Below are 60948 nucleotides of genomic sequence, written 5' to 3'. Positions count from 1 at the left end.
CCTGCTATTTCACTTGTTTTCCATGACCACTGGTCTGAAACAGGCTACTTCAACCAATTAAAAGAGTTAAAACTCCATGAGGAGGTAAAGAAAGCAATGTATTCAGACAATAATTTCTTTCATAACAACAAATGGGACAAAAGAAAAAAATTAAATATCCTGTTACCTTCAATCTAAAAAAATTCGTATTTCTATATTTCTTACCACCCTATAAATGATACTATTTTTATTCCTTAGTAACGACACAACATTCGAACGAATATTTAAGGCAAGAAACATGCCTGCAGCACGGTAGGAAAATTACTCAATTTCCCTTCTCCAATTACTTGATTATTATTTCAAGAATATACGCTTCCGTGGTCATAGCCTGGTTAAAAAATTAATGTGTTTTTTCTTCCCTTCACTGAAATATCAGCGGGGAAATTCTTCCTGTCAGCGAAAAAATTATAATTAGGATTGTGTACTGAAACGATGCCTTCGTAACATGCTTTTGCTCGGTTTAGAGTAAAGAAGAGACGAGATGAATGCCCAAGGGCCTTTGCTTTTACTAAAGGTAAACAGTCTGACATCTGAATGTTTTCCTTTTTAGACTGGTACACTGAGAGATAAACGTATTTTTTTAGCTTATACAACAAAAAATCCCTCTCTCTATAGGTACAAATCTTGATCTTGGTACCTAGCAGAGGTTTAGGGAGTGGAGGTATGTTTTTCTCTTATGATTTTGTACTAAAGGACACTCATTAGAAAAAGGGTTTTGTTTTTCGAGATTAGGATACTTAATGAACGTTGCGCAGAATGAGTTACTTATGCACGGTCTTCGAATAGCTAAACTTCCGGCAGCCTGATATTCTTCCATATTTCTCTTTTAAAAATACCAGTTTCTATTGGAAATATTTTATCTTCATTTAGAATCCTCAAGCGCTTCTAGAATGTGAAAAAATTTGAACGCTGTCCTCTTCGCCGACTCTGTTCACAGAGTACGTACGAGAGATCCAAGCATGACACTTAAAAAAAAAAATTTAAGGTAGGTTAATGCTGTGATGAATTGAATATTCAAATTTGTTGTACGCAGAAACCCATGATAACTGCCACAATAATGCTGTTGGAGTTTCCGATTCAAGTATCATCCTCGACAGCTTCATGAGGGCAAAAAGTCATAACAAAAGCAACGGTTACAACGCCCTACCATCATATGGACGTCTGTACGGTACCAGAGGAGATGGATGGTGCGCCGAAATTAATGATTCAGATCAGTGGCTTCAAGTCGATCTCGGGAAAGTTACTGAAGTGTGCGCTGTTGCAACCCAAGGAGACATCAATGGCAATGAATGGGTGATAGACTTTAAACTAGCGTACTCTAAATCCTATGAGGACGTATGGCCAACTTATAAAGATTCTAATGGCTCGGAAGTGGTAAGATTTGGGCCAAAATGTCCTTTTAAACCCAGAACATCTAACATTTCATGGTGGTCTTAGATTCAGTAGTAATCGGTTTAAGCCTAGGAATAAAAGTTTAAATGTGTCGTCTGATCGTCCGGGTGAGAATAGTTCTGAAAAGGACTGCTGAAGGTAGTACTGACTGACATTTCTTTTTGTGGTCAGGAAACAGTTTTCTAGAGAAAGTCACTGAAATTTTTTCTTGCTGTAGGTTAACTGCATCGCACAGAGTCCCAGTAAACAGTGTCATTCGCAAGTTGATAATCTTCAGATATGCAATTGTTGGCGACACCAATTCTAGTAACTTGCCGCCAACGTAATATTATCAAACGGTATCGCATGTCGGCAGATCAAAAGGGCGCGTTCGTCAATCTATCTTCTGCAACTCAGTTTCTGCGACAACATTGGACATTAGCTACTCCATAATGGTTCCTTTTAGCTGTTTAAAATTTTTATCACTACTGAATCCTCTTTTTGAGAAAATTTATCTTTAAAAATTACGACCGCGTTATATTTTCTTATTATGTTGTAGATATTTCACAGGGAAAGTGGATCCTACACAATTGACCAACATGCACTGGAGGTTCCGGTTTATGCAAGATACATTCGTTTTCTACCAGTTACTTGGCAACGATCGATCTGCCTTAGAGTCGAAGTTTACGGAACCACCAGTGAGTTTGTTTAACTTGAATTGCGTTTTGGATCTGGGTTTTTACAAAGAGAAATAAATTGTAGCCTTCCGGGGACTTTAACATTTTTGAGGTTGGCGTTGTTCTTGACATGAGCTAAAGTTACCACATGCGTTTGGACGCAAATAAATTCTAAACCTCTTCTGAGATCTCAGCTTTTCATTAAAAGCCTTAAATTAAGGCTCTTCTGCCTCCAGTATACCTCATATCTGTATCAAAGATTTTGCGGCATTCACTACTTTTTGTAGTTATTGTTGTAAATTTATATAATGAATAATACAAACGCAAGCATAGATATCGATTTTCTCTTCGAATATTCAAAGAAAAAATTCCATATCTACGAACAACCACGTTTTGAAAATAATCTTAATTATCATTATTGTCATTATCAGTATTATTATTATTGTTGTTATTATTATTATTGTTATCATCATATTGATAATACACATGAAAAAATTACTCAGTTCTGATGGGTTAAGAAAAATGCAGTTTTCAGGTAATTCAATACAGAAGAGGGTTAATTCAGTGTAAAGAAGTAACAAACCAGACATTCTGACAGGTCAATAATCAAAGAAACTCTAAGATAGCCAATCAAATGCGAGCCTTGAATGTCGCAACATTCGGATACGCTAAAAATCTGCGAGCGAAACAATGGCCGGCGTTTTAAGTTGGTTTTCTTTGTTGTCGCCACTGCAACAACTATACTGCAGCTGAAAAGCAGCTCTAACAACGGAGACACTGTAAAAAGCACTGCTTTTTGGTTTTGCGTTTGGAAAAAGTGGTGTTTAGAGAAGGGAATTGCGAAGGAGATCGAAAATTACGAGCCGACCTAGCTTAACACTTAACACTCGAGCGATTCTACGCCGAAATTAAAAACAAACATGATTAAACCTCGCAAACGACGATTCCATTTAATCGAAAGTGATTCGGACACAGACTGAAAAATTCTTTGAACTGTTTAGCCGGACTTTGAACTTTTTTGCGCCCTTTTTTGCGTCTTAAAGATGTGAAAATATCATTGTATATCATTGTTTTGATCGTACGCAATTGTTTTGACCGAGTGCATAATGTCACTTGAAGGTTTGAATAAATTATTTTTGCACTTGATGCGCGCGCTTTGCTTCTGCATAATTATGATGAGCTATCTCGTATTTTTTCATGTATATCATTAACACGTAATCACATGATTTTTTTCGCGGAATTAATAAGCACTTGCTAATTTTTTCAAAGACCACAAAATTGCACCCGCTGTACGGGCTACTGCAATTTAGTGGTGCTTATTCATTCCAAATTGCACTCGAAATCACGTGATCAGCTCTAAAAAAAAAACACAGCTCTTAATTGTGGAGAAACGTTGACCTGAACACTTTGCAATTCTTTCATCAACCTGACAGATTGGTGCAATGCAAGTGACGTGTCAACGGCTGATTGCCGATATAAAACACACGTAAAAAATACCGCAGTTCCATACGTGTGTAATTACAGCTCTCTGTGGTCTGAAATTCCTTATAAAACACAGCAATTTATGTAAGAGAGCAGTTTTCAATCATCCGGTAACAATCTGATAGCATGTAATGAACAAAAAACGAAAGAATTGATTACCCAAACCCATTTTATTGCATGTGCTAAACTGGCGTGAATTAGCAATTGAAAAACAACCATGCAAGTTGTGTTCAACACAAAGCATTTATACCATTTAGAGTGTGCAGAGGCTCAAGGGGTAGAAAGTGGTGCCATCTCCGACAACCAAATGAGCGCCTCTTCCCAATGGAGTCACAAAGAAAGTGCTCATTATGGTAGACTTCACGTAAAAGAAACACAGCACAACGCAGGGGGCTGGGTGGCTCTCACAGATGATGAAAACCAGTGGCTGCAGATTGATCTGAATAATCGATACATTAAAATAACAAGGGTTGCAACACAAGGACGAAACATCCGTTATTGGCATTGTAGTGTAACCAAGTACCATCTGACTTACAGCAACGACGGAATAAATTTCTACTTTTATAAAGAGCGCAGACATAACGAGGCCAAGGTTTGATAATTATCCGAAATAACTTGTTCTTCGTTTTCCATAAAATTCATACAAACTGGGGATATTGTTAAGAAATACCGCGTGGGAGGAAAACCACTTCGCTAAGCGACCAGTTTCTAGAATACAGAATTCAACGAAGATCAGGTTAAAACACTACAATTCTCCAAGGAATAAGCCCTTAAAATACCGTTGTTCAAGTCCCAAAGCCTGTTGCTGTAGGAGATCAAAAGGTTAAGTGGGTCTCATGAAAATTACATTGGATGAGTTTTGAAGAGTTTGAAGAGTTGAAGTGGCCGCCACTCCCATTAAAAATAATTTGGGCGTCATAAACCAGTTGGGGGTGATTTAGTTTGAAGGACATGGTTAGGGGCTTATTTTTGTCTTGCAGAAGTTATCTTTAGTCAGTTTAACAAGTAAATGCAAACCGATCAACACGAAGGTTTAAGGGCGGTGTGTTGTGATGAAATGTTATCAGTACATACTATTTTCTGGGGATGGTGGAAAGCAGTTTCAGGGCTGACAAGAAAAACGACATGAAAACTTATCGAAGGAATAGGGTAAATACTCTTATTAAAGCTGATGTTCTAAAAAAAAAAATGCCTGTGGAAATAACCTCTTGTCTCATGAGATTTAATTTCCAACTCTCTCTCTAGAATTTTTCTGGCAATACAGACCAAGACACCGTTGTGTATCATGACCTTTCCCCACCAATCAGGGCAAGATACATTCGTTTCCAACCCACAAGTTGGATTGGTGGGGTATCTATGCGAGTAGAGTTGTACGGCTGTGTAGGTGAAGTTCAATTTTGAATTGCTTACAAGAGTTCTTGGGTCGTTCAACAAATGATTTTCAGTTCGCCTGAAGCGGAAGATATCGTGCACTATTATTTCATTTTGCTTTCTTGAATATCTGAACTTCTTAAAAAGGTTATAGCATTTTCCATTTTACGCTCATGGTCTTGTTGGCGTTAAATAAGAAGCTTTCCTTTAATTCACAAGACTCTAACAAAAAATCTCCATTTGTCTTACAAAAGTCCTTGCCTAGTCCTACAACATATTCAAATTCTTGTTCAAATAGTTATATTTTCTTCCTTGACGTTAACATCCTCATTCGAAACTAATACAATTCCCTCTAATTTTGTTTTTGTCCCCGTTTTAACTTTCTTATAGTAAGGAAGATAGTTGCGGATTTAATCTCAATTATAACTTTTTGTTTATGCTCTTGAAATACAAAGAATGTCAAGACCCCCTTGGTATAGAAAACGGTGCCATTTCTGACGGACAAATTAGTGCCTCTTCAGAACTGAATGCAGATCATGCGTCGACTAAGGGCAGACTAATATTAAGCGAGGGAACTTGGTTGCCTCTGAAAGAAGATGGCGACCAGTGGCTCCAGATCGATTTGCGAAATAACGATATCATCGTGAAACGAGTTGCCACACAAGGAATGAATGCTTCGCCTAAGTGGGTTACCAGCTACAATTTACAGTATGGCTATAAAAAAAATTACCTGCAATATTACATGGAACAAGGGACAACAAGAAAGGTATATAACAATATTAGCAGGGCTGCCTTTCCGTAGAGGAAACTAGCTTTCATAAAGAAATCTTTAGACTGTGCTAGGAAAACCCTGGATTTTCTTTTTTTTTACATTTTTCCAAGTCAATTAGTGTTGAGAAATGTGTCGAAATCATGAAAAAAAAATGTTCACCTAGTGGAAGAAAATCAGAGTTGTGCTGTCAATTGCATGAGGAAATATTCGATTCTAATTTACCATCAATCTAATTGTTGCACTTTTATCGCCTAACGAAAATGAAAAATTTATTCCTCTTTTCATTGTTCGTTTGCTTTTCTGTTTTGTTTTGTTTGTTTTTGCTCCATTTATCAAGGTATTTGCTGGGAATTATGACCAGAAGACAATCGTTTATCATGACCTGAACTCACCTATCGTAGGACGTTACATCCGATTTCGTCCAGTTAACTGGCAGGAGGGAATAGCAATGAGGGTGGAGCTGTTCGGTTGTTCAGGTAACCTTAAGTGAAGTTCAGATGGGAGGCTTTAATCTTCCATTAACTGATTGAAGGTCTCCTTGTATTAAGCCACGGAAGCTTGATAGCAAGTTGAAGACATGGATTCATGGGTTTTCCTTTCCATGGGTTGTCAGGAAAACGTAAATGGTGCAACAAATGCCGGACTGTTACAAACAGTTGTCTATCCCTATAGCGAAACACACAGATAAGCCAAAAGATTGCACTGGAAAGTTAGTTCGACAGACAGACAAATAGACAGTTAAATAGGAGAAGGAGTCAAACACGTAGGAACTCATATAAAGCGGACTCATAATTATCATGAAATAGCGAAATGTAACAATACTATGGGCTCATTCAATGGTGCTTGTCTTCAGGGATTCTCAGGAGATGATGTTAATTGATTTGGTGTGATACACAAATTGACCTGACTTCCCAGCTATAACTATTGATGAAAATGAAATACACAATTTTATACATTATGCCCTATTTATAACGTTAAATTTAATCGAGGCTTAGTGCAAGGTATGTCTTTATTATGACTGGAATCACACAATATAATATAGCACTGAAAATGGATAATAGAGAAATATATATCGTATTGATAAAGTGTGGTGTCCCCTTAGACATAAATTAAATCCTTCAGTAGGTAATAGTCTATAATTGCTGATGTTGTATTTAGGTAAATTACAATCTGCAAAAAATCAAGCTAACTCGTTAATTACGTTTCTTGCAGCCGCCAAAATCCCAAAAGCAAAAGCCATTTTTCCTTTGAACAGTTTCTTTGAAACAAGGGAGATCACTAGTAAACAACCCCAAGGCATTCGTGGGGATGTATCCTTAGCGATAGGTCCGAATGGCGACATAGGTGGCTCTTATCGATTCTCTGGGCATGCGAACAGCTACATCGAGTTCCCAAACGATGGGGGATTAGACTTGAAACACTCAATCACATTGCTATGTTGGTTGTATCCTGAAAATACACACGACGGGGCTTTATTCAATTACAAATCAAGGGGTGCCTGGGCCGTTCACTTTTGGATAGGCCCAGATGGAATTATTTACGTTCATTTCAGAAACAGAGATTACTTAAATACATGGGGCTCGTTATCGACCAATCAGCCTTTGGCGACGCACAAATGGCATTATATTGGTGCCTCTTACGACTATATAACTGGAATGGAAAGTGTATGGGTTAATGGAGTGAGAGTAGTAGAGAGGAATATCGGGGCCGGCATAACGCTGGGTACACAGGATAACGTCAGAGTTGGTGTCAAAGCAGACGATCCCCGTCATTTGACAGCCAGAATTGCTGCCATGCAGTTTTATGACTTAGCCTTAACGGCAGAGCAAATAAATAGAGTCAAACATCTCGGCTTAGGTAAAGATGAATATAATGAGTCATACTAAGAACAGCTGTGTGTGGCATGCAATTATGCTTACGTGTGTCCAGTGTATTCGAAATGGTCAGTTTTCTAAACTTTTTATTTTATTAATGATTTATCAATGAATTCATTTGAAAGCTCGTTGAATATTCGCACGCATACAAAGGCATCTGTACATGTTAAATTTACATGCAATCTTTATTCTCTTTTCTCACACATTTCAAGTAAATATTTTAAAGTGTATTAAATGTCCATATTGAAATCTGCACGAGCCTGTTGATGGTAATTATACTCGAGGATGGGATATGACTTTGTTCCCATAATTACTATTTCTGCTCAGATGAAGATGAATGCCAGGATCATAAACACAACTGTGACGTGAACGCTCAGTGTAACAACACGTTTGGCTCATATAACTGCACTTGTCTCAATGGGTACTCAGGAGATGGCGTGAGCTGTCGAGGTACGTACTACTCATTGAAATGTGTATTATCGCGTGAAGATAAAACTACACGACCGTGCGTCTCGTGTTCTGGGTCATCTAGTGGATTTTCTGTCCACATGATGCAAAACAAGAGAAATGTTATAAAAAATATACGGTGACTAAGGCTACTTTAGTAAATTTTTACGTTGCCTTTTCTAAATTCCATGGGTCTCTACAACAAGGAGCACCAGGGAAAGTTCGCTATTTTGAAGTTTGATAGCTAAAGAAGTCTATTTTAACTGATCTGTTTTTGCCATAGAGCGGGTATATTTTACCTTAATAGCCACCGGTGCCTTAAACGCTTCATGCGTTTTTTTTTTTTACCCCCAGCTATTTTTTTCTTTCGTTTAGATATCGACGAATGTACTACAAATGTGCACAACTGCGACTCATTGGCTGTTTGTAACAACACTGTTGGATCTTTTTATTGTACATGCATTGCAGGGTATGAAGGAAACGGTACAGCTTGTATAGGTGAGAGATGTTTCTATGTTCTCTTTGGTAATGCACTGCTAGGTTTAAGGACGCGATTTTTTATGAGTTGAAAGCAACTGATAAAGAGTTTCATTGGTGAAACCTGAAACAATGAAACTACTCGAAATTTCTGCTCGTTTCTATGATTCTATAGATATCGACGAATGTGCAATATCAGCTCATAACTGTCATGGAGTTGCTTACTGTTTTAACACTCCGGGATCCTTCAGCTGTGTGTGCCGAAAAAGCTACATGGTGATGGGATATCATGTGAGCCCTTTGGTAAGAATGATGTCAAATTACAGTGAAAGAATATCTAGCTGATAATTTGTTATTACCATCAGTTTTTGTCTGTGAACCTCTGTACACGAGGCACTACATAAAAAGGCACGATTTTATCTCAACCTTGAAAATTTATCGCTATTTCATACTGTTAACGTTGACGTAAAACATGAGTGAATTCATTAGGAACTAAACCCATCTTACAAACGTTTGTTTTTCTTTGAGGGGGAAAAATGATGCAAAAATTCCGTTCACTATATTATCCGCAGGAGATTTCTCAGTGACCATTAGAAACAGTTCAAAAGACAAATATCAGGCCACACCTGTGCAGCGCTCAGTCAAAAGTGTCCGAGAAGCCCTGATACATGGTCTAACTAAAGATTTAAGTGTATTGAAAAGTACCTTTGAATGGAGCGTGGTTAGCGAAATGGAGTTAGCTGCCTCGGAGTCAGCATTAGGAACTATAGTTAGTCAAGGGACGACGGAATGGACGATAAACAAACGATCCTACACTCGCAGTCGGAGATCCAGCATCCCCAAAAATTCTCAACGCATTTGATTATGGCTTCATCGAGGTTATTGCGGCTCCCTTGCGAGCCATTCTTGATGGAGGAAGCAGTGTAAGGTGGGGGTCCAAGCAAAACGTCACTGTCAATGGCTCTTTAAGTTACGACGCAGACATTGGCCCTGGAATACATACCGGGCTCAATTTCAGTTGGTCCTGTCGGAGTGACACTTCTGTAAGCAACAATTGCTTCGATTCTTTTCTAAACGAAGGAGACTTAAACCGTACAATCATAACTGTTGATCCAAGTAAACTTGAAATCGACAGGACCTTCTTCCTACAGCTGAATGTGACTAAGGATGTGAGAAGTTCCTCTGCTGAAATGTCCTTTACAATAGCCGCTGGAGAGGTTCCTCAGGCGACCCTTAGGTAATTTTTATGTAGTGTAAACTGTAAATTAGAGAAAATGTTGTACTCAAGGAATTGGAAAAGAGAAAGCTCTTGAAAAAAAAAGTTTCTAAAGAAATTGGTGCTAATTTATCTGAACAACGCTTCCTAGACGTAAACGTGCTTAAACTGGGAGGAGAGACCCTAAGAAAGGTACGCAGCGTTTAAAATAAGAGAAGTAGAGTGCCTTTAACATTCAAGTAAGTATTTTACTCTGCAGTTTCGCTTAATCGGTATCTAGCTGTAGAACTAAAAAAAGACTAGTCTTGCCTTAATAAAACCACCCTGAAGCTAACTTCGACTTGCTCTACTAAACACGGGCAGGTGGTGGTTTGAAAGGGCAATTCGCCAATCGACTAAAGCTGTGTTTTCACTTTTGAAAGTGAAGGAGGCCTGTTAATTAAGGCCTATTTGCTTGTAATTGATTTTGCAGCTTTTCGTATGTTGTTCATTCTTTTCTATTTTTTTCCATAGATGCTTCATAGATTGTGGCGCAATAGTGTCTGCTTCAAACAAGCTCCGGGTGACATCAGAGTGTCTTAATTCTCCTTGCAATGGATTTGTCTACGAATGGCGTCTGTCCATGCTAAACGGGTCAGACAGTTGGGAAAATATACCTATTTTACCCAACATGACTTCAACAGCTGTAAATTCTACCAATATGATAATGAAGAAAAATTCTTTACAATCTAAATCGAAGTATAATCTAACATTATTGCTAACATCTTTAACAGAAGCATTCGGGCTTTCTATGCTCCTCTTTGAAACTGCTGGAGAGCCGCATGATGGTTACTGCGCGCCGTCGGTCTCTGAAGGCGTCTCACTGGAGACTGAGTTTACTTTTAAGTGCTTCGATTGGCAGGACACGAGCTTACCACTGACATATGAATTCGCACTTGGAGAGGAGCCTATATCTTATGGCACGTCACCCTCGTCTGTGTCGACAGTGTTACCTGCGGGATCGCCGGACGAAGATTTCCAACAACAAGTCACTATTGTCATTAAGAACGCGGTTGGAGTATCCGTTGTAGAGAAATTGCTTATCCGGGTACTGCAATTTTTTATAAACGAGAATATTTTTTTAACGAATTACTATTTACGCGGCTCAGAATCTTTGCATTTTCCACTTTGATTTATAAACGCCGTTTAGAAAGTGTTTCAAAATGGCATAATCTTTCTGTATGCCCGCTAACCTTTTACTATTTCCTAGAGCATAATCTCCAATATTATCTAATATTATCTCATCGTCGCTTGGATCCAACAATGGGTTAAAATTTTGACTGAAAACGCCAAAATGATATCTCAGCTAAGAAAATATTACGATGTGTCTCACTTATCCCTTGCAGGTAAAGCCATCATCTGGCCTTGATCCATGTTCTTCATCACCAGACGAAGTTGCAATCAAGTTAAAAGGTTTTGTAGTTGGGGAAGGTAACAAGCTGGATGAATTTCTCAACAAGGGTGAACTCAGCCGAGCTGTTCAACTTGGTATATCTGTTTTCAAGTCTGCAATTGAAAAAACCGAATGTGGACAACAATTGGACCCTAAGGACAAAGCGTTGGTACGCTAATAAAATTTCTCAAATACAGTCAGCAACAGCACTTAAATTTTCAGAATCAAATTTGATGTTGTTTCTTGGAACACGTAGCAATTGCGAGTTTCGTTTATTCGTGTCGTGAGGCATACTTAAAATATGTACAATAACTCATTTATATAACAACGTTCGGATATAACGCGCGCTACCATTGGTTGAAAGAACGAGCCCTATCAGGGTAAAGAGCATAGAGCTGAGCTAAAGCTGACACGCCGTCACACTATCTACCAAATTCTACTACGTCCGATCATTTCCTGGGCTTCTCTGTAGCTTTATTTTCTCGTTAATTAAAAGTGAAATTTCCGAACAAGCGAGCCGGCACGTAGCAACAGAAAAGCCAAATAAAGGTTTGTACAAATGCTAAGCGCCATAATTTACATCATTATAACTTAAGAAGAGACGAAAATCCTCAAAGAGAAGAGTCCTTAACGCTCAGTTAGGTCGCAAGCTTACGAACAGTAATAAAAGACAAACACAGCTAACACTCGTATAATAGATAAAAGCTTCGTGTTTAAAAAAAAAAAAACAGAACAAAACAGGAATGGTGAAAAATATGCACAAACTGGCATAGCAGTTAAAATTCGTAGAAATCATGATAGTGTCTGCGATCATGCTGAGCTTTATCGTGGGTAGCTCATCGTGGCGATCTCCGGTCATCGCAGTGAAGCAAGCTTCAGAAGTTACATCAGCCACCCTTCGAGAGAAGAATTAATAGCTTCCTCTGATACACTTTGAGATGCGTTGAATGGGTGCGTTGAGTGGAAGGCCACATCAATCACAGCAGCCGAGCTTTACTGCGCTCTCATCCCGAGAAATCTTCATGTTCCGGTGAATTCGGCTGTCGTTCATTCCTAAAACGCACACCTTAGGCTTTTTTTTTCTACTGGACATGTCAAAACCTACGTATTTTTATGAGCCACAATTCAGCCGGATTTCACTGAATATCTAACTCTCAGATTCTGTACTAGAGACTAAAAAACTTCAGGCAAAAGTATTAAATTCGACCTACCGTGCTATTTAAGTTTGTAAACTATTACATATTGTGAACTTTGATGGTTTAACACTTTTGACTGCTTTGGTCTTGTTCAACATTATTTGAACCATTCTAACACGAATTCTAATTGGCTTATTATAGCGTGTTCTATGGGAAAATAGAGCATGCTGATGACTCTGTTTTCGCTCTGCAAATAAACTTTGTTTTGAAAATTGAAAGTAATACGTGGGGAATTTAACGGATTCTTTGTTAGGAAAAAAGAAAGAGAAGCCTTGACTGTGCTCTGTTCTGTTGTAAAGCATTTAGGATGTGGCTAGAGCACTCAAGAAGTAGGGAGAAACACTTAACTGCGACTCGTGTTTCTCCCTACACCTCTTTCGTGCTCTAGCCGCTTTCTGTGTGCTTTACAACAGAACAGAGCACAGTCAAAGCCTTTCCTCTTTGTTTATGAGGCGTGCCATTTCTTCTTGTTGCTAGATTGCCAACACATTGATATCGAAGTTTACAGCTATAACACCAGAGAATCTTGAAATGTCTCGCTTGGTTATGTCAGTAGTAAACTTGGCCATGGGACTGGAAGCTGAACAAAAATGCGAGAGCTGCAGTGACGGTGGCGGTAGCACCAGCAATAACAATATGGTAAAAATTTTTTTTTTTTCTTTTCAATCCTTTTATTAACATAAATTCAAGTTTAAGAATGATATCAAACCTAAGAGTGGTAACCATTAGTAACAGATTATCTACAGTAAACTATGCATCCGATCGAAAGTGAATGAAATACTTTCATCTGTAACGGATATAAGCAACAAGCTTATCCTCCCAGGTGAATCATAATAAATGAAATCTCTGCTATTTCTCAGTAATTCGCTATTGGTATTTTTAAAACATGCATGCATCTGATTTGCAAATATTCTAAATTATTCAATCCACCAATCTTTCCTTACTATTTTAATCCCAGTGAGGCATATGACGCATTGGTGCTATTCTCCCTAGGAATTAACGATGCAATTGACTGATAGCACAGCAAATATGATGATTTCCACCCTTAATGATCCGGAGGAGCCTTTCACACCGGAGTTAGAACAAACAGCGACAAGTGTTACAGGCTGCCTCACAAATGTTCTCAAGTCTGCTGCAGGCTCGAGTAAGGACAAGACAGACTCGGCAGTAGCCCCACCCTCTCCAGAGGTAAAGATCACAAGTACATTTACAAGTACGACTACCACAGAAATCACTCCTTTCTCCATACATTCGCTTATTGGAGTTTCGTTTCTCGCCATCAATTCAGGATGGGTAAATTCAAAGCAATACAGCTTACATCAAGCGAACAAAACGGCGACACCAATGAGGGCAGCGAAAAAGAATTTATTATAGCGGAGCTCGCAGAGCTTAGCCCCATAATTATATAAAATAGTAATAACCCATCAAGCCGAAAAAATTTGGTTGTACGACCGTACGACGTACAACCGTACAAGGTGCTACTTTTAACATGCGTGGTCAACTGTACCGCGGGCACGCCAACGCCACGGTTTTGTCCAGTAATCCAGTGGTCAGTGCACTGGGCTCCGAGTTGACGACCCGGGTTCTAGTCCTAGCCTGTGCCCTTGTGACGTGAGGGGAAAAAAATGCGAGTTCCCCTTTTAGGCTTGGCTTAATCTACATATTAGGTCTAACTACCTTATCATGCGACTGAACAACATTTTTTGACTTTCCTTTCAGTTCGTGAAGAAAGCCTCCGAAAAACTGAGCAACATGAGTGATGCATTTTTTGGCCGCTTGGTGCCATCAGAAGATCTGGTCCTAAAAACTCCAAACTTGGCAATTTCGCTGAAAAAGGTCACAGCTAATAATGCAAAAGGACTTAGCATGGGAGATGGACCAACTAAATTCAAGCTCCCGAGCAGCCTTTGAAATATAGGTGGTGGAGAGATAAATGCAAAGGTATAATGCCATTCTTATCCTAACTCACTTGGGAATGATTCGAGTCATCGCTGCCTCAATTTGTAATTACGCTTTCTTGTCTCCATTTCTACTTAATATGATAAAATGACAAAATCTGTTAGCACCGAATTTTTTGTGCGCGAGCAAAACTCCTGGAATCACCCTTGTAAGATGAAATTACTAAAAACTATATTGCGTTCACTTTCAGATGCAAGCTGTTGATTTTAACCCTTTCACTTGGGACAACAGCAGCAAGAAAATCAGATCACGCGTCACGAGTCTTGAGCTTAAAAGCAACAACGCGGAAAAGATAAATGTTTCAAATCTTGACAATGACATTGAGATCTTGATTCCCATTTCCAGTCTACCCCAGAACTCTACCAACGAGACGCAGCATAACTTTCTTAAGCCAAATCAAATCTCAGTTCGAAGTTATTACATAGAACTAGCCAATGTTCCCGTATCTCTTAAGTTGGGTACAGCCGAAGCAGGAATACAAATCAGTCTGTTCATAAAATTTGGAAAAAGACCAACGATAAATGACTTTGAACACAATTTTACGATGACGTTTACATCTACATGTGACAACCGAACAGATGCTAATGCCACTTGCTCGGTTACAGTGATGCCTTCTAAGCCAGGTTTCCTCTACGCGGGCTTATTGTTTAAAAGCCCTAAGAATGAAAGTCAACATTCCAGGCAAAGAAGGTCCTGTTTTGGAAATCGTCGCGAAAGACGGTCATGCGTGGGCGTTAAAGATCCACCACCAAAAGGATCTCTTAGCACTGTGATTCCGAAATATGATCCAAACACAGACGTTAACTACACTTTGACCATCACCCAGTCGAGTTGTTCGTATTGGTCAGAGAACACAGAGAAGTGGACCGCGGAGGGTTGCCGGGTAAAAATTAATCATTTAGTAATGTTTCTGCTGCTAAGTAAGCTTTACTGAGTAAAAAACCCTCATGCAATCGTTTATGTTGACTCTCCTCAATGACGATAGCAACCGATTAGTCATTCTTAAGACTCAAAGGGAGTTGTTGGTATAAACATTTCAGATTTAACAACTGGATGCAAATTGGCTATAAATATAGGGTTAGAACAACTAATCGACTTGTTTGTTTCTATGTATTCTCTTTTGTGTCGAACGTATCTTACGGTTCATTATTAAAGCAATTCACCAATTCAGCTTGGGATTAAACTTTTCTACTTTAATCAAGATCGTGCTTGTGTCGAATTTGAAAACAATCATTGTTAGAAGTCGAGGTGAAAGCTTGTATTAATATATATCACACAGATACAAAAAAGTAGTTTTATTCTTTAAATAAACCAAAAAATGGTAGAAAATTGAACTCTTGACTCGAGCTCGGAAATGTATAATACTTGCCATTCGCATTCCAATTAACTAATCAACGCACAGTAAAAGCAATAATCCCATGTGAGCGATATACCAATGCACAATATAATGTTCATTTCTTTCGCATAATTGATTTTTTTCCTTTTTGTCAAAGGTAAGCCAAGACTCGAACACCACCCATCTTAAATGTCTCTGTAATCATTTAACATCTTTTGGTGGAAACTTCATCCAAGCACCAAACCCAATTGACTTCGACAAAGTTTTTACTGAGTTTTCAAACCTTGCCGAAAGTGGCAATATTTCAGTACTTGTGACAATTGCCTGTTTTTTCCTTCTGTACTTCGTGGTCTTAATCTTTGCAAGGAGGGCCGACAAGAGAGACGTAGACAAGGTAATCATATTTCAACCTGTAGTCGTGTATTTCAAATTATTTTCATCTCCGAATGTTTTCTTTTTTTAGATTTGCCCACCCAAATTGATACCGCTTGTGAAGGAAGGGGGCTATTATTACGATATGGTTATAAGCACCGGCGTTTGGAAACATTCAGCAACAACAGCCAACATAACCATCAGCATCAAGGGCGAAAATTATGAGCAGAGTCAAATTCCATTAAGAGAGAAAGGGGAGTGGAGCGAGCTTTTCGAACGTGGGAGTATCAACGGCTTTGTGTTCGTAATGAAAGAACCTATTGGCCCTTTAAAAGAAATTATTTTGGAACACGATAATTCGGGTGATAATCCGTCTTGGTTTGTAGAAACCGTAGTTATCCAAGACCGTCAGACCGAAGAAAGGTGGGTTTTCCCTATAAATAGGTGGCTTGCGTTGGAAAAAGACGACGGCCAAACAGAAGTAACCGTGGGCAGCAAATCTTACTCTGCCTTCTCAGATCAGGTTCGCTCGCGCTTTGCCAGAAAAGTTGCCGACAGTCACTTGTGGATGTCAGTCTTTGGAAAAGCATGTAGCAGTACCTTTACACGTGTGCAAAGAGCTTCATGTTGCCTTTCAGTTCTGTTTAGTGCAATGATAGCAAATGCCATGTTCTATAACATTGGTGGTCAATCCGATTGTGCTATACAGGTTGGGCCTTTTAAGTTTTCTTGGAGACAGATAGTCATCGGAGTACAAAGTGGCATTATCATTGCACCGATAAACTTAATAATCGCCTTCCTTTTTAAGTCTAGCAGGCCGCAGTTGTGAAATATATCGTAGTATTCAAAATCTATTTCGCATGGCAATCGATCCTTATATCAATGAAAGATTACAGACTCGTGGATGTTTAACAAAGAAATAGCCAAGTCGGTCGCAGTACCACACCTAACGATGGCAAGTGAGCAGGGTAATTAAAGACACATATATCTGTACTGGAGCAGCTTTATGGAAAATGAAAATAATATAATGAGTTTTACCTTTTGAAAAAAGTAGTGGCGATGTTACTATGGAATTCAGATTGACGTTTGCTTTTAGGTGCCGATGAAGTTTGAATTCCTTAGTTATTCCTTTGTTATTCATTGTTTGCGACTTGCATTTAAGGTTGGCGGTGAGTCTCTTTCCCCTCTCACTTTGTTCCAGTCTTCTGGTTTATTGCTTTATCTCTACCTGTTCGTTTGTTTAATAATCATGCGAGTTGCACATTTTGTCCTCTTATCGGTTCCTTGGATCTTTATTTATTTATTTCATAAGATCTAATTCTTTATTCTAGGTAAAGGATGCGCACAGTTTAGAGGCATGGTTAAAGTACGAATTCATAGTAAACATTTATAACCAGGCGTGGTACAACGGACTCGAAGAGAGAAACGATGTGTACGTCGGGAACAAGATGTCGATATTAGTGGGAATGCCCTGGTTGCGACAGCTTAGAATTAAAAAAAGTAAACTTAGATCAGAATATATAATTTTTTTAAACAGTCAGGTTATCGCAAAAGACTATTTCCACAGTAACGATATACACAATGGAGCCTCTAACTTTGTACCAAAAATCTCTAATCTACAATTGAAACACAGTTGAATTAGGAAAATGTCATAGCGACTTAATGAATTCCAATAACTAGTTAGTGCATGTCTAGTGATCTGGAAACCAAAGGCTGGTAACTAAGACACCAAATTGTACTACTAGAGGCGCTATGAAATGGAACATAGGCATAAAAAGACCATACACTTGTTTACTGATATATTTTAACTCACTACTTATGACTTGACTCATAAGAAATTTTAAAACAACAACCTCCAACCCGATATCGAGAAACTTCACTGGCGTGCTTTTTTTCTTTTCTTTTTTTTTTTCTTTTCTCGGAATTTTTCCTTTTTCTCTGTTTCATTTTATCATCTTTGATCAAAATTGCAAATCTTAAAGTAATCCATTCCACTTTTCTTTATTTTCATTTGAAGATTCCTGCAGATCGCTCTCGAAAATGATAGCAGATTGTTATTACGACTATTCGCCAGAAAATGAGGACACGACTTTGCTAAGCCTTCCAGGTTGGATACCTCTATCCCTCAATACTTCCTGGCTCAATGCTTTCCAAATTTGCCCTGAGCCTTGGCGATATCAATCAGCAGGAGAACTTCGCAACGATCCCATTCTAGCATCCTACAACTCCTATGAAGGGGGTGGTTATGCAGCAGTCATGGGATACGATGAGAGCACTGCACAAGGCGTCCTCGACGAGGCTATTACTAATGGATGGCTTGATCGCCAAACTCGAGCTGTAATTCTAGAGTTTGCTGTTTTCAATGTAAATACAAACTTGATTAGCGTTGCCACATACTTTTACGAGGCCTTAGCTACTGGTGCAGCCTATACTACAAGGAGAATTGAAACACTCGAGTTGTACAGCACTGAGTCAGGAGCTCTGATGTTTTTCTTAATTGGCCAGTTTCTGTTCATGGCAATGGTCCTCTTTTACTTCATAGTTATGTTAGCCCACCTTTATCAACAACGTTTAGGTTTCTTCAAGTCTGTTTGGAATATGGTGGATTTCTTTATGATTATTTTCTCTGTAGCCTCTGTAGCATTTTACATGATCAGAGCTAAAAGCGTTTTGAACACTATCAAATCTATTCAAGCCAATCCATATGAAATCGTGCATTTCCACACAGCCTTGAATTGGCTTAACCTGGAAAATGCGTCCATTGCTGTTGCTGTTTTCTTGGTGACAGTCAAGCTTCTGAATCTGATTCGTTTTAACCCACACGTAATATATTTGTTTTCATCTTTTCGCCAATCTATAGGCTATCAACTCTCGTATGTGCTCTTTTTTCTGATCGTGTTTAATGCATTTGTTATAACAGGTATGCAGTTTTTCGGTGGTGTAGTATTAGAATATTCCAGTTATCTCGATGCAGTCATGTCTCAATTCGAATTCCTGTTAGGAAAAGCAGTCCCAATGGACGCTCTTCGAAGGGACAGACCCTTCATTGGTCCGACGTTTGCATTTTTGTTTTGTATATCCACAAATATATTTCTTATGAATATGCTTGTTTCTGTCCTCAACGAATCATACGGTGACGCAAAATCAAACGCAGAGGAAAAAGCAAAAGAGCTTGAAATGGCACGTTTTATTGAGGAGCGTTTAATGAACATTTTCCACGAGGGAAGTAATCGGACTGAGTTTAAGTTGTTTTGTGATGAGACAATATTTGTCAACATGTGCCTTTCTGAAGCAGAGCCATTTTGTTTGAATTCTGAAAGTATTATCCAATGTACAGAGGAACGAATGTTAAAAGCTGAAAAACGACTAATTTTCTCACTCGACGAACAGAGTACATGGAAGCTGATTATTTGAAAGAGGAGAATGACTTAACTTACCTTTTATTAGTAATGATAAATCCTTCGGTGCGTGATTCGGAAAAGAAATCAAAATATGATCTCTGAGTGCAGAGATGTTTTACTGTATAATTTAGCTAAGTTTTCTTCCACTGAAATTATTTCTGGCTTTTCTACCAAGCGTAGATATTATTGAATGTTTATTTTTAGATAAGTGTATCTTATAAGTAAGGCGTAATGGAATATTTTTAGCACAAAAGATAGAAAATGCAATAAAAGAAGTTTTGTCATGGTCGGAAGTCATTGTAAATTAAATGTTCAGCTAAGTGTTTGCAGGATAAAATATCTACAATAATATTATGCGCATAAAGTGTCAAAATACTTACAGTGACAAAACATGTGACTAAAAGTAAAATGTGTTTTTTAACAGAGAGTTTTTTTCTGATTGAGTATTGACTACTGGCCTAAGGTTTCTGATATATGACTTTGATATGTCAGGCAGGTAGTCAAGATTAGTCCTGCATTTCGTTAAGATGGTAAAATGGTCTTTGAGGTTCATTGGCTCCATACTGTGTTGAAATAGATGCCGGCGAGGTAGCATATATACTGCCTGATATATGAGATGATACAGTTACCAAGTTTTTGCAATGTAAACTGAGCCTCCCTGCTCCAAAGGCAAGCTGTCGACACTAAAATACCCTCCAGCCATGGAGTGTTAGTCCAGTAACTGAGGTATGACAGGGTACAAACCTGAATACCAATCCTGCAATGTAGGCTATCAACAACGTTGAATGAGACAAGCACTTTCAGAGAAAAATGCCGGTTGGCCAAGGGGTTACAAAAACCTACCATCTCTACCCTGCTTTTATCACAAAGTAATTTGCAACTCACCCACGAGTATCAACGGTTTTTTTTTTTGTTTTTTTTTTTGCTGGAAATATTGACCAAGACACCGTTGTGTATCATAACCTTCCCTCACCAATCAGGGCAAGATACATCCGTTTCCGACCCACAAGTTGGATTGGTGGAGTATCTATGCGAGTAGAGTTGTATGGCTGTGTAGGTGAAGTTAAATTTTGAATTGCTGAGAAGAATTCTTGGGTTGTTCAACAAATGATTTGCAATTCGCTTATCTTTTATCCTTTATGTGAAAGATATCGTCCACTATTATTTCATTTTGTCTTCTTGAATATCTGAGCCTCTCAAAAAGGTTATAGCATTTTCCATTTTACGCTTGTGGTCTTGTTGGCATTAAATTATAATCTTTCCTGTAATTCACAAGACTCCGACCAAAAATCTCCATTTCGCTTACAAGAGTCCTTGCTTAGCCCTACAACAATTTCAAATAATTCTTGCTCAGATAGTTATATTTTCCTCCTTGACGTTAACATCCTCAGCCGAAAGTAATGCAATTCCCTCTAATTTTGTTTTTCGTCCCCTGTTTTAACTTTCCTATAGTAAGGAGGATAGGTGTGGATATAATCTCAATTATAACTTTTTATTTATTTATTTTTTAAATATAAAGAATGTCAAGGCCCCCTTGGTATGGAAACGGTGCCATTTCTGACGGAAAAATTAGTGCCTCTTCAGAACTGAGTGCAGACTATGAGTCGACTAAGAGCAGACTAATATCAAGCGAGGGAACTCGGTTGCCTCTGAAGGACGATGGCGACGGGTGACTCCAGATCGATTTGCGAAATAACGATATCGTCGTGAAACGAGTTGCCAGACAAAGAATGAATGCTTTGCCTAAGTGGGTTACCAGCTACAATTCACAGTACGGCTATAAAAAAGTTACCTGCAATATTACATGGAACAAGTGACAATAAGAAAGGTCCATGACAATATTAGCAGGGCTGCCTTTCCGTAGAGGAAACTAGCATTCAAAAAGAAATCTTTTTTTTTTTTGTTGTACATTGTTCCAAGTTTATTATTTTTGTGGAATGTGTCGAAAACATGAAAAAAAAATTTCACCTAGTGGAGGAAAATCAGAGTTGTGGTCTATGGTCTTCTACTCTTCCACCCTGGAAGTTGAAGTGTTTCATAACATTAGATTCTCATCACATTTTTTGTTACATTTGAAAGCATACGAATATGTTAATCATTACAATATGATGAAATCCCCCATTTTAACCCTTTAATTCCCATGAGCGACCAAGACAGAATTATTCCTTACAATATCAAAACAATATCAAACAGACAAGTTATGAGAATAAAGAAAAATATCAGTTAGGGGATTATAATTAAGATGATTCATTTACTAAATCCTCGAAACTAACATCACAAGAACTGTATGTTTCCTATAAGTTTAAAATGTGCTTCACTTGTGCTATATATACGGATTTGTCGTTCTTAATTACTAAATGAAATTCCGAGGGTGTGACTCAATTACTTCAAAAGAGAATATCCAAGCAGGTTAAAGAAATGGTTGGCGAATTGTAAAATGTTAATGTGTTTACAAAATTTCCCTAAATTATGGCGCCGATACGAATCTATCATTCATATTCGCTTATGAAATTCCGAGACTGAACCTCAGTGAATTTAATAGAAAATATCCAGGAACGTTACAGAAATAGACTCTCAAAAACTGCTCTTGAATTCCAAAACTGTAAACAACAATTATTTACGTTAAACATGAGCTTACTGTAGTGTGACCTTCAAGAATGTTCTAGAAGTATAGCTGTGTCATGTTGAGTCATCCCCGAATCAACATATAAATAGAATCTCCTATAATGTTACGGAACTTTCTAGATCCTCAACCGTACCTAGAAGAGCCGAGTTTATAACTAGATGTAGCGAGTAGTTTAGTTGCTGGTATGGCCCGACAGATATCAATAAAGGTGTATGCTGCAGAATACAAGACGTCCACACTTCACTTACCAGCGCTTTTGAGGTTAAATTGCCAGAACCCCGTTTAATTGCAAAATGTGATGACTACGTTTGGGGTAAAACAACACATCTTCGGCAAAGCGCGAATTTTTCAAATGAACAGAGTAAATCCTGCGATAATTAACTGAAGGAAAAAAAAAGTAAAAACTTGCGCTCGCCGTTCGCCATCATTTGAAAACTTTCAAGACAAAGGCAAAATACGTAAGATAACTTCTTTTCCTATGACACCACGACTGCGTTAAACTTTCAGACGAAAGGAAAAGAAACAACTTGAAGAATACGAACACTATGAAATATTATTCGAACGATGAGGGTTTTTAGACGATGAATGCCAGAGTCAATGTTTAACCGAAACGTGATCAGTTGAATTAAAAACTGAAGCTTGTATCAAGCGACGATCGGTAAAAAAAAAGTTTGAATTTTTTCTGGGTCTTAGCGTAAGAGAAAACTTCCTCTTCTTTCGCGGATTCTTTGTAGTTTGCTTCTCTTTGTTGATGACCTCTTTTCAGTCTGTTTTCAGGAACGGCTTTGTATTTCCTTATCCCGTTGCTCTTCGCTAGATACTCGCTCTTTTACTTATGCCCTTTATTGTTCTCTCTCGCGTTCCTCTCGCCGTATTCTGCCTATTTCTTAAGCGTCTTTTGGCGTCCTTTCTAACTTTCTTACGCGATTTTATGGACTCGCTTTACGCCGTTTACTTGTTGCTCTTTTTGGTCGCTCTGTCTTTTTATATCCAGCCTATTTTCTTTTAAAACCCTTTCTCCATGAACTTGAATTATAGCAGTTTCCTCCGGTTGACAAAGCTTAAACTCTGCCGGTATTATTGCCTTTGTTGAGTTGTTTCGAAATTGCAAAATTCTCAGAATTACTGTTCAACTACATCCTGACCAGTTTGATTTCCCGCTCAAAACGCGGGTGGCAAATTACATCTATTAGCTGACGTGAAGCCCTCGTGCAATGCCTAACCGTGTGCCCGCAGTACGCTACGCTGCCGCTCGACGTTCGAGTATGCGCACTTTATCGTCATCTGACGGTGTCTCTTGGCGCTCACTAATAGAGTATCCAAGTTACGCGCGCAATTGCGCCTGCGCATTACCTTCTCCCTCGCCCTTCCATTACGTAATGGCTAAGATAGTGCCCGTGGTACAGTTGGCCGCGCATGCTAAAAGTAGCACCTCATACGGTCGTAAGGTCGTACGGTCGTACGTTCGTACAACCAAATTTTTTGGGCTTGATGGGTTACTACTATTTCGTATAATTATGGGGCTACGCTGGAGCTCTGCTATTACTAATAAATGTGCTGGTCTCTGTCCTCAACGAATCATACGGCGACGCCAGAGCAAACGCAGAGTAATGTGCAGAAGAGCTTGAAATGGCACTTCTTATTGAGCAACGTTTAACAAACATTTTCCACGAGGAAAGTAATTGGACTGAGTTTAAGTTGTTTTGCATGGGACAAAATTCGCCAATGTGTCTTTCTGAAGCATGCAGAGCCTTTCTATTTGAATTTAGAAAATATCATCTAGTGTACAGAGGAACGAGTGCTTAATGTGGAGAATAGACTGTTTTGCTTTCAAGACGAACAGAAAACATTCTAAATGATCATTTGAAGGAGGAAAATTACTTTATGGAACTTTTTTATCTGATAGCGAATACCTTTAGTCATTACTCAGACGGGCAATCAAGAGTTAAGAACCTGAATGCTGAGAGTTTTCTTTTCCCTTGGTTTTCCTAAATTAAGTTTTACCCAATATTTATTTGGAAGATTAGAAATAAAAGAAATACATGATAAAAAAAAAGAAACGCACTTGGCTGATTCATGTGGTAGAGAGTCGCACTGCCTCACGGGAAGGTCGAGGGTTCAAGCTCAAGATCAGAAAAAAACTCAGGGTCGTTAAATAACTGAGGAAAACGCACTCCTTCTGCCATGACATCGGAAAATGGTTAGACATTCTAGCCTTCTCGGATGAGTGTGATAAACCGTAGACTCCGTCTCCTGCATCTCCTCTGTATTGGTTAGCAGGGGACGTTAAAGAACTCCCGCGCTTCTTTCGAAGAGTAGGGAACGTAACTAACGGTGTTGTGGTCTTGGCCTTGTCATTGTTTATACAACCCCCCATCTAAACTAGTTTTGAGCCGAACTGGGTCAGCCTGTCTGATTACCTCAGTAACAAATACATACGTATAAAAGCACTTTAAGAACAAGGTTTGTACGGACAGGTAGTTAAGATGACTTTAAATCAGCTTGATGGAATACCTAACTTATTTCATATTAATAGTGGAGTGTTCTCCCTAAAAAATAAATAGAGGTTATCAGCGTTTCTGTAGGTTAAATTGTAAAGATAGTAAGGGTTAGACTCGGTTATGAAATAAACAAAGAAGTCTTTCGATTGGTCTCGTTCCCCACTTCCTCACTCCTGTATCAGTCGGTCTGCACGCTCTGTGCTCGTTGACCTTTGCCGATTCGCACTCTGCTTCTCGTTAATTTACTTTGAGGAACAATAGCAGTTTGACACCTTTTAAGTGGCAAACTGGAGCCACAGGGCACAAAAACACAGCGTGACATAGTTCCTTCATTAGAGGCTATTCAGGCAGAGGCTCGCCAAAATATTAATTTGTGCACAACAATCGAAATGTGAAGATGTAGAACAGCGAAAACTATAATGACCATTTACGAGGAAAAATTGGTTAAGAATAAAAGAACATAAGCAAGAACACAACTAGACAGCATTTTATTTCAAGAATTAAAAGCTACATCTTAATAATTCCTTTAAGAAAGGGAGACTCTGTTGATTGAAAAGTGTCAACACAAGCTCCTAATTAACCCCTGCTATCACTATTGTCGGTATAGATCCAAAGTACCTGTGTCTCTAAGAAGTTTATATTTATACTGTGTTATGTTTAGCAGAAACCGCAAATGCGATATATTGTTTACACTGGAAGCTCCTGTTTACACCTAAAATTTCGCAATCTTAATATGTATTTGACAAATATTCCCGAAAAATAGATAAAACTCTTTTTATTCTTCAGGATGATTCATTTTTCGAATTTAGGCGTGATTAAGAATTTACGCATTTTTCCTACTTCAATTATTAATATTTCTAGAACATGCCTTTTCGTGGCCATTGCGAAATTGATTTTAACACTGATTGATTGTTTTTTTTCTCTTGAATGCAATCTCAGCGGGGAATGAAACCTGTCGGTAAAAATTGAGATCAGGAGAATTCTGTAAATAATATCAACATAACAAAAATTCTTTTTCTCGGTTTCGGATGAAATAGCGACGAAATGAAGTTTCAGAGGCCTTTAATTTTTCTACAGGTGAACCTGCCGACCTTTATACGTGTCTTCCATGTACTTCTGCTGTACTGAGATAAAACTGTTTTTTAACCTTCAAAAAACATATATCCGTTCGCCTTATAGGTTCAAGTCTTGATCGTGGTAATTATCAGAGGCTTAGCGAGTGGAGGTATGTTTAACTCGTGGGATTTTGTACGCAAGGAAACTTTGATGTCTAAATGAAGAAGGCACCTTTCAGGGTGTAATCGAGGTTAAGGCCATGGAAACGTAATTTTCTTGTCTGGTATCAAAGAGCTTTTTAGGAGATATTTTTATGCAATGAGACAGTAGAATCGTAAGCGTTTGCCGTTTTATCTTGATAACGAACAAAAAAATGTACTTTTATTTAGCTGTGCCATTCTGTTTTCCTTAAGCGCAATATTTCATCTGCCAATTAATCCATACATCGTCGAGTCTCAGGCACTCGAGTTAGAAATGTCTAGAGTCAGAAATGCCAGGACCTGAAAATCTTCCCCATTTACTTTAAATTGTTCTAGAATTCACATTACGAATCTTGCAATAACTTTAAAATGTTTATGAATTCACGTTATTAATCTTGCAATAACTTTGAAATGTTTATGAATTCACGTAATTAATCTTGCAATAACTTTGAAATGGGTATGAGCTTTGCCGAGAAACGCAGAGCGTGTGACGTAAAGACATGTTTATCGACCAGTGAGAGAGCGACAGCGATATCGAATATTTTTCAAACAAATGAATTAAATTTCTTTATCCTTTACTGCTGTTTTTCTCTTATTCAGCAATTTCTTCTCTTTTTCACCCTATTGAACGGTTGAGTGTATCATTAGAAATTCACGACAAAACAGAATATCCCTCGGTCAAAGAGTACATTTTGAGATGCTCAGCCTAAACCTAAATTGGTATTACCAACAGACAGTTGTTTTTGTTTTTGTTTTTGTCGCGATTTTTTCCCAATAGGTTTGAATGAATCAATTGCAAAGAAAACATAAGCGCCAAAATAGGTTACTTTTCCGAGAAAACAACAAGATGTGAAATGGGGAATATAGATAGCAGCCCAGCTGGCCTCTATATGATACCGCGCACTATATTAACCCATTGGCAAGCATGAAAATAATGTCTTCATGGGAGAAATAAATTAATGGTTCTAAAATAGATTTCTCACAGTTTTTGCATTGTAATTTCTTACGAAATGTCGTGCGTATTATGTTAAGAATAAACTGTGATATAGAAGGCAAAAATTTACCGAAATATGCAAATTTTTGGAACGCAGAAGCCTTTGATGACTGCTTCAGTAAAGCTGTTGGAGTTTCCAATTCAAGCATCATCCTTGACAGCTTCATGAGGGCAAAAAGTCATGATTCAAGCCACGGTTTCAAAACCCTACCATCATATGGACGTCTGAACGGTACCAGAGGCGATGGATGGTGCGCCGAAAAAAATGATGAAAAACAGTGGCTTCAAGTTGATCTCGGAAAAATTATTGAAGTGTGCGCTGTTGCAACCCAAGGAGACATCAATGGCAATGAATGGGTGATAGACTTTAAACTAGCGCTCTCTAAATCTTTTGAGGGCCGTTGGCCAACATATAAGGATGCTAACGACTTAGAAGTGGTACGATTTGCGCCAAAATGTTGTTTTGTTTTAATACCGGAAAATTTATCGTTTTATGATGGTGTACAATAAGATTTTTAAGTACACAGTTTGAACGCAGGATTAACTCTAAATGAATACGAAAGCGATCTTCTCAACAAAGAACGCTACTTAAGCAGTAGTAAAAATAAGGCCCGAAAAATAAAATTCAGGACTGTGCGGGATGACCTTTGCGATACCGATGCAGTGCGCTGTCGACTGAGCAAACAAACGGGTTAGATACGAACCAACATAATGACCAGCTCTCAGTCGGCTTGTTGTCAGAGAGCCTTATGTCTCTATGATCTAGATGGCTTCACGGTCAGAGCATCTGATATTTTAACCCGCTCCTTGTCTACGACTGAGTTCGTCTTTCTCTTCAATTTCGACAGTAAATTTCGTCGCCTATCATCGGTATGTAGGTGACGGATATTGCTTGGTTGTAGGATTTACGAGAGTTGCACACCTACTTCATTGTTCGGTTTATGTACTGAACTCACAGGAATGGCGTTACCGTTCGTCGTTATACAAGCAGATAGGCGGAGGGGTGCTTCATCGAAAGAAGTCGTTTTCGTAGTTTTTTCTGGGATTGAGGAGGTTTTTGTTTTCTTCTGATAAAATGTCTGGTGTGTTGCTTACTATTACACGTTAGAATCCTAATGGTAGGGAAAATCGTGAGATTTTGGTCCCTTGTTCAGTTAGAGCGATAAATGTACTGCCAAAGCAGCATAATAAAAACTGCATCGTCTGTCAGAAAGGGTGCGATCATCGATGTACTTCCTCTCAACTTCGACAATAACTTGGGAAAAAGGCAGTTCCATAGTTGTCCCTTGTAGTTGTCTGAAATTTTTATCGTCATCAAAATCTATTTTTAGGTATAAAGAATTTTCTAAATATGTCACCTCATCAAAGTTTCTCATTTTGTTAGAAATTTCGCAGGGAAGGTGGATCCAACACAATTAATCAACATCCATTGGAAGTTCCAGTTTATGCAAGATACATTCGTTTTCTTCCAGTTACTTGGAAAGGTCAAATCTGCCTCAGAGTTGAGGTTTACGGATCCGCTAGTAAGTTTGCTATCTATTAATGAGCTTACAATAAGGAAAAGGGTGGTAGAACTTTTTTTTTCGGCCTAAGCACGGTGGCAATTAATTACTCGTAAAATGTACAGAAGCTTTAAAGCAGCTTACATTTACCCCCAACGTTAAAACGTAAACGAATCAGATCTAATTCATATCGTTTGGTGCCACTGGAGTTTGCGCCAAAAGGCTACGATTTCTATGTTTCTTTTGGTAAAACTGTTGTTTATTTTCCGGAGAAGCTGAGTGAGTGATGAGGGTAAAAATTCAAAATCAATTAAATTACTTCTGAGACGGGGTTCTTCTTGAGTTGGAAATTGAACTTATAACTGAGGTCGTCGAGGAGATTTTTCGATTTTGCTTGCAAATAATTTAAAAACTTTTCCGACTTCTCGGTAATTTCATCGCTGTTTTATTAATTAACCTTCCGACTCCTTTGTTTCTCTTAAAAACCAAACGCACTATCACATCTACGGGAAAGAGCTTTCCGTATTCAATGCTTTTTACATAGTTTTCATTGATTCGGTAAAAACTTGGTGCGCATGATGTCAATATGATGTAATGAAATAGAATAAAACCATGGGGTGTAAGAATATTTGACAAACGAAAAAAACTAGAGCTCGCTTTAGATTGACTTGAAGTAGCTATTGCGATAGAATCATGATATTTATGTTAATACAAAACGTTAATGTTACTTAGAATGTGCAGAAGCTCAAGGAATGGAGAGCAAAGCCATCGCCAACGAGCAAATTAGTGCCTCTTCTGAATGGGATCACAATGAAGCTGCTCATAATGGTAGACTTCACTTTAAACAATCAGGTTACAAAGCAGGGGCTTGGGTGGCTCTCACAAATGATGAAAACCAGTGGCTCCAGATAGAGCTGATTAATCCATACGTTAAAATAACAAGGGTTGCAACGCAAGGACGAAACGGCCAAACTACGTTGAACTGGGTGACCAGCTATAATCTAACTTACAGCAACGATGGAGTAAAGTTCCACATTTATAAAGAACGTGGACATGTGGAGGCGAAGGTTTGATACTTATCTAAATTAATTTTCATCAATAATCCATCTCTATTAAATGGGATATCTAAAAAAATACACTGTAAGAGTCAAACCATGCACTTCGTTAAGGGATCAATTCGAAAGTATAAAATTCAGCTTAAATTAAGAGGAACTACTGAGTTACTCTAGTGAATAAGCACCAAAGTCTGTGCTGATCATTTTCCACAGCTTCCAACTTTGGGGAATAAATAAGTTAAAGAAGTCTAATTAAAATTACAGCGGAAAAATTAAGCTTACAAATAAGATAATTATATCTGAAGCAGAGTACAGAATTTTAACTGGCTCGAATCTCCATGATTTAAATCCGGGGATAATCTAACATTACAAGAGATGTTTAGGGCTTGTTTTGGCCTTTCATAAGGGGAAATTAGTCAGTATACCATGTAAAAGGAAACATTTCCACTAGAACCTCTACAGGTGGTGAGATTGGTTTGACATTTCTTTAATGATTATCCTTTTCTGAAAACGACAGTGTTAAAATGGGCTTTTTCATACGATTTGTCCCTTTCTTTCATTGTATCACGTAACAAATCACGTGACTTGAATCGGAAGTTCGCTCTCAGCACACTTTGATCTTAACTGTCGTTCGGAATAGAGTCTAAATAATCTTCAAAAAGTGTTAACTCTCAATTTTATAGGAGAATCAAGTCTTTCATGTTGTATGGATATCTTCGTCTTTCAAAGACGGAGAGTAGTTTAAGTGATGATAACAAAAATATGTTGTTAAATTTAAGAAATTAGTCATGATCTCTGATAAAGGCTGACATCAAACAACTGCCAAATTTCATGTCGAGCAGATAATAACTCTAACGGCTTTTTGCGGATTATTTTAAAACGGTGGATTTAAATTTGACTTAAATACTTGAGACAGCCCAAGGTTGAAGAATGCAGTGCATGCAACATAGGTAGGAGGTTTACGTCTCTCAGTGTGTTGATCTCATTTTAGAATTTCGTTGGAAACACAGACAAAGACACTGTTGTGTACCATGACCTCTTTCCACCAATTAGAGCAAGATACATCCGTTTCCGACCGACAGCCTGGTATAGGTGGATAACAATGCGAGTAGAGCTGTACGGCTGTTTAGGTAAAGATGAATTTAACCTGTTGATAATGAGTATTGCTTTGATTGACGTGCAGTTCGTAATTCACTTATCTTGCGTCCTATCAAATTTTGAAAATTATTGTGTTTAACTCAGTTTTGGTAAGGAAGGCAGTTGATTATATACTCTAAATTAAAACTTTCTGTTTATTATCTGAAAATTCAAAGAATGTCAAGACCCTTTTGGTATGGAAAACGGTGTCATTTCTGACGGACAAATAAGTGCCTCTTCAGAACTGAAAGCAGCTCATGCGGCGAATAAGGCCAGACTGAAAGCTTCAGAGGGAACGTGGCTGCCTCTCGTGAACAATGCCGACCAATGGCTTCAGATTGATTTGCTAGAAAAAGATACCATCGTAACGAGAATTGCCACACAAGGACTGAATGATCCCAAGAAGAAAAAATGGGTTACTAGCTACAATCTACAATATAGTAACGACGAAATTAACTTCGATTATTACATAGAACCGGCAGTAAAAAAGGTATATTAGAGTATTACAGGGTAAGTTAGTATTATCAACTGAGCTGACAACGTAAATTGGCCGCCGTAAAAAGATTCAAACTCGACGTGTCAGGCGTTAGCCCTTAGTCAGAGCAAAGGACTACCGCTCACTTCGTTCAGAGGAAATTACCATGTTAAACCCTCCCACCGACGCAGCATCACAGTTTCCTGATATTAAAGTATTGACGAGGCTTCTTTTTTTCATAAAAGAAGACAGTATTGCAAAAAAAAACATGTAGAGTGCATCGTATATATCAGGAATTTGGCTGTTTTGTTCTCCTTTTATTGTTTCAATGCATGCATAGTTATTGAACATCTGTATAAAACATTCTAAAGTATTCTTAAAAACCTTTTGTAGTGGCCGGGGAGCGCGGCCAATCAGGTATGTCATCAGAAGAAGGAAAATTAAAATTCAAAATCTTTACCTTTCCAGACGAACATCTAGCATGAAAATCTAATACTTTTCCCACCTCAACGATTTTACTTTTTATACTTCCGTCCCAAACTGACCTAGAACTACCAACTTCTCTTTAGTTGTCTTTCACTTTAAATTCTAACTTACAATTTTTAAAAAGTCAGTGAGATTTAATTATCATAACTTTCTCGATCGAAGAAATCAGCAGATTCTTTTCCTTTATTTTTTTGGATACATCAAGGCTTTTGATGGAAATACTAACAGGTATTCAATAGTTTACCACGATTTAAATCCCTCCATCGTGGGACGTTACGTCCGATTTCGTCCAATTGACTGGAACGAGGAAATTGCCATGAGGGTGGAGCTGTTCGGTTGTTCAGGTAATTTTAATGGTAGGACATAAGCTTTCATGTGAAGTCGTCACCAAGCCGCATCTCGAATGAAGCACACATGACAGGACGGAAAACGAGTGCACTGTAAGTACCTCCCGTTGTCCCATACAAAGCCTTAGAAAACTTTTCTAAGGCTTTGTATAGGACAACGGGAGATACTTACAGTGTACGCATTTTCCGTCCTGTCATGCCAAAAATGACGTTAAGCCTCATATGCAGTTGTAATCTCCCATTCTCCAACATTCCCCGATGGAAACTGTCCTCACAACATCCAGAGGCAGGATGATAAGTTCAAGACAAAGATTCATGGGTTCTTCTTCCCGCGGGCCAAAGCACCATCAGCTCCGACTAAGTAACAACTTTTATGAAACAACATCCTGGGGAAAGCGAGATAGCTCGGGTTGTGCTAGCCACTTGGCCCGTGATCCTTTCGGTCACATTGCGTACGCTTTTCTGCCTTTTCATGCCTTTGTCTAACTAGTCTTACTAGTCGTGTAAGGAAACACACGCATACGCGCACTGAAATGTACGAAGAATTACGATCTCCATACTCTCAAGGACGGACATATGGTAGGACGTACGACTCGGCAGACTGACAGAAAAAAAAAATCTAAAGTAGGATAGGATAGATAGGGCAGAAGCACACAGGAGCTTACATCATCTAATACGATTTTTGCAGATTTGGATGAATGTCAAGAGCAGAAACACAATTGCCACCGCATGGCGCATTGTAACAATACTGTGGGCTCATTCAATTGCACTTGTCTTCAAGGATTTACAGGAGACGGTGTCAGCTGTTTTGGTATGGTATATGACCGACTCCACGTGCTCAAATATGTCTCAGCTGAAACCGGGAATACCCGGTTATAAAGAAAAGTGATTTTCCGCAACCTTCAAACGAAATGTATAATTTAAGACAGGATTGCATCATTTTGTTGTTTAGAATGCATAAACGTTTTTTTTTCTACGTGCCAAAGAGCTGTGGACGAGGAGACTTTGTCTCTAGAAAAGAAAACTATTTGAAAGATCATCAAGTCAATATCTCCTAATAAGCTACGAAATATGCACGCAGATATTTCCTTGGACAGTATGTGTGTTCCGAAGCTCCAAGTTTTCATCGTGCTCGCTTTCGAAAACTGGTACCTTTTGAAGGGAAAATTATTTGAGGATTTTATATATGAATAAGTCTTCTTCTTTTCCCTACATGTACGCCCATATTTCCTGTGACATAAATGCATACCTTGGTATCGTACCCATTTTCTCAAATAAAGTGAATTATAGATCACTTTAAACCACGATAACCGTTTACAACTTGCCGAACAACGTTTAACTCCAGATTTAGATAGGGTATGCTAAACATATTTTCCAACTCTGACGAGATTGTTTCATCAGTAATGATTTCTTCTTATACAAAAAGATAATGCGTGCCAGTAAAAAGAAAAATGGTACCAAGAATTCCTTTTTGGATAATCAAAAGACTCATTATTTTACGAGTTTTGCTGATGTTTCTAAGTTTTGAAAATTATCTAGGAAATGGAAAAGTTCACTAATCAGCACTGGAAAAAGTGTACATATGCCTCAACAAATGAGCGCATTTAAGATTTGGATGTCTGGTCATATTTTCTGTATCATTCTTGCCTCCTCGTTTCAATATTAAGTCAATGTTTTCTTTAAGGTTACAAACGAGGATCACAAATTGGATCAAAAGAACTTCTTGTTTCACTTCATATAATGCAAGTTGTTATTTGTTTTCATAATGACCTTTAAATCCATAGACATAAACGAGTGTAAGGAAGAACTGGATGACTGCGCTCCTGAGGCAAAGTGCTCTAATAGATATGGATCATTCGCATGTAGATGTTTATCTGGATACTCTGGAGATGGACGATTTTGCAATGGCACGTATAATGAAGCTCAAACCTTTAGTTCACCGTAACGAACTCTGCCGCTAACATTCTGAATGAAGTATTAGCTAAACGTTCTCGTAAACTTCGACATCTCGTCGATGAAACTGTTAAAAACAGACCTTAGATACTCATGCGACTGGAAATGTTGATAAGAATTAAAATAATAACAATGATTAAAAGACAACAATGATAAAACTGAAAATAATGACACTACTATTGACAGAATACTTGTCTTTGCAATATGGACATTTTCAAAATGTAATCTTACAGCTTTTGATATCTGTGCAGCAGATCGATTTCATGACATTCTTGAGGGAAATTTAGGAATCATTTCATAATCATCACTGTCAGTCTGACACCCCAACAGTAGTAACAAAACATCATCCATGTCCCATTCTTTTGCATATAAGCCACGAGAAATAATTTTTTTCCTTTGTTGGTTTGTTTGTTTGTTTTTTTTAGATTAGGTTTGACAGCTATATAGTCTTAAATACGTATTTCTCTTTTTCGTATAGATATTAACGAATGCACCACAAATGTGCACAACTGCGACCAATGGGCAGCCTGTAATAACACAATCGGATCTTTTAATTGCACATGCTTCAAAGGATATGAAGGAAATGGTACAAGTTGTGCTGGTAGGAAATATTTGCAAGATCAATTCCTTCTTGCTGTCTTTTATTTAGTGAGGCACTTATCCTTGTCACAAGACTTAAACACATTTATGGAATTATGTAGATGTCGATGAATGTGCAACCTCAACTCACAACTGTCATGGAGTTGCTCACTGCTTTAACAATCCGGGGTCCTTCAGCTGCGAGTGCCGCAAAGACTACACTGGAGATGGAATAGCATGTGAGCCAGACGGTAAGATTCAATTCAAGTTTCAGTGAAACAAAACTGAGCTGAGAATTAATCATTTCGTTAAGGTCTATACATTACTATAATCGAACAAGGTGATGAAAAGTGGACAAAGCCTTAGATACTTTCTTCATAGCAGAAACCCTAGTGTAAAACACCAGAAGATAATTCAGTTTGTTTTCGATAGCAATTACAGAAAGCTTGTTTCTTTGAGGTTGAAAGCTAAAGAAGATGTTTTTCCAATATATTTTTAGGAGATTTCTCGGTGACCATCAGAAATATTTCAAAAGACAAGTGCCATGCCACACCTGTATATCGTTCAGACAAAAGCGTCCAGGAAGCCGTGATACATGGTCTAAATGAAGACTTAACTGTACTGAAAAGCACTTTCGAATGGAGCGTGGTCAGTGAAATGGAGCTAGCTGCTTCCGAGTCAGCATTAGGCACTTTAGTTAGTCAAGGAACAACGGAGTGGACAATAAACAGACGATCCATACCAGCAGGTATCTACCAAGTCAAATTCAATGCTTCAATTACAGTTGGCGATCAAGAATCCCCACGGATGCTCAATGCTTTTGATTATGGCTTCATCGAGGTTATTGCAGCTCCAGTGCGAGCAATCATTGATGGGGGAAGCAGTGTTCGATGGGGATCCAAAAACATTGTGACTGTGGATGGTTCCCTGAGTTACGATGCTGATATTGGTCCTGGAACACATGCTGGGCTCAACTTCACGTGGACCTGTCGGAATAACGCTAATGTAAGCAACACTTGTTTCGGTTCATTTCATGGTAAAGGAAACTTAAGCTCCACGGTAATTAGAATTGATCCCAGTGGACTGGAAATCGATAAGACTTACTTGCTACGACTTACCGTTTCCAAGGATGTGAGAAGTTCATTTGCTGAAATTTCCTTTGCTATAGCTGCTGGAGAGGTACCTCAGGTGACTCTCAGGTAATTTTTTTCCCAATTATGACAGACCGATGTTCACAGGTGCGTTTGACTCCGGATCGAGTGGTCCGGGCTCGTGCCCTGGCCAGGGTCACTGGTTGTGTTCTTAGGTAAGACACTTTACTCTCACAGTGCTTCTCTTCACCCAGGTGTACAAATGGGTACCAGCGAATGTGCTGGGGGTAACCTTGCGATGGACTAGCATCCCATCTAGGGGAGAGTAGCAATACAATAAATAGAAACCGGAGCTAAGCGCCAGCCCCATGGGCCACTTGAGCCTGCACAAAGGCTTTAACTTTTACTTTTAATATTCTCAGGCGGATTCTGAATTACTTGGGAAACAAATTAGATATCGGAGAGATTCGAGGAAACAGACGCTGGCATTTATATCGGTATTTAAAAGTACGATTAAAATCTTTTTCGCAACTTAAGAATAATTTCAATAAATTGGACTTAAAAGCTTCATTAGGTATCTCAAGGTTTGGCCAAAGTGCAGCATAGTTATTAAAGACCTGCTCCACTAGTGACTGGCGGGTACTGGTTTCAAAGAGTCATATCGCTATGCAACTGAAACGTCTTTTTCAAGCGCGTAGGCATATTTCAATTCAGCTATTTACGTTAAGTCAATAAAGTGCCAGTGAAGCTGAAACTGTTTTAACAGTTCTCCACACTGCTTTTTGCTTTTGTGTATATTTGTGTATGTTCTTTTTTTGCTTTGTTTTTGCTTTTTTATAGTTTACTTTCTTTTCTCTTAGATGCTTCGTAGATTGTGGTGCAATAGTATCTGCGTCAAACAAGCTCCGGGTGACATCAGAGTGTCCTAATTCTCCTTGTAGTGGATCCACTTATGAATGGCGCTTGTCCAAATTTAATGGTTCAAAATGGGTAAACATACCTATTTTACCCAATATGACTTCAACTGCTGTAAATGCTACTAATATGATTATCAAGAAGAATTCATTGCAATCTGAATCAAAATACAATTTAACGTTATTTGTGAAATCTCTGGAGGGGACATACGGGTTTTCTACGCTTCTCTTTGAAACTGCAGGGGAGCCGCACAGTGGTTACTGCACGACGTCAGTCTCTGAAGGCGTTTCACTGGAGACTGAGTTTACTTTCGAGTGCTTCGATTGGCAGGATGCAAGCTTACCGCTCACTTATGAATTTACCCTTGGAGAGGAGCCTATATCTTATGGCACATCACCCTCGTCTGTATCGACAGTGTTACCGACAGGATTACCGGACAAAGATTTCCTGCTCGAAGTCACTATTGTTATCAAAAATGCAGTTGGGGCAGCTGTTGAACATAAATTATTTATCAAGGTGCAGTGATTGATATTACAAAGCAAGAAAAATTTGGAACTTAACCAAAGATTTTCATGTTTTAAAATTTTGATCTATATAAACGGTATGTTTTTTCTTTACCTACTTACCTCTGGAGTTTTTTCAGCAAAAAACTTCCATTATCATCTATTATTAAGACGCCGTTGCTAGAATCCATTAAAAATCTGTAATGGACACAAATTTTCGATTTTTCTCACAAAAGACTACAATAAAACTTTTCGTCTGCAGGTAAAGCCATCATCAAGCCTTGATTCATGTGTTTCGTCACCCGAGCAAGTTGCAAACAAGTTAAAAAGTTTTGTAGTAGGGGAAGGTAACAAGCTGGATGAATTTCTCAACAAAGGTGAACTTAGCCAAGCTGTTCAACTCGGTATATCTGTCATCAAGTCTGCAAATGGAAAAAGCGAATGTGGAAAAGAACTGGACCCTAAACACAAAGCTTTGGTACGTGAAAATAAAAACTACTTAAATGTACTCAGCAAGACTTAAAGATTTCTCTCGTAATTTCGTTTTGATTATCTGTATTACTACACAATTTTATTGCCATTTCTATTTATCTTTAGTGGAAGGTGAACGTTAAATATGTTTGGCACACTTCTTTTTGTTTGTAGATCTTAAGCACATTAATTACGAAGTTTACAGCCATAACACCAGAGAATCTTGAAATGTCTCGTCTGGTTATGTCCGTGGTGAGCTTAGCTATGGGAGCTGAGGTTGACGTCAACGATAACAGCAACAATGACAACCTGGTGCGCCCTATAAATTTATATGCAAACATATACGAAAAATCAATTTTAGCTTGTACATGGTAACGGCAAACGAACTGATCTCTGTTGCATGTCCATTGAAATAACATCGAATGAATATCGGAAAGTTACAGTTTTCAAATTTCAAGCAATGACGAAGTTGAAGCTGATGCCTCCCTAATAATAAATAAACTCGACTGCTAACCAAGCTATGCTCAGTACGATTGACAAAAATAGGCTTTTTCTCGCCTTAAAAGGATTCTGGTTTCAAATAACTGAGAAATTTTGACCCGAAGATAATAAGGAGACAACTAACGAAGTCAAACTTACAGGTAAACTTAATTAAGGAACTTGCGTTTGACTTACGTTGTGATCTCAGAAAATGTCTTTCCTTTTTATTTTATTCGAATAATGTTGTCCGTTTTCTTGCTACCAATATCCCAAAGAGCAAAGTGATTCGTTGATATTACACTAATTTTTTTTTCTTATCAGGAGTTGACGATGCGATTGACCGAGAGTACCTCAAATATGATGATTTCTACCCTTAACGATCCAGAAGAGCCTTTTACACCAGCGTTGGAACTAATAGCTACAAGTGTTACAGGCTGTCTAACCAATGTTCTGAAGTCTGCTGCAGGCTCGAGTCAAGATAGAGCAGATTTGGCAGCTACCGCAACATCTCAAGAGGTAAGGATTGCAAACACAGGTTCCAAATTAAAAATAAACTCACCCACGTATTCCCTTGCTAGTAGTTTTTTTTACTTCAATTTTTGATGACTCATTTTATGGGACTAAGAGGGAAAATAAAGAGTCTAAGGAAATCTAACAGTCATTAGAAAAACACGTTACGGCTTACAATCTTTCTCTCCTTCCAGTTTGTGAAAAAGGCCTCCGAAAAACTGAGCAGCATGAGTGATGCATTTTTTGGCCGTTTGGTGCCATCAGAAGATCTGGTCCTAAAAACTCCGAGCTTGGCAATATCGTTGAAAAAGGTCACAGCCGATGATGCCAAAGGACTCAGCATGGGAGATGGACCAAGCAAATTCAAGCTTCCCAGCAGCCTTGGAAATATAGGTGGTGGAGAGATAAATGCAAAGGTATGATGCCATTCTTATCTTAATTTTCACCTTTTCACGAAGATGATAAAGGACATAAGTAATCACTGATAGAGAAGTTAGGCTGTCTTTTACGACATTCAAGTGTATGTGTTTTATTCGTGGGATAAAATATTAAAGCAACCTGCACTGATATTCTCAGAATTCTGTGGACGTCACTTCAGTTGACCGAAAAAGTAATCCAGTAATGCTGTGGTTTCATTTGACATACTGTCAAACAACATAACCTATCTTATAACTTATCGTCGTGTAATCTGAATGTTTGAATGTATAGAGTCCCAGTAATGGCAACCGACGTCTCAGCAAACATAGCTGAAGTCATCACAAGAGTTAGTTGCCAGAGTCGGAGAGTCCGAATCTAACAGATTGTGTGTCTTATTTCAGATGCAAGCTGTTGATTTTAATCCTTTTACATGGGACAGTAGCAGCAAGAAAATCAAATCAAGCGTCACGAGTCTCGAGCTTAAGAGTGACAGTGAAGGAAAGCTAAATGTGTCAAATCTTGATCATGACATCGAGATCGTCATTCCGATTTCCAATCCACCAAAGAACTCCAGCAACTCAACACAACATTATTTCCTGAAGCCTGACCGCATATCATTCCGAAGTTATTACGCAGACCTGGCGGACGTCCCTGTCTCTTTAAGATTGGGTTTGGCCATGACAGGAGTGGAAATTGAAATGCGAATTAAATTTGGACAACGACCAACGATGATGGACTTCGACCACAACTTTACCTTTATGTTTAATTCTAAATGTGACAAACAAACAGTTTTTAATACAACCTGCTTTACCAAAGATGGGTCTGTTAAAGTGACGCCTTCTAAGCCTGGTTTTCTCTACGTGGGCTTGTTGATCAAAGGCTCTAAGAATGAAAGTGAACATTCTAGGCAAAGAAGGTCATGTTTTGATCATCGTCGCGAACGACGGTCATGTGTCGGCGTTAAAGATCCACCACCGAAAGGAGTCCTTAAAACCATGGTTCCGCAATATGACCCAAATACAGACATTAACTACACTTTAACCATTATCCAGTCAAGCTGTTTGTATTGGTCAGAGGAAACAGAAAAGTGGACTGCGGAAGATTGCAGGGTAAAATAAATAATACAAAATTTTCAACTCCTGATAAACCTAAACATTAGGTATGTGAAGTCCTTCGTGTCCTATTTTATTCCACAATGAGGAAACGTATTAGCTCTGTATTAAAAGTATATCAACTAGAAACAAGTTTTTTATTTCAAAATTGCGGAACTTTGTAGTCAAGGAGACGATACTCCTCAACAGGTGCGGCTTTTCAAGCTTCTATCAAAACTTAGCCATATCCGATATCAGTTCCTTTCCTTGCGGACTGAGTTAAAGCTGGTAACGTTAGGGGAAATCGATTCACCAAAACTCTTTTCGTTAAATTTAGATGATATATTTCAGGACATTTACATCCACAGGTCAGTCAAGATTCAAACACCACGCATCTGGTATGCCTGTGCAATCATTTGACATCTTTTGGTGGAAACTTCATCCAAGCACCGAATCCAATTGACTTCGACAAAGTTTTTACGGAGTTTTTAAACCTTGCTGAAAGTGGCAATATCTCAGTACTTGTGACAATTGTCTGTTGTTTCCTTTTGTACTTCGTCGTATTGATCTTTGCAAGAAGGTCCGATAAGGGAGATGAAGACAAAGTATGGTTATGGTTGCTACTACATCTAATTCAATATTCTTGTTCCTAAATAGTTTGCTTTTTTTCATTTTTAGGCTACTATTGAAACATAGATAAAACCTGCTACGTTCTTACCAATATGTTTTTAACACCAGAATGTACCCTTCTTTTCAGATTTGCCCTCCTAAATTGATATCAGTTGTTAAGGGAGGAACATATTACTACGATATGGTTATAAGCACTGGTGTGTGGAAACATTCAGCGACAACAGCTAACATAACCATTAGTATCAAGGGCGACAACAACGAGCAGAGTCAAATTCCACTGCGAGAGAAAGGGGATACGAGCCAGTTTTTCGGTCGAGGGAGTATCAATGGCTTTGTTCTGGTGATGGCTGAGACCATTGGCACATTAAAAGAAATTACTTTGGAGCACGATAATTTGGGTGATAATCCGTCTTGGTTTGTGGAGACTGTGGTCATTAAAGACCGGCAGACGGAAGAAAGGTGGGTGTTCCCCATTAATAGATGGCTTGCGTTGGAGAAAGGCGACGGTCAAATAGAAGTTACTGTGGACAGCACAACTTACTCTACCTTCTCGGCTCAGGTTCGTTCGCGCTTTGCTCGAAAAATTTCCGACAGTCACCTGTGGATGTCAGTGTTTGGAAAAGCATGCAGCAGCACCTTTACACGTGTGCAAAGAGCTTCATGTTGTCTTTCAGTTTTGTTTAGTGCAATGATAGCTAATGCCATGTTCTATAACACTGGTGGTGAATCCGATGGCGCTATTCAGGTTGGGCCTTTTAAGTTTTCTTGGAAACAGATAGTCATCGGAGTACAAAGTGGCATTATCATTGCACCTATAAACATAATAATTGCTTTCCTCTTTAAGTCTAGCAGACCGAGGAAGAAAAGGAGTGAAAAATACCGAGTGACAGACGAGGCCCAACGACTTTTGGATGAAATAACGGACACTGGTTGTATGCTACCTCATTTCTTTGTCTATGTAGGCTGGTTACTCTGCTTCTGTACGACTATGGCGGCCGCAACGTTTACGCTGTTTTACAGTCTAATGTGGGGAAAGGAAACCTCTGAGCAGTGGCTTGCTTCCATCTTGATCTCCAATGGACAAGATATTTTCGTTGTACAACCCACGAAGGTAATGGTAGCAGTCATCGTTATATCCTTTCTCCTGATCAGAAAGAATAAAATCCAATATAAAGAAGAAAAAGAGGAAATTGCAATCGATCCACTAGCAATTGAAATAGACTTTTTAAGTGATGATCCCAAACAGCGATTTAAGAAATGTCAGCGTGAAAAGATGAGGGAGAGGTCTAAAAAAGAAGCTCAGTTAACAACCATGACAAGAGACATTATCCTTCATCTGATATTTGTGTTTCTTCTGGCCATCGTTTCTTATGGAAACAAGAATGGAAATCGTTTCCTGATGACAACTGAGACGAGAAATCGATTCACTAAATTCAATGTGGTAAGACTCTCGTTTTAGCTAAAATTCACTTTATAGTTTATAGTTAGAAGGCATTTTTGTTGTATTTATTTCTCTCTTGAAAAACAAACCCAAAATCGTCGAAGAATGAAATGACTTTTTAAAGAAAAATTAGAGCTAGGGTTAACCCTCTAACTCCAAGATCAAATTTGTAATTCTCCTTACTGTCAACCATACTGTTCTTATGATGTTAGTTGAGAGAATTTAGTATTGGATCAGCGAATTATCCCCAAATTGATATTTTCTTTATTCGCACACTTATCTGGTTGATATTGCATTAACATTGTAAGAAAAAATTCACTCATGGGTGTTAAAGGGTTAAAGCATTTATCCCTGCTGGTGAGCTGCAATTAGATAAATCGCAGAAAAGAGGCTTGTAAATGCTCAGGTACATCCCAACTGATCTACGGAGCCATATGTTGGAAAAAGGTCAGTTATCGTCAGTTTTTCACTCCCGGTATGTGAAATTTCAATTAAAAAACCAAATATTTCAATCAGTGCAAAAAATAAAAGTTAGGATCTGCCTTTTGTTTTGTTGGATTATTGTGTTTATTTGTTATTTTGATAAATATATCAACCTCATGAGATAACAATGTCAACAGCTCTCAAAGTCATATTTTTTATTTTAGGTATCTAATGCACAAAGATTTGAAGCCTGGTTAAGGAACGAGTTCCTATCAAACATTTATAATCAGGTGTGGTATAATGGACTTGAAGAAAAAAACGACCTATACATCGAAAACAAGATGTCCATACTAGTAGGAATGCCTTGGTTGCGACAGCTCAGAACTAGAAAAGGTATACTCAAATGAGATTGATCTATTTCCTTTTTTTTAATGCAAAAACTAAATTTCGAAGAAGGCTCCTGTTGCAACGTGCATAGAAAAATGAAACTAATAAATTATAGGAAACATAGAGAGAGCCCTATTTCGAAATGATGTGACATACTCGCCTCTGCTAAGTGTTTTTGTAGCTTAGTAAAGTCAGTTTTAACCTTTGATGATCACACTGTTGCTCACTTCCCGGTGTGCTGAAAATTAATCGAAACAAAATCTTCCTATTCACACGTCTTAGAAATCACTGGATTTTTTAAATAGGACATTCATTTTGAAATATAAATCTTAAAGAATCAGCTTTTTTATTTTCTTTTCACCTTAACATCATCAATGGAAACTAGAGGTTTTAATTTTTGTCTTTGTATATTTTTCCTTCAAGGTTCCTGCGCATCACATCCTAAAATCGTCTCAACTTGCTATCACGACTACTCCTCAGATAGTGAGGACACTACTTTCCTAAGCCTTCCCGGCTGGAGGCCTCTTCCCTTCAACTCATCGTGGCCAAATGCTTTAGAAATGTGCCCAAAACCTTGGCGATACCAATCAGCAGCAGAACTTCGCAACCATCCTATCCAGGCGGCATACAATTCATATGAAGGGGGTGGTTATGCAGCTGTTATGGGATATGACGAAACCACTGCACAAGGTGTCCTCGACGAAACTATTGGCCTTGGTTGGCTTGATCGCCAGACTCGAGTTGTAATTCTAGAGTTTGCCGTTTTCAATATCAATACAAACTTGATTAGTGTTGCAACATACTTTTACGAGGCCATAGCTACTGGTGCAGCCTACACTACAAGAAGAATTGAAACACTGGAGTTGTACAGCACTGAGTCAGGAGCTTTGATGTTTTTCTTAATTGGCCAGTTTCTGTTCATGGCAATGGTCCTCTTTTACTTCATAGTTATGTTAGTTCACCTTTATCAACAACGCTTAGGTTTCTTCAAGTCTGTTTGGAACATGGTGGATTTCTTTCTGATTATTTTCTCTGTAGCCTCTGTAGCATTTTACATGATCAGAGCTAAAAGCGTTTTGAACACTATCAAATCTATTCAAGCCAATCCATATGAAATCGTGCATTTCCACACAGCCTTAAATTGGCTTAGCCTAGAAAATGCGTCTATTGCTATAGCTGTTTTTATGGTAACAGTCAAGCTACTAAATCTTATTCGTTTTAACCTACACGTAATATACTTGTTTTCATCTTTTCGGCAATCAATAGGCTATCAACTCTCGTATGTGCTCTTTTTTCTGATCGTGTTCAATGCATTTGTTGCAACGGGTATGCAACTTTTTGGTGGAGTAGTATTAGAGTATTCTAGTTACCTCAACGCAGTCATGTCTCAATTCGAATTCCTGTTAGGAAAAGCAGTCCCAATGGACGCTCTTCGAAGGGACAAACCCTTCATTGGTCCGACGTTTGCGTTTTTGTTTTGTATATCCACAACTATATTTCTTATGAATATGCTTGTTTCTGTCCTCAATGAATCATACGGTGACGCAAAAACAAACGCAGAGGAAAATGCAAAAGAGCTTGAAATGGCACGTTTTATTGAGGAGCGTTTAATGGACATTTTCCACGAGGGAAGTAATCGGACTGAGTTTAAGTTGTTTTGCGATGAGACAACATTCGCCAACATGTGCCTTTCTGAAGCAGAGCCATTCTGTTTAAATTCTGAAAGTATTATCCAATGTACACAGGAGCGAATGCTAAAAATTGAAAAAAGACTAATTGTCCTCGCTCGTCGAACAGAATGCATGGAGGCTGATTATTTGAAAGAGGAAAATGACTTAATTGACCTCTTGTTATCAATGATGAATTCTTTGGTGCGTGATTCGGAAAAAAAAGCAAAAGATCGTCCCTAAATGCAGAGATGTCTTATTTTATAAGTTAGCCTAGTTTTCTTTTCTTGAAAGCGTGGATATTATTAAATGTTTTTCTTTTAGGTAATTGTATCTTATAAGTAAGGCTTGAGGGAATATTACCATCAAAAAATTATCAAACCAAATGAAGGAGGTTTCGTCATCGTCCGGTATCATAGTTGATTGGAAGTGTAACTTACTTTTTGCATTATAAAAAGATCTACAGTCATGCGCACAAGATGGCAAAATACTTTAAGTGACAAAACATTTGACTATTAGAAAATCATGTTTATTAAACACACAGTTTTTCCCTGATTGAGTATTGACTACTAGCTTAAGATGTCAAGTATATGGCCTTTCATATGTCAGGCAGTCAAGTTTTCTCCTGTATAGGTTGAGATGGTAAAATGGTCTTTGAGGTTCATTGGCTCCATATTGCGTTCCCTCTTGATGTGGTTTCCGATTCCGGTTGAGCTTTGAAGTTCGATCTGTATCACGTTGATACCGGCTTAAAGGCGGGTGATGCCTGTCTTCAAGCAAAATACCCAACCACCAGGTTTTCGCAAAGTCAACTGCGCCCTTTCCCCCATAGTCATGTTTTGACACTCAACTACCCTCCAGCTATAGAGTGTTAGGCCAGTGGCTGAGGTGTGGCACAACCCTATGAACCACGGTTATTAAGACAAGCCCCAATTAGCCACAGAGAAAAGTGCCAGTTGAAGATCGCATCATTAAGAAATTTGTCCACTCCACTTGCTACAGCAAAATGGTAATCCCATTTATAAACACTCTTCTCATGAAGGTAACTTAAAGGTCGTGCGTTGACTAATAAATATCGATTTCTCTATTACCGATTGGAGCATCAAACGAGAGGTGTTTTGTTTTTACTGTAACTACAGTCGGTGTGAAAATTGTTCACTCGTTGGCCTTTTTAACCCTCTATTACTTCAATGTTAATTTTAAGTTAAAGTATTCACCCCACAAACACCCCTTCCCCTCCTCCCCCCACCTTATAAAAACAAAACGAAACAAAACAAAAAGAATATAACGCAAAACCAAGCAATGTCTATCGTGATTCCATGAACCTTTAGCTCCCTACAGGCAACATTGAATGGTGGAGGGGTGTTGTCGAGGATTTAGTAGAAACAGGAGTGTTATCCACACATAAATAATGTTAATATAGGTCTCGCCAAGACTGTAATAAAACTCTTCAGCAATGGCTATAGAAGAGTTTCGTCGAGGGGATTTAGGGACCGGTTCGGGGTATGGGGAGGGGGTTGGGGAAATAGACTCATCCTCTTTAACTTTTGAGGTCTTAAGGAGCAGAGAAATTTATATGGTAAACAGTTACAAATAATACAAAATTTAAATTTTGAAAACTAGAAGATGCACATTATAATCATCAAAGCCTATGCATCCTAGCAAAAAGAGGATCAGTTACCACCATAACTTCTCCCAAACATTCTCGCCCACAGGAAATCATTAATTTTTGTCACTAATTGATACTGTATTTACAATAGTTATACCAACAGAAATGCATCCACACTACCTTGAGTGATCCCAAACTCACGAGTAAAATGGAGTTAGCTGAGTTAAAATCAAATTACTGCGTCAGACTTAACGTAAATATAAACATCGCTATTCAATCTAATTTTATTTAAATTTTGGGAAAGGCCACTACTTTGTTACGTTAAAACAATTCATCTTCTATAAAGCGCGATTTTTTTTTGAAAATAAGGAAAGCCCCGCGATAGTTAACTGAATAGAGAAGGATAGAAACTTGCTGACGCCGTTCGGTATCATTTGAAAACTTTCTAGGCAAAACATATTCCGTAAGATAACTTCTTTTTCCTTAATACCACGTCTGTATTAAAGATTCCAATCGAAAGGACAAGAAATAGCTTCAGGAGTACGAGCAATATGAAATGTTTTTCGAGTGATGAATCGGCGTTAGGGCTTTAAGCGATATATGCGAAAGTCATTGCTTTACCGAAACGTGATTTGAATTATAAACTGAGGCTAATATCAAACGATGATTGATATAAAAAAAAAAAAGGTTTGAATTTTTCTAGACCTTTGCGTTAGAGAAAACTAGATAAGACAAGATTTACTTCTCCTCCTTTCTCGGATCCTTTGTGATTCACTTCTCTTTGCTGATGACCTCTTTTCAGTCTGTCTTCTAGAGCCCTTTGCATTTCCTTCTCACGTTGCTCTTCGCTAAGTATTTCCCTTTTTACTTATGCCTTTTCTTGTTCTCTTTCGCGCTCTCCTCGCTGTATTCTGCCCGTTTTAGAGTCTTTTGCTACTTTATTACGCGTTTTTCTCGACTCACTTTCGCCTTTCACTGCTTGATTTCTTTGGTCACTCAGTTTCTTTCTTTCCAGCCTAGTTTCACTTAAAAACCCTTTCATAACGGAACTTGAATTATAAAAATTTACTTTGGTTGATAAACCTTTAGCTCTGCCAGTATTGTTGTTTTGCGAGTTGACTAAAAATTGCAAAATTCTGAGATATACTGTTCAACTACCAGTTTGATTTCCCGCCCAAAACGCGGGTTGCAAAATTATTTGCTTACGCGGCTTCACATCTATCACGCTATCACGTGTGGTCCTCGCGGTGTCTACTGGCGCACTCTAATGGGGTATCCAAATTATTTAGGCAATGGCGACGGCGCATCATATTTTTCATCGCCCTTCAATTACGTAATGGCGGAGATGCCCGCAATATAGTTGGCAACGAATAAGGATTTTAGCAGGTAGTGACTTTCTCAAGCCCGACATGGCTTGATGCTACTTTGGTTTGCAGATTTAATGAATGTAACCGAAGAAGTTACAATTCATAGACCCAACGTTTCGACACTCCTGTCTAGTGCCTTCATCAGGGGTGATCTAAACGCTGCAACAAGAGGTCCTTTTATGTGATCACTAATTAGCGGTCTTTTTTCTGACGAGGTGTAAATGGGCGCTAGGAAGCAAACCGCCATCGTCACGATTTAAAGGAGCGTGGGCGGAGTTAATATGCCAAGCCTCCAAACAAAGGCGCTGGTGGTAACGCCGATTAGTAGTGATAATTTTAGAATTATCCCACCCAATTGTATGTTGTTAAGATCAAATTACCGCTTCAAAGTTACTGTAAACATGAATATCGCTTACTCAGTCTCATTTTACTTTAATTTTGTTAAAGGCTTCTTCTTCGTCATTAGGGTAAAACAACACATCTTCGACAAAGCTTAAGTTTTTTAAATGGGAAAAGTAAACCCTGCGACAGACAGTCAATTGAAGATAGTATGATAGAAACTTGCTCACGCCGTTAGCTATCATTTGAAAACTTTCTAGGCAAAACATACTCCCTAAGATAATTTATTTTCCTTTAACACCACGACCGCTAAACATTTAAAAGATGAGAAAAGAAATAATTTAAAGGATACGAACACTTTGAAATGAATGCGAAAGTCATTGTTTTACCGAAACGTGATCAGAACTACAAACTGAAGCGAGTATCAAACGACGATTGTTAAAAAAGATTTAAGTTTTTCTGGGCCTTAGCGTAAGAGAAAACCCAGATATGACACGACTTACCTCTACTCCTTTCTCGGATTCTTTGTAATTCGCTTCTCTTTGTTGATGACCTCTTTTAAGTCTGTTTTTAAACCCTTTGCATTTCCTTCTCACGTTGCTCTTCACTAAATATTTGCCTTTTTACTTTTACCTTTCCTTCTTCTCTTTCACGTTCTTCTCGCCGTATTCTGCCTATTTTAGCGTCCTTTCTAACTTTCTGGCGCATTTTCTCGACTTGCTTTTCGCCTTTTACGTCTTGCTTTCTTTGGTCGCTCTGTCTCCTTCTTTCCAGCCTATTTTCACTCAAAACCCTTTCTCCACGAACTTGAATTATAACAATTTACTTCAGTTGACAAAGTTTTAGCTCTGTCGGTATTGTTGCTTTGCGAGTTGATCAGAAACTGCAAAATACTGAGAATTATTGTTCAACCACAACCTCACCAGTTTGTTTTCCCGCTCAGAACATGGGTTGCATTCTATTTGCTTACGCGGCTTCACATCTACCAGCCCACGTGAAGCCCTCGTGATGCCTAACCGTGTGCACGTGGTACGCAGCGCTTAAGCTCGGCACTCAGGCAATGTGCACTAATGGGGTACCCAAGTTACGCTGCGCATTACATTCTCCTCCGCCCCTCCATTTCAAAATGGCTAAGATAGTGCCCCCATTACAGTTAGCCGCGCATGCCGAAAGTAGCGCCTTGTACGGTCGGCAAACGGTCGTAAGTCCAATTTTTTTCGGCTTGATGGGTTACTACTATTTTTTCTAAAATGGCTACGCTGCGCGAGCTACGAGCTCCGCTAATAGTTAAAAGGGAAGATTCTCTGGGTTAGTCTCATTCGTAGGGAACGAATTGCATGCAGAAGACTGTATCGACTGAAAACTGTCTTAAGGAACCCCCGCCTTTATCATTGTCAGAACATCCAAAACAACTGTGTCTAGGGAAGCCTATCTATTTATAATTTAATAAGCTCTGCAGTAACTATGTAACCTAGGTAGTTCAGAGAAATAATATTTCAGTTGGGGGTTCTCGTTCATATTCACAAACTCGCAAAATGAGTACAATATTTATACTGTTAGCAAAATCAGTAGTCAAACAAACAGTTCCCCAAAAAGAAAACTATCGAACGAATGAATAACGAAAAGCTTCTGGAGTCTGGGAAAGCCGTGGGATGCCTAACCGCTCTGATATGTGCGATCGTATTCATCAACATCCTGTAACTGGCTCTCAGTCAGCCAAGACAGTCAAAAAGTGGGTAAACCAAGGTTAGCTTGGTTTCAAGGAACTCGCTAAGCGTCGCTCACCTGCTATTTCACTTTTTTTCCATAACCAATGGCCTGAAACAGGTCACTCTAACCAATTGAAAAAATTAAAACTACATGAGGAGGTAAAGAAAGAGATGTGTTAAGAAATTATTTTGTTTAATAACAACCCTGGGACAAAAGCAAAAATTAAGTTTCTTGCTACCTTCAATCTAAAAAAAATATTCGTATTTCTATTTGTCTATCTTACCATCATATAAATGATATTACTTTCATTCTGTCGAACGCATATTTAAGGCAAAAAACATGGCTGCAGCACGGTAGGAAAATTACTCAATTCCCTTCCTCGATTACTTGATTAATATTTCTCGAATATGAACTTCCATGGCTAGAGCGAAACCTGAGTAAAAATTAATGTGAATTTTTTCACTGAAATCTCAGCGGGAAAATTTTTCCTGTCCGTAAACAATTATAATTAAGAGGATTGTGCATCGAAACAATGATTACGTAGCACGCTTTTGCTCAGTTTGGGATAAAGAAGAGACAAAATGAATGCTCAAAGGCCTTTACTTTTATTAAAAAAAAAAGCCTGCTATGTAAAGGTTTCAACCTTGATCGTGGTAACTAGCTGATATTTAGGGAGTAAAAGTGTTCTTCACGTCTGATTTTGTACTAAAGGACACTCTAATACTAGAGTCAATTATATTAATTAAAATTTATCAAATATGCGCTTCCATGGCCATTGCGCAAACCTGATAAAAAAACTTATGTGTATTTTTTCCTTCACTGAAATCTCAGCGGGGAAAGTTTTCCTGTCAGAAACAATTATAACTAGGTAGATTATGTATTGTAACAATGATTGCGTAACATACTTTTGCTCGATTTGGGATGAAGAAGAGGCAAAATGAATGCTCAAAGGCCCTTACTTTTACTAGAGGTGAGAAGAATGACTTTTTGAATGTTTCCTTTTTTAGAATGATAATCTGAGAGATAAAAGTATTATTTAACCTACAGAGCAAAATTTATCAAATTAAAATTTATCAAATATGCGCTTCCATGGCCATTGCGCAAACCTGATTAAAAACTTATGTGTATTTTTTCCTTCACTGAAATCTCAGCGGGGAAAGTTTTCCTGTCAGAAACAATTATAACTAGGAAGATTATGAATTGTAACAATGATTGCGTAACATACTTTTGCTCGATTTGGGATGAAGAAGAGGCAAAATGAATGCTCAAAGGCCCTTACTTTCACTAGAGGTGAGAAGAATGACTTTTTGAATGTGTCCTTTTTTAGAATGGTAATCTGAGAGATAAACGTATTATTTAACCTACAGAGCAAAAATTAAAAAAAACCCCGCTTTTTATAGGTTTAAATTTTGATTGTGGTAACTAGCAGAGGTGGTGTTTAGGGAGTGAAGGTATATTTTTTTGTGTGATTTTGTACAAAAGGACACTATATATTAGAATCAATTACTTGGTTAAAATTTATCGAATATGCACTTCCATGGCCATTGCGCAGATCTGATAAAAAATTGATGTGTATTTTTTCCTTCACTGAAATCTCAGCGGGGAAGTTTTCCTAGCAGCAAAAAAACCACAATTAGGAGGATTATGTACTGAAACAATGATTACGTAACATGCTTTTGCTCGGTTTGGGATAAAGAAGAGACAAGATGAACGCTCAAAGGCTCTTACTTTCATTAAAGGTAAACAGCCTGACTTTTGAATATTTTCCTGTTTTAGACTGGTACACTTAGAAATAATCTTACCTTTTAACCTACAGAGCAAAAAATCCCTCTCTCTACAGGTTCAAATCTTCTTCGTGGTAACTAGTAGAGGTATAGGGAGTGGAGGTATGTTTTTTCTTGTATAATTTTGTAATAAAGGACACTCATGTTAGAAACAGGGTTTTTTTTCGAGATTAGAATATTTAATGAACGTTGCGCGAAATGGGTTAATTATGCTCCTAAAGACTATGGAAATGTATTTCTTGTTTGGTATCTGTCGCCTTTATTCAGGGGACGTTTATGTTACAACGAAATTATATCGTAAGCCTTTGCAGTTACAATTGTGTTTTACTGGAATAGTCGTGGAAGAATTGCCTACAGGGTTTCCATGCTTTACAAAGCATTACAAAGACGCTGCTAACAAAAATTTACTATTACAATCTGTCAATATGGAGAGAAGAGCTGGTACACTTATCAACTTCTGAGAGCATAGTGATCTAAAGGCATCCTCGTTGAGCACGATCAATTATTAGTTTAAGGGAGATTGAAGATATTGCAACCCAGCTGGTAGGCGCGGTGTTGTCTTAAGTCGAGAACAAGACGGTTTGGACAGGGTGAAGAATATTCTAAGTTTTTTTTTTAACCTTAGGCAATATAACTGAATTTATCCGACCCACTTGTGAGTAATTTAAAAAGGGGTCAAAAGTGACCCATTATTCGACTATGCGCTACACAAAGTAATTGACTGAAAATCTGGCTTTTGGAAGATGGAGTGTAGTTTTTTTCGATCTCCAAAGGATTTTTGGGGGAAATTATTCAGCTCAATTTAATCAAATTTTAAATTTGAATATAAAGCACCGATTCGATGGCGCTGTTAATTAGCCGAAAATATACAGATACCCGCGCAAATTCAAGTGTTTCTCATTTTACGTTTAACATACGGCTTATTTAACATAATATCCTCTTACCTTACATTTTGCTGTTTTGAAGAGGAGGGCTACAGTCCCAATTGTGGCATCGTTCACATAAAAGCAAAAAAACCTGGCAGGATATTCAACATCTTACAAAGCGTATTTTGGGGTTTTTTATTTGGGGTTTCCTTATTCCCATGTCGATGAAAAGGAGGCTGTAATTAGTTCACGTAAGAGATCTTTGCTTAAATATTAGTATTCAACCGAACCGCGAACCAGATGTGAGCGGAATGTTGTTATTTCAGTGACATGTTTCTCGTTTCCATGCGGAATAATTCTAATTAATTCAAAGTGAGGTCTACTGAAAGCGACAACTCTGCAAAAATAGAACATTGGACTGTGAAACAGATGGCTTCGGGAACGAAGGTCGAGATTTAAATACACGAAATAGGAGCTAACAATCATCTAACCCCGATCCTTACTGATTATATTTTTGTTTCTTATTTGAAACTATTGTTTAAGTAGATAAAGCTCATTTAAGGAGAAAAAGAACGAAAGATTAAATTAGTTCGCTGATTGTAACCACTGCCTACTACAATCTAAGTATTTTACTCTTGATAAGTTCTGAACCTTCCTGCTCTCTCCCTTTTCCTTTGTCGTAAGTTATTTTAAAACGAGTCACAGTAAAACTTCTCCGAGGCGTGGTGGAAGAAAACAAATAAAATCACAGAGGGTTCGAGGGAGAAATAGGTAATGTATTTTGTTTTATTCCCCATAGCCTCAAGGTCATGTTAGAATTTGATATATCGAAAATGGCTTATTGAGACGATGGCTTTAGCGTAACCGCTGACACCTCACGGGGTATCTATAGAAACGCTTGACTAGGCATGGAATCAACCCGAAGCGCGTTAACTTTTCAGACCCTTAAGGTAGAAAAAGTTCAATTGACTGAAAGGCCGCCACGATAGAAAGTTAGATAAGAATCTATTTAAATGCTAGCCATGACATCGATACAGCATCGCAAATGATGACAGCCATGAGTCATCTAGCGGAATGGCTGGAGTCAACGTTACAGTGAGTGGTCCACAACGTACCTACTAAAAAGTCAATGCCAGTAAAGTGGAAAAAAGTGTTAGTTCTATTAATAACACTACATGCACCAACGAAGGAATGCTAACGTAGGGAGCGTATGGAGTTGGTTCCGGTAAATTTTTACCCCGGAGTACTTTCTGTCAGAAAGTAGAAGCTCTCTTCCTCAGCTAATCAAGATTACAAATGATGCAATTTCCAACGCTTTTTTTTTTCAAACCGTCAAAGCTAGACAAGCGCAAAAAAAAAAAAAAAAAGGCAACAGAATTACCAAAGACCTCAGTAGGAGAGAATGACAGCGATGACGAAACCTGTGAATAAGGATGTGGGCTATTATATTGTCCAGAGGTGGGGTGTATCAAGTCCATCCAGAATTTCTAGTCCTTAGAAAAACATCTGTAACTGTATGCCCTGGAACAAGAAACGCTGTACGACAAGGCAATGATGCAGCTAAACTGGAACGTAGCGGTGATGCCGTTCTGTAAATGAAGACGTATATTTATAGTTAGGGAATGAAAGTCCAGCGCAACTGATGTGATAGACTCTGAAGTCAGCGATAGCAACAGAGAGAACCCCAGCGATGCTCAGAAAAACTATCTTACTGAAGTATTTCAAGAGGGAGAACACACCAGGAAAAAGGTTGATCCTTCTATTATTTCGAAGGCAATGCGAAGAACTAAGCTCAGCGATAGCTCCAGTATCTTTCAAAAAGGACGACTTCCTCACGGCAGATATTAGGATTTTTTTTTTTCTCGCTCAACAGCGAAAAATTAACTTTCAGCATTCGTGGCGAAGATATTGAAGAACATGAGGCAAACAGAGAGAAAGTCATCCAAGAGCTTACTGATCGAGGAAGTAATTAAGACTTTTGCTCCTCAGCATCCAATCATTTTTGACAAATACAACATCTGTGAAACTGAGTGCCACTCCTAGGAGTTTGATAACCACTGGTGTCTTAAAGGCTTCAAGCGTTTTTTTTACCCCAGTTGTTTTCTTCTCTCGCTCAGATATCGACGACTGTACCACAAATGTGCACAACTGCGACGCGTTGGCTGTTTGTAACAACACTGTTGGATCTTTTCATTGTACATGTATAGCAGGGTATGAAGGAAATGGTACAGCTTGTGTAGGTGAGAGATGTTTACATGTTTAGGTACCGAATCAGGCATTGCCTCTCGTTCTCTCTGGAAATGCACTGGTAGGTTTGAGGCCGCAATTTTTTGTTTGTTGAAGGAAATTGATCAAGAGCTTCATTGGTACACCCTGAAACAAAGAAATTCCTCGAAATTTATGCTCTTTCCTATGATTCTATAGATATAGACGAATGTGCAATATCAGCTCATAACTGTCGGAGTTGCTTACTGTTTTAACAATCCGGGATCCTTCAGCTGTGAGTGCCGAAAAAACTACATTGGTAATGGGGTATCATGTGATCCCGTTGGTAAGAATTCTGTCAAATTTCATTGAAAGAATATTTAGCTGATAATTTGTCATAACCATCAGTTTATTGTATTTCAGCCCCTGAACAAGAGATATTTAGTAAATGCACGATTTATCTAGGCCTTGAAAATCGATTACCGAAATGGCAGGCACGGGGCTATTTTGGTAAATTTATCGGGAATTTGACCCATCTAACAAACGTTTGTTTTCTTTGGGGATAAAAATAATGTAACAGCTATGTTAACCATATCATCCTCAGGAGATTTCTCAGTGACTATCAGAAACATTTCAAAAGACAAGTATCATGCCACACCTGTGCAACGCTCAGTCAAAAGTGTCCGAGAAGCCCTAATACAAGGCCTAAACAAAGATTTAACCGTACTGACAAGTGCCTTTGAATGGAGCGTTGTTAACGAAATGGAGCTAACTTCCTCGGAGTCAGCATTAGGAACTATAGTTAGTCATGGGACAACGGAGTGGACGATAAACAAACGATCCATACCTGCTGGTATCTATCAAGTCAAATTCAATGCTACACTTGCAGTCGGAGATCCAGCATCCCCAAAAATTCTCAACGCCTTTGATTATGGCTTCATCGAGGTTATTGCAGCTCCCTTACGAGCCATTCTTGATGGAGGAAACAGTGTACGGTGGGGGTCCAAGCAAAACGTCACCGTGGATGGCTCTTTAAGTTACGACGCAGACATTGGCCCTGGAATACATACTGGGCTCAATTTCAGTTGGTCCTGTCGGAGTGACACTTCTGTAAGCAACACTTGTTTCGGTTCTTTTCAAAACGAAGGAAACTTAAACCGTACAATCATTACCATAGATCCAAGTAAACTTGAGATCGATAAGACCTTCTTCCTACGGCTGACAGTGTCCAAGGATGTGAGAAGTTCCTATGCCGAAATGTCCTTTGAGATAGCTGTAGGAGAGGTACCACAGGTGACCCTCAGGTAATTTTTATGCAGGATAAACTGTTAGTTAATGAAAATGTAATACTCAAGGAATAGAGAAAGGAAAGCTCTTACAAATATGTATAGTCTGAAAGAAGTTGACTTTTATTTATAGAACCATAGCTTCCCAGAAGCTAACATGCTTAAACTAGGGAGGGAGACCTTAAGAAAGGTACGCAGCGTTTCAATGAAAGAGTTAAGATAATCCTACTGAAAAAAATAGAGAAGTAAAGTGCTTTTAACATTCAGATGAATATTTGACTTTGTATTTGTAGATTACTTAACCTATATCTAGCGATAGAACTCGAAAAGGCTAGTCGTTCTTTAATAAGACTGCTCCTAAACTAACATTGACTTACTTAAGACATGCAGCTGGTGGTTTGAAAGGGCGATTCGCCAATCGACTAAAGCTGTGTTTTCACTTCCGTAATTGATGCCGGGAATTCTATTGATTAAGTATCATTTAGTTGCAGTTGATTTTACACCTTTTCGTGAGTTGTCTATGCTTTTCTATTTTTTTTCCTTAGATGCTTTATAGATTGTAACGCAAGAGTGTCTGCTTCAAACAAGCTCCGGGTGACATCAGAGTGTCTCAATTCTCCTTGCAATGGATCTGTCTACGAATGGCGTTTGTCCATGCTTATAGGCCCAGACAGTTGGAAAAATATACCTATTTTACCCAACATGACTTCAACAGCTGAAAATTCTACCCGTATGATAATCAAGAAAAATTCATTACAATCCAAATCGAAGTATAATCTAACATTATATGTAACATCTTCAAAAGAAGCATACGGGTTTTCTGTGCTCCTCTTTGAAACCGCTGGAGAGCCGCATGATGGTTACTGCGCGCCGTCGGTCTCTGAAGGCGTCTCACTGGAGACTGAGTTTACTTTTAATTGCTTCAATTGGCATGACACGAGCTTGCCATTGACATATGAATTTGCACTTGGAGAGGAACCTATATCTTATGGCACGTCACCCTCGTCTGTGTCGACAATGTTATCTGCAGGATCGCCGAACGAAGATTTCCAACAACAAGTCACTATTGTCATTAAGAATGCGGCTGGAGTATCTGTTGAAGAGAAATTGTTTATCAAGGTACTGCAATTGTTTATATACGGGGGAATTCTGTTTACGCAACTCATAATCTTTGAATTTTGCAATTTGATTTGTAAACGCTCTTTAGAAACTGTTTTCTGTGTACTCGCTAACCTTCCAATATTATCCAATTTCCTCTCATCACCGCTTGGATCCAATAATGGCTTAAAACTTTAACTTAAACGCGAAAAAGATATTTCGATATGTCTCACCTATTCCTTGCAGGTAAGGCCATCATCTGGCCTTGATCTATGTGCTTCATCTCTTGAAGAAGTTGCAAACAAGTTAAAAGGTTTTGTAGTCGGGGAAGGTAACAAGCTGGATGAATACCTCAACAAGGGTGAACTCAGCCGAGCTGTTCAACTTGGTATATCTGTTCTCAAGTCTGCAAAGACAAAAACTGAATGTGGACAAGAATTGGACCCTAAAGACAAAGCATTGGTACTTTAATAAATTTGCTCAAATTCAGTCCGCAACAATGCTTAAACTTTCAGAATTAAATTTTATGCTGTTTTTTGGAACACGTAGCAATTGCGAATTTCGTTTATTTATGTCGTAAGCCTACTTAAAATATGTGCAATAGATCATGTTATAATGAAATTCGGATCTAACGCGCGATGTCATTGGTTGAAAGAGCGTGTTCTGTCAGAGTACAAAGTAAAGAGCTCGGCTAAAACTAACTCTCCGTCACACCATCTGCAAAATTGTTCATGTCCGACCCTTTCCCGGACTTCTCTAGCTTTTTTTCTTTTTCATGAATTGAGAATGAAATTTCGGAGCAAGCGATCCGGCAAGCAGCAACAGAAGAACCAAACAAAGCTTTTTAAAAAGTGCCAAGCGCCGTAATTGACATTACTATAAAGTAAGCAGAGATGAAAATCATGAAACAGAAAACGAAGAGGTCGACAGTCCAAACTTTAAAGTTTTCCACGCTCAGTTAGATTGCAAGCTTACGGACGATAATAGAAATCAGAGACAGTTAACACTTGTATAATTTATAAGGTGTCGTGTTAAAAAACAGAAAAAACCGAACAGAGCAAAACGGGAATGATGAAAAATATAGCCAAGCCGGCATAACAGTTAAAATTCATACTAAACATGACGGTGTCAAAGCGACAGCGACCACGCTGAGGTTCATCGCGGGTAGCTCATCATGGTGATCTCCGGTCATCGCAGTGAAGCAAGCCTCAGAAATTACATTAGCCGCCCTTCGAGTGAATAACTAGGAGCCTACTCTGATATCCTTTCTGATGCGTTGAGTGGATGAATTGAGTGGAAGGCCGCATCAATCACAACAGCCGAGTTTTACGGCGCAGTCATCCCGAGCAATCCTCATATTCCGGTTAATTCGGTTATTGTTTAATCGTAAAACACACTGGCCTTAGGAAGTTTGTTGTCTACTTGGCATGAGAAAAAACTTGCGTGTTTTAATGAGCTACAATTAGGCCGGATTTCACTGAACATGTAACTATCAGATTATACACTGGAGACTAAAAAGCTTCAGGCAAAAGTGTTAAATTCCATCTACCATTTGAGGCTGTAAACAATTGCATATTATGACCTTTGATAGTTTGTGAACTTTGATGGTTTGATACCTTTGATGGCTTTAGTCTTCAACCATAATTTGTCCCAATCTGTTACGGTACAAGCTTACCGACAGAAAAAAAGCTACAATTTCATAAACTCAACCACTTTATTAAAAAGTGAGTAATGTTCTTAACAAGGAGCGACCCCCAAAAGCAGTACAATACTTATCGTTAATCAATTTAATTAAGCCCACCACAGTCTAACTCCTAGCTCACTACTGACACAATCTCACTGCTGTCTCCAAAGTTCCTTGCACTAAGTAATTTCAATAGGTAAAGCTTTCAAAACAGTCGTCGCTCCGACAACAACCACTACTTCTATATGAGCGAGTATTTAAATATAATCACAAAGTGTTCTGGAACATTCCAGCAGCTTACACCAGAACTATTTTAGTAGTTTTACGTAATAAATTCATGACTTGATAAAATATTTTCGAAAGTTCTACGATATGCAAGTCAGCATGACTCAGCAGTCCGAAAATTTCTAGAAGTAACATCAATTGCCCATAACAATTCGAACGCGGATTCTGAGCGGCTTATTGTAGCGTGCTCTATGGGAGTATGCAGCATGTTAACGACTCTCTTTTCTCTCTGGAAATGAAGTTTGTTTTGAAAATTGAAAGTAATGAGCGGGGAATTTAACGGCTTTTTTATTATTAAAAAACATACAGAAGCCTTAACTGTGCTCTGTTCTGTTGTAGAGTACTTAGGACGTGGCTAGAGCACTCAAGAAGTGGGGAGAAACACTCAACTACAATTCGTTTCTCCCTACACTTTTTTCGTCCTCTAGCCGCTTTCTGTATGCTTTACAACTGAACAGAGCACAGTTAAAGCCTTTTCTATTTGTTAATGAGACGTGCCATTTCTTTTTCTTGCTAGATTTCCAACAAATTGATATCGAAGTTTACAGCTAAAACACCAGAGAATCTTGAAATGTCTCGCTTGGTTATGTCAGTAGTAAGCTTGGCCATGGGACTACGGGTTGAACAAAAATGCAAGAGCTGCAGTGACGGTAGCGGTGACAGCAACAATAACAATATGGTACACCACTTTTATCTCCTCTTTCTTTTAAATCCTTTTAGTAACGTAAATCCAAGTTCAAACCTAAGAACGATAACCATTAGTGACAAATTATCTACAGAAAACGATGCATCCCTTCGAAATATTTTGATCTGTTAACCGCGATAAGCAACAAGCTTAACCTCTAAGGTGAATCGTAATAATTGACATCTTTATTATTTTTTAGTCACTCGTTATTGGTATTTTGAAAAATAAATAGATCTGATTTGCAAATGTTCTAAGTTTTCCAATCCACCAATCTTTCCTTACAATTTTAATTCTAGTGCGGTACATGACACATTGGTGTTATTCTCCTTAGGAAATAACGATGCAACTGACTGATATTACAGTTAATATGATGGTTTCCATCCTTAACGATCCAGAGGAGCCTTTCACGCCGGAGTTAGAACAAACAGCTACAAGTATTACAGGCTGCCTCACAAATATTATCAAGTTAGCTGCAGGATCGAGTCAGGACGACACAGACTTAGCAGTAACCCTACCCACTCCAGAGGTAAAGATCACACGTTCAGTTACAACTACGACTATCGTAGAGATCAGTCCTTTCTCCATACGTTCCCTAGTTGGAGTTTCGTTTTCGCCATTAATTCAGGATAGGTCAGTTCTAAGCAGAATAGAATTCACATTAAGCGAACAAAACGGCAAGGCCAATGAAAGCAGCAGATTTGAAAGCAGAAAGATTTTTTCAGGTCTAATAAGTCAGAAAAGTCATCGGATTAACTACGTTATCAGATGACTGAACAACATTCACTAACTTTCCTTTCAGTTCGTGAAGAAGGCCACCGAAAAACTGAGCAACATGAGTGATGCATTTTTTGGCCGCTTGGTTCCATCAGAAGAGCTGGTCCTAAAAACTCCAAACTTGACAATATTTCTGAAAAAGGTCACAGCCAATGATGCAAAAGGACTCAGCATGGGAGATGGACCAAGTAAATTCAAGCTGCCGAGCAGCCTTGGAAATATAGGTGGTGGAGAGATAAATGTAAAGGTATGATGCCATTCTTATCTTAACTCACTTGGGAATGATTCAAGTCATCGCTGGCTTAGTTTATATTACACTTTCTTTTCTCCACATCTCAATTACAATAACAAAATGACAAAATCAGTTAACTCAAATGTTTTGTACGCGAGAAAAACTCCTAGTATCACCCTTGTTGAGTAAAATTACTAATTCCGTATTGTGTTCTCTTTCAGATGCAAGCTGTTGATTTTAACCCTTTCACTTGGGACAATAGCAGCAAAAAAATCAAATCACGTGTCACGAGTCTTGAGCTTAAAAGCAACAGCGCGGAAAAGATAAAAGTTTCAAATCTTGACAATGACATCGAGATTTTGATTCCCATTTCAAGTCCACCTCAAAACTCCACCAAAGGGACGCAGCATAACTTTCTGAAGCCAAATCAAATATCAGTCCGAAGTTATTACGCAGAACTAACCAATGTTCCTATATCTCTTAAGTTGGGTTTAGCCAAAGCAGGATTACAAATCAGTCTGTTCATAAAATTTGGAAAAAGACCAACGATTAATGACTTTGACCACAATTTTACAATGGCGTTTGCATCTACATGTGGCAACCAAACGGATGCTAATGCAAATTGCTTTATCAGAGGTAGCTCAGTTACAGTGATGCCTTCTAAG

At 38.5% G+C, this 60948-nt stretch overlaps 3 protein-coding genes across 3 annotated transcripts in view; all 3 read left to right on the top strand.

Moving 5' to 3' along the window:
* Positions 1 to 477: 477 nt before the first annotated feature.
* LOC113669766 (uncharacterized) lies at positions 478 to 19704 on the top strand. Its single transcript, XM_089213568.1, is given in 27 exon segments — positions 478 to 553; positions 655 to 700; positions 1073 to 1413; positions 1970 to 2108; positions 3827 to 4161; positions 4815 to 4953; positions 5396 to 5706; positions 6050 to 6188; positions 6925 to 7811; positions 7871 to 8036; positions 8409 to 8531; positions 8686 to 8781; positions 8784 to 8813; positions 9083 to 9320; positions 9322 to 9747; positions 10240 to 10813; positions 11112 to 11327; positions 12832 to 12993; positions 13348 to 13542; positions 14074 to 14295; positions 14504 to 15196; positions 15807 to 16043; positions 16113 to 16846; positions 17184 to 17190; positions 17353 to 17521; positions 18039 to 19391; positions 19394 to 19704. Coding segments are annotated over 27 exon segments (8142 nt in total). The 5' UTR covers positions 478 to 520; the 3' UTR covers positions 19525 to 19704.
* Positions 19705 to 25536: 5832 nt separating this feature from the next.
* On the top strand, positions 25537 to 47235 carry LOC113669769 (polycystin-1-like protein 2). The gene is made up of 23 exons (XM_089213024.1): positions 25537 to 25626; positions 25729 to 25774; positions 26897 to 27237; positions 28184 to 28322; positions 29034 to 29368; positions 30348 to 30486; positions 30670 to 30983; positions 31660 to 31798; positions 32490 to 32612; positions 33586 to 33708; positions 34233 to 34355; positions 34456 to 34584; positions 34833 to 35532; positions 36285 to 36855; positions 37105 to 37320; positions 37488 to 37625; positions 38115 to 38309; positions 38498 to 38719; positions 39122 to 39829; positions 40180 to 40416; positions 40569 to 41882; positions 42530 to 42698; positions 43116 to 47235. The coding sequence occupies exons 1-23, from the start codon at positions 25594 to 25596 to the stop codon at positions 44600 to 44602; spliced, it is 7941 nt and encodes a 2646-aa protein (XP_089069150.1). The 5' UTR covers positions 25537 to 25593; the 3' UTR covers positions 44603 to 47235.
* A 6232-nt stretch (positions 47236 to 53467) lies between these two features.
* The window catches only part of LOC113669764 (polycystin-1-like protein 2), a 14162-nt gene continuing 6681 nt past the window's right edge, over positions 53468 to 60948 (top strand). Inside the window, exons 1-10 of the mRNA XM_089213567.1 lie at positions 53468 to 53625; positions 53908 to 53999; positions 54152 to 54274; positions 54844 to 55543; positions 56071 to 56644; positions 56870 to 57085; positions 59110 to 59271; positions 59609 to 59803; positions 60077 to 60298; positions 60505 to 60948. The exon at positions 60505 to 60948 is cut by the window's right edge and continues 264 nt beyond it. Of these exons, the coding sequence (XP_089069693.1) occupies positions 53468 to 53625; positions 53908 to 53999; positions 54152 to 54274; positions 54844 to 55543; positions 56071 to 56644; positions 56870 to 57085; positions 59110 to 59271; positions 59609 to 59803; positions 60077 to 60298; positions 60505 to 60948 (2886 nt within the window). The remainder of the gene's footprint in view (positions 53626 to 53907; positions 54000 to 54151; positions 54275 to 54843; positions 55544 to 56070; positions 56645 to 56869; positions 57086 to 59109; positions 59272 to 59608; positions 59804 to 60076; positions 60299 to 60504) is intronic.

This window comes from Pocillopora damicornis, chromosome 7, assembly GCF_964200805.1.
Source record: "Pocillopora damicornis chromosome 7, jaPocDami1.2, whole genome shotgun sequence".
In the NCBI taxonomy this organism is placed as follows: domain Eukaryota; kingdom Metazoa; phylum Cnidaria; class Anthozoa; order Scleractinia; family Pocilloporidae; genus Pocillopora; species Pocillopora damicornis.
This window is presented reverse-complemented; position numbering and strand designations above follow the sequence as displayed.

What these genes read in the sequence shown, in the direction of transcription:
- LOC113669769 (XM_089213024.1), top strand. Translation starts at nt 25,594, where the DNA reads ATGAAGTTTCAGAGGCCTTTAATTTTTCTACAG. An exon ending in GTGGACATGTGGAGGCGAAG is followed by an intron (nt 29,369 to 30,347) that starts GTTTGATACTTA and finishes ATCTCATTTTAG; the next exon opens with AATTTCGTTGGAAACACAGA. An exon ending in AGATGGACGATTTTGCAATG is followed by an intron (nt 33,709 to 34,232) that starts GCACGTATAATG and finishes TTTTTCGTATAG; the next exon opens with ATATTAACGAATGCACCACA.